We start from the raw sequence: 72,089 nt of genomic DNA, 5'->3' as shown, positions 1-72,089 counted from the left end.
GAACCTAATTCAGGATGTTTAAGCAGGATAACAGCAGGGACCGGGCGCGGAGCTATCGGCTCACGCCGCCTCTCCCATCGGCGTCTTAGCCACGCCCCCCCGGGAACACCCTGATACCTCACTTACTGCCTCTCTTCTCCTTTTTATCTATTTACTGCTCTCTCTCCCTTCACTGCTTTTTTCCCCTGGAGAACTCCGCATTTCTCAAATCAGCTGATCCATCAAGCACACCATCTAACCCCTTCATGGTCATGAATATTATACACCTTTGGATATATTTCTCTGCTGAAACTCTATTAAATCTCTCTTGCTTAACTAATACCTACCCACTGCTTCAAACTTGCTACCATATTATCTCTACTGAAAATCTTACTGCTGATGCTTCACGGTCTCAAATTATTGTTTGTTTTTAAGATACTAGAAGGCCAAATTGACTCACTACATATGTCTCTTCTAATAACGTACTCCATTGGTTAGCCTTGCTTCACTCCCCTTCAATCATTTGAAACAGCACCCTCCCAAGTCTTTACAGCTAATAGTTCTGCTCACGAAACACCAATCATATGTCCTGGTCTTCTGTATCTGCTTGCAGCACTCAACACTTTAGTTCACCAACACTTAGACTGGACAGTGAACCAACTAGCCTAACATAGGCATCAACCTAAGAAAGTATACCAGATGTTTTAAACAGAAGTAAAATAATATTGTGTGCAAACTTCAAAAATGCCCTCTGTCCTAAGGCACCACCCTTATCCCTCAGGGTCAATGATAGATGTAAACTTATATTAAAGTTGCACCACATTCCAATTTAAGTACAATCAACTAAATGTGTATCCAGTCCATTTTAACAAGGTGATTGAAATGTCTTCATTATTGCTTTATTTTCTTTCTTTTTAAATAGGCCACAGCCAATGCGTTTCGTTCTGCAAACAAGAACTTCTTATTTGGAAATTCCAAAATGTCATTAGATAGATGATGATTTAAGTGTCACTCCTTGGTTTATCTTGTAGCAATATGCTCCTTGCATGTTGACCTTATCGTCTTCAGCCACAGGTCAAGGTTGATTGTCGGGTATGATGACGTGATATATTAGTCACTCAAAATTCTCCAGGGCATATATGAGTCAAACCCAGCACATGTCGTACCTTGCGAGGGGGTCTGTACGCCCAACTCGACTTCTCAGCCGTTTGCAATTCCCGCCCGTGATTCGGCAGGTCAACAAGTGGAAGAGATGCAAGATGACAAATGTCTTCCCCCGTCAGGGTGAAGGCAAGAATTAATCGGTTCTGATGACTGAAAAAAGGAAAACAGAACAATTGATATTTGGAACCAATGCACGTTTCCCAACTGCAACTTTTACATAGCAGCTAAAACATAAAAGAGGAGGCGTGGCGCTATAAGTGGAGAATTCAAACAATGCGCTGCGACAATCATGGATTTCCCCTCCTTAAGCTGAAAAGTGAACTCAAACATTAGGGCTCATCATAAAAGTGCGCGTTTTTCATGGTGGCACAGGAGGCTAAGTAGAGCAGGGTATTCTGCTAGCAGGCAGATAATCCCGTATAATGTGGGTCTTAGAAACCAAATTAGGCAGGGATTTCATAGAATTCCATATAGGGCGTCACAGTTCAATATAGAGCGTCACGGTTGGAAATGGGTTCACTTCTTAGGGCTCGTCAGTAAAGTGCACGTCCCGCATATTGGCACAGCAGGCTAAATTAAGCTGACCATTCTGCTAGCAAGCAGGTAAAACAAGAAAGTCATGAAGTTCTATATGACGCGTAAACAATAGGAATGAGGCAGTAATACAGCCAGGCCAAAAATAATCTTTAAAAAAAAAATAATAATAATAATGATAAACACAGTGAGGTGGCAACGAATGTATTTGGAAAATCTACAGGGGCATGAAGCGGAAAAATGGGAGGCAGGATTACAGGAACATGGCCCTTACATAAAAAACAATAGTAACAGCACATATCTATGCCTGTATGGGTGGAGCCCAACTCCACAGGCACTAAGTCATTCAGGTAATGCATTCTCGGAGGGGAGATTTTCATTGAGTTCATTCCAAAACTTTATAATGATCTGCACATCCATTTATAATAATTTGTCTAAATTATTCGATTCAACAAAGTTTCTTTGGGGTACTCCTATGGTGTTCCACTACCCACCCACCAGGGTATGTCTTCACTAGGACTCGAGGGCCTAGAACAATATTGAACCAAAATACACCAGATCATTATATCTATCATCCAACAGAGGAGTAAAAAAAATATAAAATGGAGATTCTTCCACAAAGTATATTTCAATTGGTCATTGATCAAGTGTTCTTTCAGTTGAAAATTAGACAAAGTCAAACCTCTATACTCCCTATGGGCTCGGTCGGAAGAGGGTACACATCCGTGACCATCTACACGAACGGTACGGTCCTCATTCAGGCTAATAATGAGAACCTTGAAGCTTTCGACTCCCTATTTCCCGCACTTAGATCAGCCCTCCCAATCCTACCGCACCCCGCCCCAATCCGCACCTCGCCCTCATCCACAACCAACAGAGAAGCCTATTATCCCCCCTTCCGCGATACCGATATGGCCCGCTACGCCCCTCTTCTCCCCGCCGCATCCCAACGCGCGCTTACAGCCAACTGGCCACAACAGAAAACCCTAACCACACCCTTAATTTCCCCTTCCAACCATCCCACTTCCCACACCTACCGTATCCCTCAGCTCCCTACAGATAACGCTACACCGCCCCATATGGGATCCCTCCCCAGCAAATTCATAGATGCGACACGCTGACAGGGACGCCCCTCCCCACGAGCTTCATCCCAGCTCTCGGACACTCAAAGCCTGTCCCTGTCCCTTCCCCTCCCCTTCCTCCGACCTCTCCCCCGATCCCGAAAAAGGATAACCTGACTTGCTCCACCATCAAGAGACCTCAATTCCTCAACCTGAACCAAATGTTCAGGTTGAGGTTGCCCCCAACTCCTCCCTCGATTCCGTGTCAGAGCGTCTCGCGGCTCTTGAAAGCCAGATAGACGTAATCTCCCTGGGCCTAACGGAAATCCTTTCTAACCTAGGTATAGCCCGCAGACCCCTGAAACCCCCTTCCGGGACCCCCCACACCTTCAATACAAATTGCCGCCCAGGGCCCACAGAAACCACTAGTACCCAGCTGCACGGTCCCCCCTACAGGTTCCTGGGATCATGTGCACATAAGGCCTCAAAAATCGGAGCCCCCTTCCCTAGGACCAAGATCCATACACTATCAGATACAAAACACCCGACCTCAAGGCCCTCCAGAACAGAAGCACCTATGTCAGACAGTGAAGCAGCCTTACTAGCTGCCGCATACGACACTCCCGCCTTAGACTCTCCTAAATCCAAAATTCAAGTGATCACAGGACTACGGAAAGACTTTCCCTGCACCAAACCATTGAGACATCCTGCCCTCACCGCAATACCTAGGGCGACTAAAGATAGAACTGCCAGCAATCAGGTGCTTTCCACCAATTGCTTACTAATCAACTGCAGATCGGCCTCACTACACGCAACAGAATTAGCTGAGGCTATCCTCACTCATGATATTGACATTGCGTTCCTCACGGAGATCTGGGTAAATAAGATATCTCCTCCCTGTCTAGACATGCTGGTACCAACTGGCTTCTCCCTCATTACCAAAGACAGGATAGATCAGCGAGGAGGAGGGGTTGGTATCATACACAAGGATAGTTTAGGCATCTCGGAAACCACCTCTTTTGCCTACGATTCATTTGAATGTCTATCCACCATCATCAAGACCAAAGACAATGATTCTTTACTATGTCACCTGCAATATCACCCCCCAGGCAGAAACAACGCTTTTAGAGAACAACTATCCGACCTGATAGCACAAGGCGCACTTGGCGACTCCAATAACTTAATTCTTGGTGATCTGAATCTACGATGGAACGAGACACACACATCCTCTAATCCAATCACTATCCAGTCTCCTTGATGACAACAACCTTAAACAACACTGCACTGAGGAAACTCATTACAAAGGAGCCACATTGGATGCCATCATTGCGCAAAAGAACTCTATCACGTACTTCCTGTCGACTGGTCAGACCACCACATGATCCTATTTCATATTAATCACCCCATTATCTCCCACCAACCTCCACATGACCCCGCAAAATGGATGAGAAACATCTCCCAAGTACCCCTGGATATCCAGGAAGCTCAGTTAAGCTCACTTCTCCCGAACAATAAAGCCCACCAATGATCTCACTGATCGGTACAATTCCGAGCTAGTGTCCATACTCGACAAACTAGCTCCACTAAAGCTCAGAAGAAGCAGAACCACTCCATCCAGAACATGGTTCAACATTGACCTCAACGCAGAAAGGAGAAACTTAAGAGCCAAGGAAAGAAAATGGAGAAATAACCCGACTGCCACCCTTCGTGACCAACTGAAATCAGCCCGTAGGAAGTACAAATACCACATCAAAAATAAGAAATCCAACTACTTCGGCGAGGCACTGGACAAGGCCAAAAACAGACCGAAGGAGCTCTACTGCATCATCAGACAACAAACCTCCAAGCCCTTGTACTCATCTGTACAGGCGTCAGAAGAACTTTGCGACAACTTTGCACACTTCTACAACTATAAGATCGCAAGAATCGAACTATCATTAGACATCAACGAATCACACCCCAGAAGAGCAGCTCGGCTGTACCCCATGTCCTCTCTCCTGGCTCTTCTCTCACCCCCTGGCTTAGCTTTCACCCCGTTCTAGAAACAGAGATAATCTCGCTGATCTCGACCTCCAAACCATCAGCTCATATCTCAGACCCCATTCCGCCCCTACTAATCAAGAAACTGAAGCACGCTTTTGCACCTATATGGGGCAAAATCATAAATAGCTCCTTAAAAAATGGAGTGGTCCCTGATTGCCTTAAAATGGGGCAAGTCACCCCCTGCTGAAAAAACCCGGTCTAGACTCGACAGATCTGAACAATTTAAGACCTATATCTAACCTCCCCTTGCTCTCAAAAACACTTTAGCGCTGCGTACTTCATCAACTGACACAGCACCTGGACAACATCAACCTCCTAGACCCCCACCAGTCTGGCTTTAGAAAAGGCTGCAGCACAGAAACCGCGATGCTAAACATCATTGATGACATCCATGGATCACTAGACTCAGACAAATGTTGCCTCCTCATTCTCCTTGACCTCTCTGCAGCATTTGACACAGTGGACCACAAACTCCTCATCAAGGCTCTCCAAAAAGAGCTGGCCTCGGCAAGGTAGTTCTCAAGTGGTCCTCCTCCTTTATACACAACCGCACGCAAAAAATAAAAATCAAGAACTTCATTTCTGAAACCCAGCAAGTTAACAAGGGCATCCCCCAAGGATCGGTGCTCTCTCCACAGCTTTTTAACATCTATATGGAACCGCTCTCCAAGATACTCAGAAAAGCCAACATCCGCTTCCACCTCTACGCGGATGATACACAGATCTATCTGGAAACCTCCTCTCTCACTGACATCCAAAGACTAAATGATGTCCTGAAAGATGTTCAAGAATGGCTAACAAACAACCACCTGAAACTAAATCCAGACAGGACTGAGACACTCCTCATCTTGAACAAGGAGGACAGCCCTCAAATCATCGAATGGCTAAAGGCAATCGATGCACTCAAAGGGAATCTTACTCTAACAGACTCTGTTAAATCTCTTGGCGTTACCTTGGACTCTTAACTAAACATGATGATTCACATTAAGAACTCGGCCAAAAGTGCATTCTTTAACCTCAGACTTCTGAACAAAATCAAACCCTACATTCTTAACAAGGATCTCAAACTGGCCACTCAATCCCTGGTACTGTCAAGACTGGACTATGGGAACGCAATCCTAACAGGTATTCCTAAATCGCACTTGGCGCCGATCAAAACAAGATTACATGCGGCAGCCAGAATGATCACCGGCATCAAAAAATCTGATCACATCTCCCCGGCCCTCAAAGAACTCAAATGGCTCCCAGTAGAAATGTGAAGTAACTTCAGAACTGCCTGCCTAACCCACAAAGCCCTCCATACCGGCATACCCAAATACTTGGCAAAAAAACTCAAAAAAGCAGGCCAAGCCAGGAATCTGAGAAGCTCTAACTCCCTCCTGCTCATCCTACCTAAAACCAGAAAGAAAATAACAGATGACTGCTCTTTCACGGGAAACGCCCCTAAAATTTGGACCTCCATCCCCCCGCACATCAGAACCATACCGCCCTTTGTGGAATTCAAAAACCAACTCAAATCCTTGTTCCTCATTCGTTCCCTTGGTTGTGGATAACACGGAACAGATTGCAACACCAGAACTTTGTGCCCGCATTGAACCTTGAAACCAAAGAAGCTCTGCAGTACATTTATGCAGCTCTTACTCTGACACTCGTTGATTGATAAAACCTTTCATATGTCATGCTTCTGTTGATTATATGCTATTCTCTTACTGTAAAGCGCTCTGTTACCTCTGGGTCTTGACAGTGCTATAGAAAACTTCTAAAATAAAAAACTTCTCAAAACACGGAGAGCAACAACAGCCGACGCACTTTTCGGCCCCCTGGGCGTTTTTTTAAGGATCTAATTTGATAAAATCGTGTCCAAATGTTCATAACACTGCTTTTGAAAAGTTAGCCTCCTTAATAGTTATTTCCGAACAGTTTTCGGATGAAGTGCCACCCCAACAGGCAGTGATGTCAACTACTTTCGAAATAATGGGTCCTTCCCATACGCTGCCTCATATAGACAAAGACCGCTTCCTTCTCTTTTATTTTATTATTTACTCGGACCTTGCTAAGTCCATTCTGCGTCTTGCCACATATATCGCTACTTGTAACAAGTAGCGGTATATCCGGCAAGACGCAGAATGGCCTTAGCAAGGTCTGAATAAAGATGGTCCAGCGAAGGTCAGACTCAGTGTGTTGGGCCTCAATCCAGTGGTTCACCAGGGGTGCAGCTTGTTTCCCTAACCTTTTATTGGATTTGTGTTCACCCATACAGAGTCTGCATTCCCTGCCCGTTTCTCCAATATAATCTATGTCACTGGGACTAGAAGATGACGACTTAGATGCAGCATGCTGCTAGCGAGAGAGGTGGCTATACTGGCCGGTTTCAAACTCATTCAGCTAAAATGTCCTCACAGGGCATACATTACAAGGACCCGGCTGTACTGTATCGGGCGAATTGACAATGACCCTTGCCATAGAGGGCTCCGGCAGAACAGTACCCTACTCTACATGCTCTGGAACTGCCCCAGGCTTCAGGGTTTCTGGAGGGTGGTGGGTGACCGGATTTCAGAGGTCCTAAAATTCACCCTGGAACTCACACCACAGCTAGTGACTTTGGGAATTTGGGAGGGAAGATACAATAGATTGCTACAGGCTTTTGGTCTGCAATGTATGATGCACTGATGGTAGTCTGCCGAGATGTGATCTGATACTGTACGCAGGACAGGATTCAGTCTTTGAATACCCAGGAAGTGAAACTAAATTGGTACATGATGCCTGAAATCTGGAGTGTCGGTCCCGGCGATGCCTGAGCAAGTTTGAAAAGGTGTAAGGCCCCTGGCGAACATCAGAAACCACAGATCTCTGAGCCCAGAGGAGACGACAGTGCGACTCACAGTGGGAGGCCTGGGAGAGCAAGCTGAGGTCTAACCAAGATATATTTGGGTCTGAAGAGCCGCAGATTGTCAGTTTGTGGGATTTACTTTATATCATTGTTAATCCATTATTGTCATTTCTGTCAGGTATGCAGTGGATGCTTGTATGTTGGGACCTGTTCGTGCGGAGAATTCCAAAAAGAAAGGTTTATATTTATTCATTTTTTTTTAATGATGAGCGTCTTTTGCTTAGAAAGACCTCACGGTGCTTCAGCACACCAGGCAAGCATATCAATAGAGTCTTAACAAAGTGACTGAAATAGAGCAACCAGAACAACACAAATTGAAGGAGTGCAAAGGGGAGCTGCTTTTGGGACATTGCTTGTCGACCAGTGAATGAGTGACTTTACTGACATTAGTTCCTCTTCAACACTACAAAGGCCAACAATAGTATTGGGAGAATGTGATTAATGCCCCGCTGATGACTGCTTTTTTTTGCTAATTGCACATGTTTAGAATGAGAATACAATGCAAAGCGCAGAGTTTCAGAAAGTACAAAGGAAGGAATTACAGTCTATATAAGAGCTGAGAGGGCACTGTAAGTTACAACCGTTACAACCAGTCACTGACAAAGCAAACCGAGCTTACATGGGCTATACCTATTGTCCAGTTCGGGGCTCGGATTATTCCTCTGCCAACCCACGCCTCCATCAGAATAATAATAAAAAGATAAACAAAGGCATTGATCGAGACCATCCTGCGTCCCGCTCCCGAGGCAACAAACAAGCTGAGGTACTAGACAACTGACTCATGAACCTCAACATTTCAGCAACACAGATCACATGGTCATCACCGGTGAGTAATCTCAATCAATATATCCTCTCACTGACCAATGTGGGCTACCCCACCTGAACTGGTCACCTCAGGGAACCATTGGACTGTTTCAGCTTTTACCCCGGTTGGGGTGGGAACTGTTTACACTCCGCGACAGATACTTCATTGTTCTTTGAGGTATTGGGTAGGACATGGACTTTGAGATTCGAAAGTGCCCGCAATGTATTATCTTCTCTAGGGGTATGTATCACACACCTCGTAATCTTACTTGCTGCACACCATAACAATACATCTAAACAATTCAAATCCAATGGGGGAAATTAAGGTGGTCACTTGGAATGTTAAAGGTCTTCTTGACAAGATCAAACACGGAGCTGTCCTTAGACATGCCCAAAGCTTAGGGGTCGACGTCCTGCTATTACAGGAAATACACTTGATGGGGACCAAAGCCCCATGCCTGGCCCGCTTTGACTTCATACACGTCTTTCACTATGGCTTCATGAAGGGCTCCAGAGATTTGGCTATCTTGATTCACCGCAGACTATCATTTACACATACTCGTGCATGGGCTTGATCAGTGGAGAGTCTATAGTACTGGGTAGGGTATAAGCCCCCTCTCTCAGTCACATATTTAGTGAACGCATTATTGATACCTGAGGATCATTACCGGATACCCTTGCATTGATAGGGGGAGACTGGAATTATGTCATTCACCCTGATCAGGATCGATGCCATCCCACAGCTACACAACATACACAGAGAGTCTTGTTTGGAGCCAATGGCGGAGGCTCTGGCATGGTCCAAAACGTGGAGGATTTTTCATTCAGCAGTTAGGAGTTACAATTAGGGGGTTATATGTATTTCTCTACCATCCATGGGTCGTTTTATAGCCTGGATCACATGTTTATCACTAGGGAACACACTCATCGGTTGGTCATGTTGGATTTCCCACCCGGAGGCCTATCAGATCACTCCCCCGTACAGCTGCAGTTAGGGATAGGTCCCAGACGGGTACTCTTTCACTGGCAATTGTCGCCCTGGCACCTACACAACACTTTCCTGTAGGACGAAGAGCTAATGTGGCACTGATGCTAGCTGGTTGGGGTTCTCTAGGTACTGCGGTGAGTTTCTGGTACACCACAATTCACTAATGCCCTGGGTCTCTGTGCACAGTTCTGTGTAGGAACAGAATCCTTGCAACAATCATTCACTCTACACATGAAGTCCTACCCGAATCTCAGATAGAGGACTTCTTTCGAGATATACCTCCCAGGGCACTAATCGCCGTTGCGCGAGACTCCCAAGAAACTCTTATATCACTAGATGAAATAACCTCAGCTGCCTCAGAAATAGCATTGGGTAAATCACCAGGACCCAGTCAATCACTGCTGACCTTTGATCAGCAACTAACCATGCCGCATCGCGTGCCTTTCCACAATGGGATTCTCTCATAGGTGCAATCACAGCCACATTGACTGAGCGCACTCCAATGATCTTCAACCCGGTCACATTAATTGCTATCAATAATCCATTTGATACATCGGCTTCTAACCCACTACAAGATGGCGCCCGCGATCCCCAGACCACCACTGTCGATCTTTGATCAGCAATTTACTATTTCATACGAACCACCTGTCACCAATTAGCGCCGGATGGAGGATTTATAAACCAAAAAAAACACCTCCAAGTCCTCACTTCCGAGCCACAGATGCAGGGGGGTCGGGGTGTGAGTGGCACCTGTGACAAGAGCTGGCTAGAAGCATTGACGACCTTTGGTACTGATTAAATGCAGGATTTCAGGTCACAGGTGGCACTGCTGAATGCATCTGGCTAGCAGCAGTGGTGGCCACTGGGAAGAAGGAATAGAGACTGCATAACTGCATATACTTGCGGCCTTAATACCGATAATTGTTTACAAATGATTGCCATAACATGCACTGATATACTGCATAACCAAATTACAATGATCTTATATCAATTTGATGTGTTTGTTCGCATTAATATGGCTGCAAGGTTACATGATTCTGTTAGGGCCCAGAAAAAAATTATTTAGTGCTGTACATCTGCACACTTTCCTGCATCTTGTAGTAAACTGAATATTGGCAATCAGAAGTGAAATTTTCGTAAATAATGAATTCTACAGCTTGTCTGTGTATCGTTTATCTGCTTCTCAAGGACTTCTCGAATTCTTCTTGAGAAACGACCCTGCCTCATACTCATTAGTTTAGTTTCAGTAACTGTTTCTATCACATGTTCATGTTTCATTGACTGGTTTTAAGAGAAAAGTGTATGAAAATACATATTGGAGCATTAGTATTCTATACTTCAACTAGCTTTTTGGTGGATGCTCGCGTCCATTGAAATGACAATTGTCACTTGTTAGTTTGCTTGGCCTTTTGCTATTTTTGCATTAAATGCATGATAGATTAGTTGGCCTTCCGATGTGTTGGGTTTTATTTGAACAAATGTATATAGCAGACAGTGGCAGGCCTTTAATAAAAATGACAATTTGATTTTATTCTTGGAATCACTCAATTTTCTCACAGACTTGGGAAGATTCTGGGTTCTTGCAGTTTGAGAGAGAGCACAGAAAAATGTTGTTTCAAGATACCTGCCTCAGAGCGCACTTCTTAAAGACAACTGTCGGGATATCATGTTCCTGCTACAAGGTCCTTACCTGTGTGAGTTATCAGGATCGATGCAGGGGGCTGACCCAAACTAGCCGCACGCTGGAGATCAATGACGAATACTGAAGAATGAACAGAGCTTCCAAGCTGGCGAATATTACATAATTGACCTTGAAAATAAAGGAAACAACATGTTTTTCGTATTCTGGTGACTCATGACCATAAAAACAAAGGTTACAAATTCAATATTGTGTCAAATACTGAAAAAATTGAACTGGATATACTGAGTAGGCTGTCGCCCCTGGGCATGCAAGACACCTTCCATGACTATTGCTTATGGGACTTGTAGTTTTGCTTTTCTTATTAAAAGGGTAGTCTCCAAAGTCCCAGTGTTCTGTTTCATTCCAGGAAACTTGGTGCAAATTGCCACCAGCATTAAACGGATTTAATATGCTCTCCCTACCTGCTATTAAAAGCGCCAAATTCGGCCACAGCAAGGGAGGCCTAGCTACATACAGCTCTATAAAGAGCATTTATGCTATGGAGCCAATTATGCACAGCTTAGCACCTCCAAACCCCATGCAAGTGCTCAGAATCACTTTACAGGGGGAGGATGAAAATGGCCAGATAATCCTCATAAATCTCTACTTACAACCGTGTGAAAGAACTAAAGGCACCCAGCAACTGAAGGAGCTTGAGAAAATTATAACGAAAGAGCATACCAACAGCCTGATCATTACGGGGACTTCAATTCAAATATGTTCTGGAGTTCATCTGAAGATATTGATACGGAGGAGAACCAATTCGTATGGGATGCAGTAATACAAGATAATAACTCAGGCGGAAGACAAAGGAAAACAGCTCAGAGGCTTCTAGCGATTCGGGAGCAGGTGGGCTTCCGAGCATTAAACAGAAATGTAGTAAAGCTTATAGGTCCATTGTTGACAATTGCTAAATTAACATGAGCTTCGCTGCCATCAACCTGCTTTTGCGCACGACACTGCAAGCATCTATTTCGCAATCCTTGTTTGTGCCCCTTTTACACATGAGAACTGTCTGTTTTGCACGTTCTTTGCTGTGCTCTGAGGTTTAGTCTGCACATGATGTTCAAGGTTAAACAACAATGCCCCTTGTTATTCTGTTCTGATCTGTCCCTCTCACCTAGACATAACAGGCTTCACACAGCTGCACCTCTGGAAATCGTGTACTTTAATATTGCAAACACAAGATGTTTTCACACACACGGAGCGACACCTTTCCAGAGAGAAGACCCTTGTTTGTCCTGCGATGTGAACATTGAATCTAGGCCTTGAGGTATGGGGTCTGCTGAAAAAGCCCAGAGGTCTTATATTTTATAATAAACTATCTCTTGTCACGGGGAGGGTGGTTAATATGTTCAGTCGTTTTCCATTATTTTTAATAACATGACATTCACGTTTGTATTCTATGGAATTGTAACAATGCTGACTATATTGTGTTTATGCATTCTGCTGCTAGTATTGGCTTGTGCACTGCACCATAGAGCGCTTTAGTTGAAATAAACATTTTAAACTATACTGCGTTTCTGATTACTCACATTGTGGACAAGTATGAGTGGCTAAGCGAAAGTGTGTCTTGCTCTCGCGATTCCCAAGATAGAGTTACGTGTTCTGAGTTGTCTAATCATTGGTAGCTTCGCTGTAGACGGAGAACGAAGAGACACTATAGCTAGTCGGTAAGGGATTTTAGGTACGGATATTGTAGGTTGGTACACCACCTATTCACTGAGGTCCTGTTTTCCTGTGCATAGTTCTGTGTTTGTGCAGAATACCTGCAACATGGCGCCACCAACCTTTGGTTCTTATCTGAAAGATGCTTGAGTAGTGATTGTACTTGTCCACGATACCCTCACGTCCACCTCCGGAGGCGGCTGTGATGGCAATACCTCCTATATTTAAGTTTTTATTGGTTCTTTCAAGCTTGAAGTTACGTCAAAAAGGTTACTCTCTATTATTAGCCCTTTCTGTGCTGCCTACGTTTAGTTGTACATCTTACTTTTGTGATGGGGCATGAGATTGCCGCACACAGTCGCATCCCACTAAGGGACTACTTAAGGAATTTTACAGTCCCTGATACAGGGGTCAATTTATTTTTTGTATTTGGAACGGATCCTACGTATCCGTTTGAAGTCTTTTATTCTTGGGTCACCTTTCCGGCAGTTAAAACGGATGATAATCTGTTTGATTATACCGCCTCTGCAGTTCCGGTCACGTAATGTCCATATCATACCCTAGAGGTTCAGCTATCAGCTTGGCAACACAGTATTTGGTTTAACGGCACTCTTCCTCACACATGTACACCTGTCCATTTAGGATATTTATAAATTGAAGGAGCCTCAGGGCCGGTCTTAGCTGGGTATGCTCTACACCCAAGTGGGTTAACAAACGCTAATCTCGATCAATTGTGGGTGTTGCATACTTCCTTAATTCGTGTACATAGAGATGTTATACAGTTCGTGCCCCGTGCTTTTCAGGCACCTCCACCAGGGGTTGTTGTGCAATCTGCGGGGACTGGTGGTGTGACTCTCAGCTCCGTTATGGTTAATTCGGTAATAGGCAAGCGTCCGACAAATAAGGATGAACTACCTTAAGGATGATGGAAGCAGACATTTAAAGGCTGGAGGAGGAATACATTACAACACAAAATAATGCCACACTGGCCAAAATCAGACAACTAATAGACAAATATCATGAGTTTGCAGACAACAACATAAAATATGTCTTGCGTAAATACACGGCCGATGTTAAGGAGAGGGCGGGAGACCTGGCTGTGCGTTATCATACAAAATCAAATCTGCAGATATAAAAACGCACACTCTGCACGGGGCACCAGTCACACTGCACGGTGCAGTGCACCAGTCACACTCTGCACGGTGTAGTGCACCAGTCACACTCTGCACAGTGCAGTGCACCAGTCACACTCTGCATGGTGCAGTGCACCTGTCACCGTCTGCATGGTGCAGTGCACCAGTCACACGCTGCACGGTGCAGTGCACTTGTCACCCTCTGCACGGTGCAGTGCACCTGTCACACTCTGCATGGTGCAGTGCACCAGTCACACTCTGCACGGTGCACCAGGCACACTGCACGGTACAGCGCACCTGTCACCCTCTGCATGGTGCAGTGCATCTGTCACCATCCATGCCTGTCAAGTATCACGCATCTGGTGTGACGCTCACGCATTTTAGTGCGGTGTTTCGCATCACCGCACTGAAATGCATTGTCACGAATTTAATGCCACTTGCCAGCGCGTGCCACCTGTGGTGCCTTTGAACCTGTGCGCTGGCTCTGCTGCTCTGAAATATGGTGCCAGCAGCTGCTTGCTGGACTCTGTAGTTCCTAAATTGTTAAAAATGGTCTGCTCTCAGCTGCGGAGTTGCTGAGAGTGTTACAATGTATCAATTAATCTGCCTGCCCTGTCGCGCCTGGCTCCAGACTACATGATTAATTGCGGCAGTGCCGCGCGGCTTGGACACACTGCTCTCGCAATTACCGACGGGTGGGGGCCTGCTCTCAGTAGTGAGTGGTTGCTGCTACTGGCTCAGGTGGCACACCAGGGGGGATTATAATCTGGATGTGACCGTTAGTGAGCCCGAACTTTTGGCGGGGGAACGAGGCATCCGAAGTTGCTTCGTCCATGAGGCAGGCTGACGTCCCGGCCGTGGAGGGTGGGTCCACAGACTGAGGAAGAGATGTTTCTGGATAAACGAGGCACGGGGAGTCAGTCAGTGGAACCACCATTGGGCAATACTGGCATCCGCCTTCGAATGAACTGGTGGCAGCGGCAGGGTGCTCCAGACACCTCTGGGATCTTGTTGCGTATGCGCAGAGGAGAACGATGCCAATACCTTGCAGCAGTATGAGCTGAGGGTGATAGCCGAGTAACTTCGTCTCATTGACACCGGCCACCTGAGTCCTACCAAGCCACTGCTCAAGTCAATCACAGACCTGTCCAGAGTCAGGCATGGCGGGGCCTTGGAGGTGGACAGGGCTGAGAGCAGAGGTGAACCAACCACGACCGACCAGAAGTGCCCGCAACTCCAGAACCCACTCTACCCTATGACGGAGAACTCGTATAGCGCTTATGAGATGATGCTGCTATCATTGATAGTCTTTGCCGTGGGCATCATCGGCAACTTGTCCATAATGTGCATCGTGTGGCATAACTAGTCTGGGTGCACTGCTGACCGGACGGTCATGGAGCAGGAAGAGACAGCAGTCTGAACTGGTCTAGTTCAAGTAAGTGTTACTTAAGTTCAATCGCATAAACTAACTTTGCCTGTCTGTGATTTAAAGCGTCAGGAAATCCCTCAGCCCACCTGACCTATGTGCAAAAATCCCTTACTTAACATTTACTTCCTGGCAAGTTTTTTTTTGGTAAAGTCTCACGTTAGCCACAATTTCGTACCTTGACAAGTGAAGGGCAATTAATTATTACATAGTTTGCAGAGGAAATAAGAGTTTGTGTTTTAGAATAGCGCTGTTGAAATGAAGCATCATTCTTTTCTGCACCAATAAAAACACTCTCTGTGCAGCTGAGATTGAGATTTGTGTAACTGTACAGAGCGCACATTTGCAAAAGTGATTCAGACTAACTGGCCCGTCTATATTTCTTGAGACACAGGCCTCTAAAACTTCCTTTTTTTCTGTTGCACAGTGTTGATCCACGAGTGAGGTCTTGTCAAGCTAAGCAAGTGTCTCACAGCCCCATCAAACTTCCTTCTCATGTGTCTTGATTGACGTGGAAGGCTTTGCCGCAATTAGTTTAAAAATTTAGTTATATTACAAAGAGGTTGTATGTTAGTGACCTTTAATTACAGTCGTTTCCCATTATTTTCAAAATATGTTTAGAGCTTCTCATTGTTCAAAATATAGAAATTTCTGATATTTATTTCTTCAAATGCACTTCATTTGATGATTTTTTTAAATGCAGAAAGTGTCACACATTTGGCAGCTGAGTGGGATTCATTTTTATAAGTACATTGAAATGTTACACATGAGCAATCTCAATTTATAGGTTTCCCTCGTCTTTATTGGCTGATTGTGCTCGGGAGAGAGTGTCACTCATAGCCGTTAAATGTCACTCATTGCTGTTAAATGTTACATAGTCGTTAAGTGTAACTCATAGCCGTTAAACGTTATCCATAGTCGTTAAGAGTCACTTATGGCCGTTAAATGTCACTCGTAACTGTTAAATGTCACTCATTGCCGTTAAATGTTACATAGTCGTTAAGTGTCACTTATGGCCGTTAAATGTCACTCATAATTTCACTGAAATGATACAAATGTCACACATAGCGATTTGAACCCTTGGCGCTGTGGCCCTCTGCAGGGTGCAGGGGCCCCAGCCCCTCCTCGGGGTCCCTTGGGGGGTTGTGGCACTCCAGGCCTCGCCTCTCCTCGTGCACCGGTTGGTGGGGGCAGAGGAGGCACCGCCCGGGTCTCCTCGAGACTGATGCGCGCGCTCAGACCGCTGCACAAGCTAGAAGCGCACGCGAACTAAACATCGCGTCTCATCAATGCGCATGCACAGGACCGCGTGTCATAACTGCGCATGTGCTGAGCGAAGACACCACTGACGCGCGTGCTCACGCCGCTGCACGAGGCACCATCGCGCGCGAATTAAACATTGGGTCTCATAGCTGCGCATGCGCAGGACCGCGCGTGATAGCTGCGCATGTGCGAAGCGGAGAAGCCGACCAGTGAAATGGAGAAAGTGATAGGACCTTTCACGGAGTGCGGACTGTGAACAGCCCTGGACAGAGGGCGCGGCCTGGACAGAGTCTAACGCAGCGAGGATACATCCTCCGGGATGAATCACGTGCGCAGGTTGGTGAATGTACGTGCGCCTGCGCAGAGGATAGACACCCCCCCCCCCTATAGAGGAGCCGAACCGAGGAGCTTTGCTTTAATCCATCTCTGCGCGAGGCGCCTCGTGCTCCGCTATAGCAGGCAGTGTCTGTACTCGGCGCATGCGGGAAGGGCGGCGGCGCGCGTGGACTGCGGCGGGGTTGCCATGGTGCCCAGGCAGCAATGATAGCAGCAGAGGGGTGGGGCTGGGACAGGCGCAGGGAGGGGGCGGGCTGTACCATGTTGGGGGCGCTGGGGGGGCTCGTGGGGTTCGAGGCAGGGGAGCAGGAGGAGTAAGGGGGTGGGTGGTGATGCTGGACGTAGGCAATGGTGGCAGTGTCTGTCCTCGGCGCATGCGCAGGTGTTCTGTTTAAGGCGCTCCCTTCGTTCAGTCCTGGGGCCTCTTGTTTTTCTCTCGCGCTCTTTCCCCGAAGGCGTCAGAGGCCTCACAGCGGGAGCAGAACAAAAGAAAAGCAGGTGCGGCGCCGAGAGAGCGCGGGGGGGGGGGGGGGGGGGGGGGGCGCGTGGAGGGTGCAATGCAAGGAATGTCAAGAGCGGGGGCACAGCAGCAGCATCCACGGAGGGAGCAATCCTTCTTCGAGCCTTTTTATTTATGCATTTTTATATAGCGCGGACTTTACCCGAAGGTGTCAGAGCGCTTCACAAAAGAAACAGAAATGGAACATAATGAGAAACATTACAAAAGCATACGTTACGTTACATAAGGTAATAGAGACATTAGTGATCAAACAAAATACATGAGGTAATAAAAATTGTGAGCAAACAACAATATATGAGGTAGTAAAGGTACTAGTGACAATTGTGAGCAAACAGAATACATGAGGTAGTAAAAATTGTGAGCAACCAAAATACATGAGGTAGTAACGGTAAAAGTGACAATTGTGAACAAACAGAATAATACAAATTGTGAGCAGCCAAAAATACATGAGGTAGTAAAAGGTGCACAGGAGGAAAAAGTGACAAGTGTGCAGTTACAAGAGAAAACAAAGTATCATTTGAGGTATAATACTGCAAAAGGTGCTAGGCATTCGGGCACAAGAACAAGCGTTATGACGTTATAAGCGTTATGGAGCCTTCTGACCGGCTCCAGTATAAATCCCCACACCTTCGGTGAGCAGGATACCGATATATACTGGATTACTTTGTTAGTCCGCTGGAATGATTGGGTAAAAAGATTCCCTCAAAAATGTGTGTATCTATCAATGGAAGGTAAGGGATGGGATGGCAGAATCAGACTAAGTTGGTTTCGCTATGAGGCCGGTTCCTGATAATCCAGCGGTGTTGAGTGACATGCCTGTATCGAATGTAGATTATGATGCCAATGACATTAAGAATACTTTACTACATTCTCCTGATGTTTCCCGAGTGGGTGCAGTGTCTGCTAAAAGCGATGGCGTGACTGGTGGAACTATAAAGCAAAATAAGAGAAAGTTATCTTCTGACACCGCAGTCTTCGTGACTGAGACAAGTAATACTGAAGACTCTGAGACTCACAGCCGTAATTTCTCCTTTCAGAGCGTTATTGCTGCAGATGGAATGAAGCCCAGAAGTAAGCACATTACTAAGGTACCAACAAAGTTTAATATTTTTCAATTGTATTAACTGTTTCTCTTTTGCAGCATTTGGAAATGCATTTTCTAGTTTAGTTGCTTTTTGTTTAGTTTTTTCTTGTAGGCTGTTACCTTTGGTTTAAAGGGAATGATGTTGTAGTGTGTGACCTTAATGCTGCAGTTTGCATTTCATTACCATCATTTGCTTACCCTGGAGAATCTCCAGGGTGCAGGAGGTTTGCTGTTCCAGAGTTCTTTCTTCAGCTTCTGGGCAGTTGTCACTCTGTGGCGATCTGTGGTCCTGTTTCTCTGCTCTTCTTGTAGTAGCTCTTATCAGAGCTTCAACCTCCTGCCAAAGATAATAAGATGCCAGGCATCACACAGCGCTCAACACAGCCTATGATGGGCTACGTCTATCTGCTCGGCACAGTTAGAGTGAGGATAAAGTTCTCCGGACCCATCCGGCTGTGAATGTAACCTAAGGGCTTAAGATGAAATGTAGAGCAAACCTCCTTCCTGAGTGGCTCAAGACTGCTGTGTGCAGACCCGATAGCTGGCAGCACCCTTGAGTATGTATGTATAAATCAGATTATGTTGGAAGTAACCTGCAATATACTGGCAGGCAGCACCCTGCCATAGAGTAGGATTTCCTGGTTGTGAAGGGCGGCTGATTCTGATTGGGTGCTTGATAGTTTTACAGAACCCCATGTTCTTCATTGTTCATGTTTGTCAGTAGTTAATGAAACACGCCCAGGCGTTTTATCTCTTCAGTTGACAGAAGCTGCAATAAAAGTTTCTTTGTCGTTGCAAAAAAATATGAATGGCCAACGAGCCTCTGTAGGTCAAAGAATGGAAGGGCTGGGGAACTGTCATTCATCTCACTGCTAAGCAGACCAGTGTCATGCTTCACCCTCACTCAGGCCTCTGATTTTAACCAATATCGCTTAGAACACTGGGACTTTAGAGACCATCCTTTTAATGAGAAAAACAAAACTACAAGTCTCATAAGCAATAGTGGTGGAAGGTGTCACTCATGACCTGGGACAACATCGAATTCAGCACATCCAGTTCCATTTTTTAAGTATTTGACACAATATTAAATTTATAACATTTGTTTTTTATGTTCATGAGTCACCAGAATACTATAAACGTGTCTTTTATTTTCAAGGTCAATTAAGTAATGGTCACCAGCTTGGAAGCTCTGTTCATTCTTCAGTATTTGTCATTGATCTCCATGTGTGGCTGGTTTGGGTCTGCCTCCTGCATCGTTCCCTATAACTCGCGCAGGTAAGGAGCTTGTAACAGCAACATGATGAGGCAGGTATCCGATCATTTTTGTGAAGGTGATGGTGGATGTGGTGGTGGATGCGGTGGATGTGGTGGTGGTGGATGTGGATTATCTGGATACTTCTGTAGTTCAGCTATGTTTGTCCTCAGTCTTTCGCTGGCTAACTAAGGCGCAGCTGAAATGTAATGAGGACAAATCCGAGGTCCTCCTTTATGGTTCTTTCCCTTCCGACTTTAAAAACTCGCTGTGGCCCCCGAACATTCCCTGCCCTAAGGTGATGGGTGGCCCGCTAAAAATCTTGGCATATGGTTTGGAGAGGACCTAAGATTCGAGGACCACATAGAGAAACGTTTGGGGACATGCTTTGCTACTCTGAGAATGCTACGTAGATTTTTTCCATTGCTTCCTAGAGAAGCAAGGGAGACTGTTGCCTGAGCTCTCATTCTAGCAAGGCTGGACTACGCGAACGCTCTGTTTAGCGGCATCCCCGCTTACCTGGTTAAACGTTTGCAGGTGATCCAGAACGCCGCTGTCCGTCTTTTATTTAATGTCCCGAGATGGCAGAGCGTTCAATCTCAGCTGTGCAGCCTCCACTGGCTGCCAGTGTCACATCGCATCTTGTTTAAATCTTTAGTACTCGCGTTTAGAGCAACCCATGATCAAGGACCTGCCTACCTGAAGAAGAGATTCGCTCTCTACGCCCCCACACGGGCCCTCAGATCATCTTCTCTATTCAAGATGACTCTTCCTCGCTTTAAGCGAACTAGACTAGGGGGCCAGTCCATAGCTGTTGTGGCTGCCCGAGCTTAGAATGCTCTCCCCCTCCATCTGCGTTCCACTCAAAGCATTGCCCAGTTTAAGAAAAACCTCAAAACCCATTTATTTAGGAGTGTGACATGAGTTGATTTCCGTTTGTCTTTTCTCTGCTTTTTCCCATCGCGCCAGGACACTCTCAAGTAACAGAGCGCGCTATAAAATGGTTTATACATACATACATACATACATACATACATGTGGTGGTGGAAGTGGTGGTGGATGTGGTGGTAGATGTGGTGGATGCGGTGGTGGTGGATGTGGTGGTGGATGTGGTGGTGGTGGATGTGGTGGATGTTGTGGTGGATGTGGCGGTGGGTGTGGTGGATGTGGTGGTGGTGCATGTGGTGGTGGTGGATGTGGTGGATGTGGCGGTGGATGTCATGGTGGATGTGGAGGTGATGGTGGATGTGGTGGTGGATGCGGTGGATGTGGTGGATGTGGTGGTGGATGCGGTGGTGGTGCATGTGGTGGATGCGGTGGTGGTGCATGTAGTGGTGGTGGATGTGGTGGTGATGGATGTGGCGGTGGATGTGGAGGTGATGGATGCGGTGGTGATGGTGGATGTGGTGGTGGTGGATGCGGTGGATATGGTGATGGTGGATGCGCATGCGGTGGTGGTGGTGGATGGGGTGGTGGTGGATGTGGTGGTGGATGTAGTGGTGGTGGTGGATGTGGTGGTGGTGGTGGATGTGGTGGTGGAAGTGGTGGTGGTGGATGTGGATGTGGATATAGCGCATACTTATGGCATGACTAAAAAAAAACAAGCTGGTTCTGAGACGCCGCGGGCTCTTAATGACTGAGATGAAATCAGCAGCATTCATGGATTTCTTAAAGTTTACAGGAGGGTAGGGGGGCCGTGGGCTTTGCAGCACTCATGGGCGGTTTTATAAATTTTGGTTATCCATTCGTTGTGGGCAAGAGATGGGGAGATTACCAGTGACGGAGGGCGCAGACCTTTGCAGCTGTGAGCGTATTCAATTAATGAAAAAAGAAAAGAAGACACGGCCGGCCGGCCATGAAACTGAAAGCACGGCCAGCCGGCCGTGAAAAAGATTTCTTAAAGTTTGTCAGAGGGGAGGGGGGCCGTGGGCTTTGCAGCACTCATGAGGCGGTTTTATACATTTTGGTTATCCATTCGTTGTGGGCAAGAGATGGGGAGATTACCAGTGTCGGAGGGCGCAGACCTTTGCAGCTGTGAGCGCATTCAATTAATGAAAAAAGAAAAGAAGACACGGCCGGCCGGCCGTGAAACTGAAAGCATGGCCAGCCGGCCGTGAAAAAGCCTTTGATGCAGCAGGGGGTAATTATGGGAGGAGAATGGCTGGGCTGAGGCAGAGGGCAAAGCCTTTGATGCAGCAGGGGACGGAGCGGGAAGAGCTGCTGCCGGCTCCAAGCTGACGATTTGATGCTGTGCACGCGCATTTTAACTAATTGCGCTTGCGCATTGAGTTAAAAGTGCACATGCACTCCATCAAATCGCCAGTCTAGGTAAGCTCTGTTTAAGCCCCTATAGTCTTGCTCTGCTCAATGCGCATGCGCATTGACAGGCGAGACCTAAAAACATTGTCATTTTCAACTTTATAAGTTGGGGAATTAAGTCCTGTAGGCTTGTCAATAGAAATAATCACACTTTGGCTACACAGTGAGAACAACTCTTGAAGCAAAGCGCTACACTGTAAGAACCCACAATAGTCTGCTATAGAGCATGTCCAACTTTTACACATTAGGCACCGAGCCTGGGCTCGACAAGGCACACTCAGGAGCTACGTTTATAATGTATTAAAAAATATATTTTCCTACATGTTAGATCGCTATCCTACTGCAGGATATTAAGTTTCATACAGCCAAACCACAATGGTGACCCTGGAGCCACGCTTTTACAGTTAAACATGTAGGTGTGTAAATGTACTTTGTAGCCCGCGCACAGTGGAAGGCCCCTTGTAAAGTTTGACTGCTTTCATTTATATTGCTATCTTAACCCCATTTAGATCACTGCAGTTTGAGGATCAGGGCCCTGACACTCGAAGTTAGGAGGTCGAGTTTTCTCAGTTTGAGACCTCCGCTTCGAATAGATGGCGTCATTGCAGATCATGCCTGTCTTAATTCAAAAATAAAAACACGGCTACTTCAGTTGAAGTGCAGTGTATGTTTCAATTAGGTCCTCAGCGGCAGCCCCAAATAGTCCTAGTTAAAGTAATCCCATCAGCCGAATAACGTGCACATTACTATTTATCAAATTATCGGGCCATCACTGTATCTTGATTATAATTCCTGCCTCCATTTTCTGAGTGCAGATAGGACAATTCACGTCAAATGTAGCTTAAAGTAATGCAGGCACTGTTAGCAGCAGTCGTAGCTCAAGTCCATAACCAACTGAAGCTCGCACGTCATCGATATTCACTTGCATATAAGGTAAAACTCAACACGTCAGCTCAACGCCCACTGCTACAAAAAGTGAAATTCCATCATTAAATAAAGTTGCATTGATCCATGACATAGATATTATAAAAGAAGCTCCGGCAGCATAAGTAAGGATGTAATTGTTCAAAGCTGACGTCACTGTGTCCCGTGAATAAAATAACCCAAAGAAACCCCCCAACGTTTGAACTGCAACTGAGATCAGAAGAACGAAGTGCAAAAAACCCCACGTGCGTGACCTAGTCCCCAGGGTTAGCCATTGCAGTCAGGCAAACCCGAGCCTCATTCTCATGATAGCATGGATATAGAAAGTACAGTATTTAAAACAGAACATTACAAATGCATATGATAGCATGGAAATCGAAAGTATAGTATTTAAAACATAACATTACGAATGCATATGATAGCATGGAAATCAAAAGTATAGTATTTAAAACATAACATTACGAATGCTGATGATAGCATGGAAATCGAAAGTATCGTTTTTAAAACAGAACAGTATGAATGCTGATGATAGCATGGAAATCGAAAGTATAGTATTTAAAACAGAACATTATGAATGCTGATGATAGCATGGAAATCGAAAGTATAGTATTTAAAACAGAACAGTATGAATGCTGATGATAGCATGGAAATCGAAAGTATAGTATTTAAAACAGAACATTACGAATGCTGATGATAGCATGGAAATCGAAAGTATAGTATTTAAAACAGAACATTACGAATGCTGATGATAGCATGGAAATCGAAAGTATAGTATTTAAAACAGAACAGTATGAATGCTGATAGCATAGTATTTTTAAAGCATAACGTTACGAATAGCTCATCAGTGTTAACACATACCGGACCCTGAGGTGCTTCCTCTGCTGATATGCGCTTGGGAATGTCCGGTCTCTGGAAAACAGTGCTTGTGAAGTTGACTCCGCACCAGTTGGGTTGGTTAAGGGGAGCACGCGCCCCACCCAGAGCAGTAGCTTATCCGCGTGGGACTTTGGAAACAATCCTGCTCGGACAATCATGGGGCAAGAGTGTGATTCTGGTGTTCGGCAGGACACCATAAAGTACCTAGAGAATGCACACTGCGTGATAGTGACATTCCGTCCCGCAACACTCTGGCCGAGCATTTTCCATGCCTATCCAATGTGGGGTCTAAGCAGGTGTTAAAGTCTCCGCCCCAGATTATGGTGCCTGGTTGCATCTCTCTCAGAGTCAACCAGAGTTTAGCATAAAAAGAAGGGTCGTCTATGTTCGGGCCGTACACGTTTACTTACGTCAGTACAGAGTCCCCGCAATTGCCCTGTAATACCACAAAGCGCCCTTGGTCATCTCGTATTGATTTAAGGTGAGTGAAGGGTACTGTGCGCTTTACCCATATCAAGACCCCTCTAGCGTATGAGGAATAAGAGGATGCCAGACGGAACGGAGACCACCTTCTTCCAATATGCTGTTCCCGAATGTCAGTGAGATGCGTCTCCTGCAGGCAAGCTACATCAATATTATGTCTGTCTAGATACGCCAAACACCTTGCGTATCTTCTGTGGATTGTGTAGGCCCCGTACATTCCATGTAATGAGATTTAATGGTCTACAATCCTTAGATGGACCTCCCATCTTGTATGTCAAAGTCTAATGTCAGCCCCCTATGTGTTTGCTGTCGGAGGATGCCAGCCACAGGTGTGTCAGTGTTCAATTTGCCGGTCAGAGTTTTCCGTTTTCCCCATATCCCCCCAACCCACTCCACCACCCCAAACCTAGTGAAGACATCCCTTACAACGGACATCATCCTGTCCCATAGCCAACTTTATAGAAAAGAACAAAGAAATAACATAATGCAATAAAACTGTGTGGTTCAGGCGTGGGGGTCAGAGCTGCCTACCCATTTCCAGTAACCTCAGTTACATGAGTCTGAGCCCGCCGCGTCATGTTATCAGCTCACCCACGCACGTTACTTTCAATCTTATATGTGAAGCCGTTGGGAACAACATTACATTTCTAAGATCGATCCCACCACATTTACTGGCAGCCATCATGTCTGGCAAGACATCTAGCAAATGCCCACTTATCTGGGAGCGCTGTCTGTTGTAGTCCTGTATGTTAAGCACCAGTGTCCAGCGTCTGCCGATTCTTGAATCATGTCCATGATCCCAGCCCCCCGCAGGTTCCATTCAGCCTTAGTCCAAGCTATTCCATGTCTGACATTGCGGGTTGTTCTCCTTGTTCGCTTCTTGATGATCTTCTCCTCACGCTCTGCTTCCCCTTTTGTTTCAGGAATCTCTGCACCTCCGCTGTGTCATTGAAGATCCGAGTTCTGCCCTCGGCAGTGATTTTGAGCCTTGCCAGATATAGCATTGCGTAGGGTACGTTGAGTACTCGAAGTTTCTGCTTTACATCCATGAACTTTTTCCGCGCTTCTTGCACTGCAGCGGTAAAGTCGGGATAGAGTGAGAAGTTCATCCCTTCATGGGTTAGCGTGCCTTGTTCCCTGGCTTTCCGCAACGCCGCGTCGCGGTCTCTGTAATTTAGTAACTCAGCTAAGGTGGGCCGCTGCCTGGACCCGAGACTTCTATGCGCTCTTTCCACGATGAACACCTCCGAAAAGGTGTCCTGTCCTAACATAGTGATTAGCAGTTTCTCAACATAGTGTTCCATTGGGCCCGTGTTCGTGGTCTCAGAAACTTCCATCAGGCGGATGTTGCTCCTCCTGGACCTGGCTTCCAAATCTTCCGTCTTTGACGCCATGGCCACCAGCTGTTTCTCTATTCTCGTTTGTTTCACCTCCTTTTGCACCTGTGAATCTTCAGCCTCTGAGATTCGTCGTTCCGCCATATCCAAGCGCTCTGTGTGCTTATCTAAGCGTTCCGACATTCTATCAACCCTGTCGGTTAAAGAGTCGATTTTCCCGTCTATGTTTGTTAGTGAGGTCTGTATGGTGTGAAACATAGTTTGTGTGGCGTCATTTGTGATAGCTCCTGCCTCTGAGGACATGAGCGGGAGCGGGGCCTGCGCTTCCGTGGTGTTATCCTGTTGTTTTCTGGCCTTGTCAAAAGTTATCTTAGGCTGGTTACGGTCCGGTTTCCCCATTACTCTACCGGTATTGATTATAGTGGGTCAGTTCAGGTGGTCTCTGTGTAGGTGGGTGCTTAGAGAGTAGGTGTGCCGACCGGGGGCGTTTCTAGGTGAAGGTCAGTGCAGTGGCGCTGGTGCGCGGTCAGCGTAAGGTTGTCGAGCGCCTTGGTCTTTCTGTTTCAGCGCCGGACCGCAGATGCTCGCCTGGGCTAGGTTCGCCCCACAGCTCTGCCTCAGTGCATCCGCCAAATACCCCCGGTAAGGTATGTTGCCGGCTCGGTGTCTGTCCCAGGCCCAGGGACCTGTCGAGAGTAGTAGCCCGTGTCGTCTTTTTCACGGCAGGCCGTTGGTCCCTCGGCGCGTCACCGATCCAGCCGCTGCTTACAAGCTTTCCACCGCAGTATGGTCAAAGTGTCCCCCTTTTCCAGGTGCTCAGGGCCTCCTCGTCTCGCACCACGCCAGCCAGATCATCATGATGACCAGCCGGATCGCGGCCCGCCACCCAGAGTCTGGGGGGCCAGGTCTAGGCCCGATCCAGCCCGCATCGAGGTCCTCGCAGCAGAATTATTTAGCGGGGGTGGGGTGGGGCGCCGTGCCAGGGGGCTCCAGCCTCAAAGTCTTCGGGCCTTGCTTCACGGTCGTCTTCCGGGCCTTTCCCAGTGTCCGTGCGGCCCTCACCCCCCCCCCCCCCAGGACGGGTCACGATGCGGAAAGTCTCAGCCCCTGCGCTCTCGATGTCTGCCGCGGCCCAGGACAGCACAGCGCGGTTCGGCGAGTATTGCGGGTGGGACTCACCATGTAACGTGGCTGACGTCCGTGATCTGCGTCGCGGGTCCCGTTTTACGCGAGGCCGGGGCTTCGGCCTCGCATTGCCGTCACTAGGCCCCCGGACTTCCAATCAGGTTCGTGGGCTCCGGGGTTTCGATTTTCCTCCCGGTTTCTGTCTCCGCTGTCCCGGTGCCCCCAACAGCCCTCGGCATGTGTCGGTGCGGGTTCAGCCGGAAAAAAAAGGATGGTTTCTTAAGGATTGCTTGGGCTCAGGCGAGGAGCTCGCTCAAGCAGCTGCCATCTTGCTTCGCAGCTAGCTCCGCCCCACCCACCCCCAACATTTCCTATGGAAATTAACATGGAGAAAACACGTTTTGGGATCCCCTTTTTTTCTCAGCCCCCGCTTGACGAATCACCCCCAAACTTCCAGGATAGGAGCTGACCTGTATAGACTTTTTTTCTGGGAGAATTTCAATAAGATTTGTCAAACAACACCATACTTATTAGCAAATCCAAAAATATTTTTCTGTGGAAACTAGGTCTACAACTACCACGGTCAGCAAGGGGGTCCCGCAGGGCTCCTGCTTGAGCCCGACCCTCTTTAATATTTATGTCACCCCTCTGGCCAGACTTATGAGATCCTTGGGATTTACTCCCATTTTGTATGCAGACGACACCCAGCTCCTACTTATATTTGATAAGAACACACCTAACATCGAACGGATGTTCTCTGAAGGCATGAAAGCCATCGCTGCCTGGATGCATGCTAACTATTTACAACTTCATTCGGGCAAATCTGAAATTATGTTGTTTGGAGGAGCTGCCACTTACTGGTCGCGTACCTGGTGGCCGGAAGAGCTGGGTACTGCCCCTACCCCTAAAGAAGTGGTTAAGAACCTAGGTGTCAGGATGGATCACAAACTTACCTTTGATACTCACGCTAACACTACTTCAGGATCTTGCTTTTACATTCTTGGCCTCCTGTGAAGGATTTTTCCCCTTCTACCCTCTTCTACTAAGAGAACTTTGATGCAGGCCTCGTTGCTTAGTAGATTTGACTACTGCAATGCCCTCCTATTCTCAGCTAATCAATCTGCCATAAAAAGACTTCAGGTGGTGCAGAATACTTCTGCCCGACTTACTGTCAACGCCCCAGCTAGAACACCCTCTGCACCTCTCCTGAACCAACTCCATTGGCTCTCTATAGGAAAAAGGGTAACATTCAAAATAGGCTGTATTATTCACAAAGTCCTCAATGGTCAAGGCCCTTCGTATTTTGCAATTAAACCCTCTGCTTACACCCCGGCATGAACTCTTAGGTCATGCTCTGAGCATCTGAGTCAAAAAGGCACATAGTGGTGGGAAAGCATTCTCTCATCTTGCTCCGGCATGCTGGAATAATTTACCCTCACACCTGCGCTCTGGACTTACTCTGGCTCAGTTCAGAAAGATGTTAAAAAACCATCTCTTTTAATCTTTCCTTCGTTTCTGGTATTCCCCACTGTCTTAAGCACCGAGATACGCTCATGGGTGATTCAGCGCTATACAAGTCAATAAACTTCAAACTTCATATAGGATATACATGAAAAGACAGGGTCTGTGGAGCAAATACCTATAATGACAATAGAAATTTAACTAAAACACAATATTCAAAAATAACAAGAAACACATCAGGGTTGTCAGCTGTGCCCACAGATCCTGGCGATCAAACCGGAACCCGCAAGATGGTAACAGCAAGGGTGAAGAACTAAATATACAGCCACAATAGACAAAGAGTTAGCAAAGAGGAGTGCTTAACAGGATATAATTGAAAACAAAGGACACACTTGGCAGAAAGTAAAAAACGAAAACCACTCGGATACAGGTAGCTAAGACTAAAGGAACAGGAAGACAAGAAGGTAGGAACTGGAATAAGAGGTAAATAAAAAAAAGGCAGGAGCTCGGAATAGATAAATACAAAAGGAGAGAGACTATAAGGGTGCACTAAATTGTACTGGTTCAGGAATCAAGAAAAGAAGGTAGCACTGAAGGCAGTGTTAGTTCAAGGAACAAGGAATTAACTATCTCAGAAATCAAGGAATCAAGCTACAGGAAAATAAGGGGAAAGAAATTGCACACTTGGCAGAAAGCAGGTAACAAACATACAGGGGAAACCAGTAGCAAGACAGTAGGCACAGGAAGACAGCAAACTTGGAACGGGAACAAAGGTAATGGGAGGGTAAGCAAGGACTGGCAAAAGGGAAATACAGTAGGGAGGCTGCAAGGGTGCACTAATCAGTACTTGTTTAGGAATCAAGCAAACCAGAAGTAGCTAAGGCTCAGGAGTGAAGATAGCCGTGAAAGCAGTGCTAGTTCAGTAACAAGGAATCGCTATAGCTCAGAAAGCAAGGAATAGGTATAGCTCAGGAACTCTGGAAACAATGATAACAAAAGCTCAAGAAACAAGGGTCGGCCTCGCAGGAACACAGCTACAGTGACCAACACTGGACTGAAGGGAGCTTGGGCTTCAAAGAGCTCATAGTATTCACATGCAGCAGGTGTGAGCAGCCTAACAGTTGCAAGCTACAGATGTGCTGTATTCCTCCACCCATGCTTGGCCTGCAGGGGTGGAGAGGGAGTAGTGAGCAGGGCATTACAGGTAATGGAGTTTCAAGCATGATCAGAGAGACTGGCTTCTCAAAACCCGGCATGGATTATGAATGGATGGGAATTTCCAAATAGCATCAAAATGGCTGTAGGTCAAGATATGCATAGATGGGAAGGTCCAGAAGCTTATTAGAACACTGGAGAGTCTCACAATTCAGCACAATGGTGGTGGGCAAAACAGAGCAGGGAGCGAGTCATGACATTTAGCATTTGGATCATGAGGCCTGGAGTCAGTTGGCCAGCGACTACGCCAGGAGGATAAGGGACCAGGACAACAAGGGTATGCAGGACTGAGAAGACAGAGGGAGCCGTAACCCGCGAAGACAAGAACCAGAAGTCTCGGCTACAAGAACAAAGACGAGGAGGACAAAGAATGCTAGGACATGACCCGGAAGCACTTTGACCTCAAGAACGAGCTGCAGCGACAGCAGGACCAGTGGGAACTTGAGGACTAGGATCAGGAGAAAAAGCAAGAACATATGGATCAATATCTTGATATCCAGATGTTAAAGGTTGGGACCAGGCCTTGAGGACCTGATCTAGGAAAACCAAGGATCTGGATTAGTGAGACTAGAATGAGTTCCAGCTGGACGACTAGTGTTGTGATATCCCTCTAGGGATGAGTGTTGCACTCTATAAATACAGTAAATAAAAAAGAACCATGACGGCCAAGTGTACAAGTACCAGCGCCATGGAGGACAAGGAGAGCCTGTGGGACCAGACCGAGAAGGACCAGTTCCTGAAAGACCAGGAATAAGTGACTTATACTGCCTGGTGCCCACCAGAATTATACTCTTTCCAAGTCAGTGCCTGCCTCACCTCCCCCCAACTCCACCCCCAAAAGATAGAAATTAGTGCTGCTGCTTTCACATTTATCCAGGATCCAGCAGCATGTCTCTTGTACCGGAGCCTTTCTTGAACTCAGATGGCACATCTCTCCTCCTTCCTAAGCACGATAACACAAGAGGAAAGAAGCCTCTGCGGAAGGGCCGCAAGAAGAGGGTGGGCCCCTCATCTGAGCCCATGCACGGGGCGACCCAGCTCATCACTGCTGAATTAATGCCACAAATCACACACACAAGCTGTGGGGATTTAATGAAGCTCAAGACCCTGCGTGTGCCGCTATGGGAGGGTGTGTCTTTCCTCAGAATCTGATGCACCTGCGTAGCGAGACAAGTAGAATCTACTACGCATGTGCAATGGGGGGTGAATCTCCTGCGCATGCTAAGTGAGGATGAGTGAAATCTGCCCATACGCAGTTAACGATCGAGTTCCCCCTTAACCTGAGAACAGGGTTCAGTGCTGAGGATTGAAAAATTTCCTAGTTAGCACGAAGGAAAGTTTCAGTTCTATTAAGGATGCGGAGGCGAGGATTATGCATATCTTATTAATAGCAAGTTCAAAGGTAAAAGTAAAAACAACACAGCAACAATACTACAACTCCCATGAACCAATAGTCCAATCCAGTAGCAGTCCGATAAGCTATATAACACATAAACCATCGCAGTCCTTCCTCTTCTTTGCTGAAGGAAGTTAAGCACGCTGTTCCTCATTCCATCTTTGATTCTGAACATGAAGTATGCAGCGTTCAAATTGGAAGCCAAAAGATTCCTAATGAGCAAATTCTTACCGTAAGGGGAGGAGGCACACCTAATTCGTCTGACTTTGTTCTTATCACCATGGTACCTCCAGCTACAATGGATCATCTCCTACGTTATTTTATTTATTTTTTCACATGCGTACACCTGTTTACTGTGTTATCCTCCATTTTTGGGTGCTGTTTCCAAATTGATGTTTATACTACCCCCTTGTTCTTTCTTTCTGCCTATTGTAAAGCGCTCTGATATCCTTCGGGATCTTGTTCGAGCTATATTAAACTTTATACATAAATAAAATAAATAAATAAAAATGTGGTCAAATACCTGCTTCCAGGCGATATATTTTGGCAGAAAAATCCATTTGAGATATCAAGTTTGGTTTTGTATTTTTTCCGCACAATGTTGTTTATTAGTGCGACACTATGTGAATTTTGTACTACAAATGTGCGACTTTCTGTGTTCAAGTTTCTGTAGTTTAACACTAGACTATATGAATAATCGTATTTTATCACAGGAAACAAGGGATTATTCATTGATGAGGTGCAATTTTTTATTACACCTCGGTACTCAAGTTCTTGGAGGATTTCCCTAACTTGTTTTTTAGCTTCATGCTTAATGGGGTATTATCTTTGAGGTTATGGAATGGTCATCAGTGGTACTTCATGGTAAGGGAAACCACCCTCCTGGTTGCAGTGTAACGCAGGAGCTAGTGCTAGTGCCCACTCCTTGGCATACAAGTGTATAACCGATTCTTGAACAAGGTCGAAATCAGGTCGACAATCCTTTTTAGCCAAAAGAATATTCTTAACCTTTAGTGAAGTCCTCCCAAAAGAGAAAATTAATGTTTCTAGGTACCTCCCCCTCCAATAGAAGTTGTATTTCGTATAAAAGATGGGGGACGCTTAACCTAGTATCGGGTGTCTCGACCGTGAAGTACTCACTCGGCGCTACTCCCACCAGACAATCCATCAGGTTCTGGTGAACTATTGTGACTTCTGTTGCTCTTTTTAGCATGGTCACTGCCCATTCCCTGCTCAGAAGCAGTGTCCTGAATATGCGGGGCATCCCTGACCGTAAGTCCAGCTACTTTCTTCTTTTTTAATTGAGGTTTGGAAGGTTTAACTTCCTGTTTAATGATGTAGTCAGATGAGCATTGGGATCCTTCGGTTTCACGTTCTCCTCCGATCTGGGCTTTGACCGTCCACCTCTCTCCAAATGCTTTTCGGATAACTCCTGAAAGGAACGAGATGAACATATATCAGTATCCTGATACCTCTTAGGTGGTCTAATGTTATCGCAGTTAAGCAGATTGTAGTTTTTTTCAGTAGCTTCCCGTGTAGGAGACCCACCCTGTAGTTTATTTTATATTTGTTTTTCTTATTCTCCTTCTACTTCGTTGTTGAAAAGTCAGGTGCTTGTTTAGAGTTATCATTTGCAGAATAACTCTTCAATTGTGGTTTACCAGGTCTGGCACTCAAATTATCTCTATCCAGCGTAGCTTATTTTTCTTCGATAATTATAGGAAATTTGCGCTCCTGCTATGCAGGAGCCAAATCCTTAAACGCTGGCATATAGCCAACGCTGCTGCTTCCCTCTTTATGTTAATTAACATTATGGAGGACACCGTTGCAAAATTGCCCATCAGTTTTATTCCCAAGTCCAGGGCAGGTACTACCCCGTACATTCTGGATCGGTTTAAGCACTTCTATCAAACCAGCCAATGAAGGAGTACCATGTGTTCTGATATATACTGCAGCAAAAACTATACCTCAAATTGTACAGTCTTCTAGTGAGGGAGCCATCCCCATTGTCAAGCTATTTGTTAATATTCTATGTTTTTCTAGTGAGTCCGCATGGGAATAACTGTCTCAAGCTGTCTTGTTTTTTGTACTCGCTGCCATAGACAACATCCACACCCTCCTCAACCAAGGGCACACTCCAGCTCTGATCCTACTCGATCTCTGTGCGGCATTCAACACCGTCTCCCACTGCACCCTCACCGGCAGACTTTACAACGCCGGCATACAGGGAACCGCCCTTGACTGGATCCGCTCCTTCCTCACCGGCTGAACCCAAAGAATCAGGCTGCCACCCTTCCTCTCCGAACCCACAGAAATCAATTGCGGAGTACCACAAGGATCGTCGCTCAGCCCCACGCTCTTCAACATCTACATGGCCCTCCTCGTCACCATCATCAAACAGTACGGACTCAGTATAGTATCCAACGTCCACGACATCCAGGTCATCCTCCCTCTCACCAAGGACACTACACAATCAGACAATAGTACATCTACTTCACCAGTTTGGTTTTACAATAATTGCACAAAAATCTCATCTGTGTCCGGCACAAGTGCAATCTTATCTGGGAGCTTCCATCAACACTCTCAATGCTCTAGCCACTCCTAATATAGCCAGGATTCACAATATCCAGGCCACACTATTACAATTTCAACTCATCCAATCATTACCAGCCAAAGTCTTCATGCATCTGCCGGGAATGATGGCATCCTGCGTTGCAATCGTACCTCATGCAAGGCTTCACATGCGTCCTCAATGTCTAGCGAGTTAGTGGAATCAATCACAGGTGACCAGATGTACAACGTTATTTTGCATGCGCAAACGGGTTTGTGAACCCGTTTACACATGCAAAATCACTGTAGGCCATGTACAATTCCAAAATAGCGAGTCGCAGTTTATTTGCGACTCGCTATTTAGGAATTGAGAGTCACAGTTAGGAAGGGGCATTCCCTTCCTAATTGCGTCCGCAATGCTATGTGTGAATGTTTTGCGACCACAATTGAGGTCGCAAAACATTCGCAAACTACCACCCTCTTGAAGAGGGTGGTAATGCAGTCGCAATTTCGAATGGGTCCCCTTCCACTTTGTGACTGTGTCTAAAAATATTTTTTAAGAACAGGCAGTGGTCCCAGGGACTACTGCCTGCCCTTAAAGAAAGAAACGAAAACGTTTCACTTTCTAAAAATTAAATGCATCCCGTTTTCCTTTAAGAAAAACGGGCTGCATTTAAAAAAAAAAAGCTGCTTAATTAAACAGCAGTCCCAGACGTGGTGGTCTGTTGAGCCCAGCAGGCCACCATCCGTGGTAGGGCTGGCATTCCCAATGGGCTCACAAATTGCGAGAGGCTCATTAATATTAATGAGCCTCGCAATTTACAAGCCCATTGGGAATCGCAAATCAGTGTAATAACAACTACTGTACATTTCATTTAGCGCCTCACAATAAGTCGCAAATTGCGAGGCGCAAAATGAAAGGGTCGTACATCTGGCCCAGGGTCTATTAACCGATCTTGTGTTGGTAGACCGCCGCAACCATCGCTCGCTGCAGTGGTGGAACCCTCAAAACTTAGCAAAAGGACAGCCTTTCATAGACCTGATTCCACAGACACATCGTTAACCGGTTGGGGTGCCCATCTTCAACATTACAGAGTCCAGGGTCTGCGGTCGGACAAACACAAACGTCTCCACATCAACTACCTGGACCTTCTAGCAGTGTTCCTGGCACTCAGCTTTTCTCACCCAACTTGTAGGCAAGACTGCCTTAATTTGCATTGACAACACGACAGCAATGTACTACCTACAGAAACAGGGAGGGACTCAATCTCTCCAGCTGTCTCCTAGCAGAACACCTCCCAGGAGAAGACCATCAGATTGCAGACCTGCTCAGCAGACACATGCAGCAAGTCCACGAGTGGAAACTTCATCCCCAAGTTCTTCTTCCCTACGTTCAAAAATGAGGTTTTCCTCAGATAGATCTGTTTGCCACAGTGCACAACGCAAAATGCCCAAACTCTGCATCCAGATTCCCACACCCAGCATCCAAAGGCAATGCCTATGGACGATTTGGTCAGGGATATTTACTTACGCTTTTCTGCCTCTCCTGCTAATTCCTTTACTAGTTCGGAAGCTCAGACAAATGTCCCTCACTGATCTTATTTGCCTCCACATGTTCTCGTCAACCTTGGTACTCTCAACCCATCAGTGGTTCCACATCAAAAGCTACATCTCACACCTTGTCTCCTCACTCAGAGCCATTGAGAAATCAGACATCCAATTCCCAGAGATCTCAACCTAGCGATTTGGCTCCTGAAGTCATAGAGTTTGGTTATTTACAAATACCACCAGACTGTATGAATATTCTCAAGGAAGCTAGAAAGCCTACTACTAGAGCATGTTATGCAGCAAATGGAAACATTTGGTTGCCTTTTGTAACAACAACATCAATCATCTTGATGCTTTTGTGCAGAACATAATTTGTTATTGGTTGCATTTACAGCAATGTGGATTAACTTACACATCCATTTATTTACACCTGGGAGTCGTAGCTGCATACTTGCAAAATAGACAACACCTATCTCTCTTCAGAGTACCAGTGATTAAAGCCTTCATGGAAGTATTAAAAAGGGTTATACCACCAAGTATTCACCCTGCTCCAGAGTGGAACTTAAACATAGTCCTTACAAGGCTAAAGGGCCCGCCTTTTGAACCAATGCACAAATGTCAGTTACAATTCCTATCATGGAAAGTTGCTTTCCCCATAACGATAACCTCACTAAGGAGAGTTGAGGAACTTCAGGCATTAACTATACAAGAGCCTTTCTTTCAACTTCACAAAGATAGAGTGGTACTACATACTAATCCTAAATTTCTCCTTGAAGGAGTTTCTGCTTAGTGGTAATTCTTGTGCGAAATCAAATTAAAATAATATAACATTAGCATTTTCATTATGTATTGAACCATCCAAATTCTTGTATAGAATTTATGTGCTGCAATGATAATAGAAGCAGATAAAAGTAATTAGCAAAATAAGCACATTGAACAAAATCAATAGTTCCACCATCTTTCTAAAATAATGTACATATGCAAGCATATAAAAACTGTATGTAGCATTTTCCTACTATGCTTTCCCGTGTGTGTGTCTGTTGGTCTCTGTGTTTCTGTCTCCCATTCCCTGTAGGGAAAGTATGTAGCTCCCCGTTGTAAAAGAGTCGGTCAAGAGGGAGCACACTGCATTGAATAATTTCTTGGTATGCACTTTGTTATCAGTATTACAGGAAATCACAATGATTGATTGTCTCTGTTATATTCTTCTTTCCCACAGGGTCTTCCTCTTCAGTCCCTTAGGTGAGCCTCGGCCGCGGTCGTCTCTCGGACAGAAGGTAAAGACTCAGGTAAGTGTTTTTGCTTTATGATTTAATCAAAGGAGGATGTGAGGGATAAATAATTGCTGCATATATGTGAAGGGAGGGGGTTGGAGCAACCAAAAGAAGAAGAGTAGCCGATGATTTCTGCTCTTGTCTTTCTTTTCTGTCTCACATATTTCCTTTTTCCTGGGTCCCTTTCACCCCTCAGCCTCCCCTCCCGTCCCTCTTTGACTCAGCCCCTTTCCAAAAGCCTGTAGACGCCCACGCACCTGGAAGAGCCACGTCCCTCCGGGGCCGTGGCGTGGTGACTCTGCGTCCTTCATTGAGGTCTGGTCTCCATCTGTTTCGGCTTTCCCTCCTCCACCAGGTTCGGGTGTTCCACTCGCCGACAAGCTGTTACCTCCCCTGGGCTCCGGTTTTCTCTCTCGGAAGGCTGTTAGGTCTTCTCCGTCCCTCCGGTCTTCCCCCGCTGGTTTTTCTGCCTCGCGTTCCCGTGCTGTGTGTAGCTGGACCATCTATTGACCAACCTGACGCGCTCTCTGCCCCCACCTTCTTGAAGCGTGTATCCTCTGATGTCCGTCCTCAGCTCCGGCTTAAGGGGCCACCTGCCAATTCCCCTCTCTCCACTTCTTGATGACAGCAAAGAGGACAACTGGTAAAAGGGGACTGTGAATATAGGAGGGGAGAAATATATGAAGGGATGGCATGGCACTCCTTATCCTCTATCCCATCGTCTACCACAGGGACTACCTGACACACCTCACCCCCAGATGTTTCCCTTTTGTGGAAATGAGGGATGCGCAAAAGAAAGTCCCTATTGCTGTTATCAGACCCTTTTCTATGACAGACCTCAAATGAGTAGTCAATGCCATCTCGTCGAATGGTGAAGAGGTGTGGTGCAGCGGCCAGGGCAGCTGACTTCGGAGCACAGGGTTCACGGATCGATCCCGGGCTCTGGCGGCAGCTCAGCTCAGCACCATGAGACTCTTGGCAATAGTTGACTTAATTGCCACGACGGCCCCCATTGCCTTGAGAGTCGTAAGGTTGAGTAGTTTGCGCTTTACACATACAGTTTTATTTTTATTTTTATTTACAGTAGGGTTGCAAAGCCAAAAAGCACTTGCAATACAATAGGTCTCGCATTAGGAAAGTTTGACCTATTTGTATTTTAAATGACAAATGTTTTATTTATGTGTTTGTTTTGAAAATAGCAAAACTAATAGCTTTGTCATTTACAATGCTAATAGTTATAACTTTCGCAAATGTGACACCTATAGCATTTGTAATGCAATATATGTTGTATTTACATGACTTAGATGTATTGATATTACAAATAACAATGCCTTTTAATTTTAGTTAATAATTTATAATGGCAGTAGCTTAAACTTTTGTAAATACCTTTTGTGAAGATTATGTTAAGTGTATTTTATTGTGACGAAAATTCAAGAACAGAAGTGAAATATTAACATATTTTTGTGACATATGTGATAAAGCTTGAAACATTGATAGAACATATTTGAACCAGTTGCTGTTGAATGGTTGCACAGATTGAACCTGTGGTGGTGCTGAGAGATGTTATGGTGGCGACGAGTGATGCTGTGGCGTCCAGTGATGCAGTGGTAGCGCATAATGATGTTGTGGTGCCCCTGAGTGATGCTGTGGTGGTGCTGGGTGATACTGTGGTGATGCGATAGATAGATAGAGTGAGTGCGATAGATAGAGTGAGGGCGTTAGATAGAGGCAGGGCGATAGAGGGAGGGCAATAGAGGGACGGTAATAGATAGATAGATAGAGTGGGCGATAGATAGATAGAGTGAGGGCGCTAGATAGACAGAGTGAGGGCGATAGATAGATAGACAGATAGAGTGAGGGCGATCGATAGATAGATAGAGTGATGGCAATAGATAGTGAGTGTGATAGATAGACAGATAGAGTGATAGATAGAGAAATAGATAGATAGATAGATAAATAGATAGAGCGAGGGCGATAGAGGGCGTCAGTTAGAGTAAGGGCGATAGATTGATAGAGTGAGGGCGATAGAGTGAGGGCAATGGATAGACTGAGGGCGACAGATAGAGTGAGGGCGATAGATAGAGTGAGGGCTATAGATAGATAGAGTGAGGGAGATAGAGTAATTATGTGGCGTGTAATTATGTGGCACTCAGTGGTATTTGGAGTGTATGTTGCGTTGAGCGCAGTGTAAATATGTAGCATATAATTATGTGGTACTGAGTGGTATCATGAGGAGGGTATGTTGTATTTAGTAAAGTGTAATTGTGTGGCGTGTAATCATGTGGCACTGAGTGGTATTGTTTAGGGTGTATGTTGCATTGTAATTATTTAGCATATAATTATGTGGCACTGAGTGGTATTGTGTGGAGTGTTGCATTCAGTAGAGTGTAATTATGTGGCATGTAATTATGTGGCACTGAGTGGTATCTGGAGTATATGTTGCATTGAGTGCAGTGTAAATATGTGGCGTGTAATTATGTGGCACTGAGTGGTATTTGGAGTGTATATTGCGTTGAGCGTAGTATACAAATTTAGCATATACATATGTGGCACTGAGTGGTATTTGGAGGGTATGTTGCATTGAGTGCAGTGTAATTATGTGACATGTAAGTATATGGCACTAAGTGGTATTTGGAGTATATGTTGTGTTGAGCGCAATGTAATTATGTAGCATATAATTATGTGGCACTGAGTGGTATTTGGAGTGTATGTTGCATTGAGTGCAGGGTAATTATGTGGCATGTAATTATGTGGCACTGAGTGGTATTTGGAGTGTATGTTGCGTTGAGCGCAGTGTAATTATGTAGCATATAATTATGTGGCACTGAGTGGTATTATGAGGAGTGTATGTTGTATTTAGTAGAGTGTAATTGTGTGGTGTGTAATTATGTGGCACTAGGTGGTATTGTTTGGAGTGTATGTTGCATTGTAATTATGTAGCATATAATTATGTGGTACTGAGTGGTATCATGAGGAGGGTATGTTGTATTTAGTAAAGTGTAATTGTGTGGCGTGTAATCATGTGGCACTGAGTGGTATTGTTTAGGGTGTATGTTGCATTGTAATTATTTAGCATATAATTATGTGGCACTGAGTGGTATTGTGTGGTGTGTGTGTTGCATTTATTAAAGTGTAATTATGTGGCACTGAGTGGTACTTGGAGTATATGTTGCATTGAGTGCAGTGTAATTATGTGGCGTGTAATTATGTGGCACTGAGTGGTATTTGGAGTGTATGTTGCATTGAGTGCAGTGTAATTATGTGGCACTGAGTGGTATTTGGAGTGTATGTTGCATTGAGTAGAATGTAATTCTGTTGCGTGTAAGTATGTGGTACTGAGTGATATTATGATGAGTGTATGTTGTATTCTGTAGAGTGTAATTGTGTGGCGTGTAATTATGTGGCACTGAGTTGTATTGTTTGTAGTGTATGTTGCATTGAGTGCAGTCTGATTATGTAGCTTATAATTATGTGGCACAGAGTGGTATTGTGTGGAGTGTGTGTTGCATTCAGTAGAGTGTAATTATGTGGTGTGTAATTATGTGGCACTGAGTGGTATTTGGAGTGTATGTTGCACTGAGTGCAGTGTAATTATGTTGCATATAACTATGTGGCACTGAGTGGTATTTGGAGTGTATGTTGCATTGAGTGCAGTGTAATTATGTGGTGTGTAATTATGTGGCACTGAGTGGTATTTGGAGTGTATGTTGCATTGAGTGCAGTGTAATTATGTGGTACTGAGTGGTATTTGGAGTGTATGCTGCATTGAGTGCAGTGTAATTATGTGACAGTGAGTGGTATTTGGAGTGTATGTTGCATTGAGTGCAGTGCAATTATGTGGCGTGTAAATATGTGGCACTGAGTGGTATTTGGAGTGTATGTTGCATTGAGTGCAGTGTAATTATGTGGTGTGTAATTATGTGGCACTGAGTGGTATATGGAGTGTATGTTGCGTTGAGCGCAGTGTAATTATGTAGCATACAATTATGTGACACTGAGTGGTATTGTCTGGAGTATATGTTGTATTCAGTAGAGTGTAATTAGAGTGTAATTATGTGGCACTGAGTGGTATTGTGTGGAGTGTGTGTTGCATTCAGTAGAGTGTAATTATGTGGCACTGAGTGGTATTTGGAGTGTATGTTGCATTGAGTGCAGCCACTATGTGGCGCTGAGTGATATTTGGAGTGTATGTTGCATTGAGTGCAGTGTAATTATGTGGCGTTGTAGGAGAGTAGGGTCTGCTTTCTTATGGTCACCCCAGATTTTTGCTTTTGCTTCACTGGTTTTCGACATAATGTGGCTGTGGGCCTGCTAATCAGAACCACAGCCTGCTCTTCTCTCTCTAAATTCACATCCATGTACTTTAGGTACATACCCAATTGGACATTGGTTCACCTTATCAGCCCCTGTACAGTGTACTATAGGTACCCAGGGCATAGGTGTATCCAAGGCCTACCAGGGGCTGCAGCATATCTTTTGCCACCCCTGGCTGGCTACCCAAACTGACACAACTGGCTGATCACTCAACTGGGGCAAGGTCGTGTAATCACCCCTTGCTTAGATATAGTATACCTATATCTAAACCTATATCTACACATATATATATACACCTATAAGTCACTCCTATGGCAGGCCTTAACAATCCTGGAGGCAGAGTGCTTGGTTTTATGTGAGATGGCGCTCTAGCATGAGCTGAGCCTGTCTGCAGCTGTCGGGACCAGCTCCCTTAGCTGTTCCGGGATATTGCCATACCATATACTCTTAAGTGCATTATAATCCTCGCGGTTACTTGCTAACTTTGGTTTGGCTTTATCAAAACATGTCGTGTAAGGTGTCATACGCTTTGGAATACTACCCCCTCTCCAGTCCTGGCGACGGGGGTAGCATTCCACCCTTCTAGAGTGAGAAGACATGTTACTTTGCTTAAACGCGGTTAAATCTAACCAAAGCCCCAGCATCACAAAATGGATGCTGCTGCCACTGACACGAGTCTCGCACCCTGCTGCTGACCGAAACTCCGGCAGGGGAGGCCTGGACAATAGATATCCTGTCACAGGGAGGTGTTACACCACCCCAGACAGGAGATAGTGGATTGTAGCAGGGAGGGTTGAATGAAACGAGACACTGCCTGGGGAGCACCAGGCTTCCCATGCATAGTCCAGTTCAAACCGGTGCTGGGACACTCCAGTCCCAGCTCTGGCACGAAAATGGACAAAGGGAAAGGGGTGGAACCACCCCCTTCCTGGGTTCCATCCATAGGAGGGACCTAGCAGGTAATCCAGCCCCTTGATTGAGAATAAAGGTAGGAGCTGTGCCCAGGAGCATTAGATTATCCTGAACGAAACTTTGATACAGAACTCTTGACCCTTCGACATCCCACTCGACGGGGAAGACTGAAGAATCTCCCTTGTGGTCAAGGAGTGACCACCCTGTGCAAACAGGCACCATCCAGCGCCGAACGGTTTGCTTTGTTGCAGTTCCCGCCGGAACTCGAGCGACAGAGATCGACAAGACCTAGCTTCCCTGACTTCTAACAGCCCGATCCACAGTCCCTGCGAATCTGAGACCCGTGGAGGCGACGTGAAGCGTGGAGCCGGCCATCTTGGAAAGACTGCGAAGTGCTGACCGTGCAGCTCCTGAGGCACCCTCAAAGCTGTACATTGGGGTTTGAGAAGCCCCTGCCCGAGCAGCTTGTGCACCGAAGATCTCCCCTCCACACTCCTCGAGTGCTGCGTGGGGCCCTTTTGCATTTTTCTGCTCGACGCTTTGGTCCGGTCGCTTGCCCGTTGGCTAGTGGCCCCAGAACCGACGAACCTTGAAATTTACACTGCAAGTCTGGTTGCTCCAGACTTGCCCTCGCTCCCCTAAAAAGGAGCCACCGCTTTGGCCTTCCTGGTCCGAGTAAGAAGCGATCTTCGAATCCTGCGTGGGTTGCATTTGACAAGGTCTGTTTGCTCCAATCCGGAAGCCGACACCGCCGACAGCGAGAGCCTTCGTGGGACAGCTCGTGCTCCACTCCTGGTCATCGTCGATGCCCCAGAGTCCACGTGGCAGCGGAGTCAAGCTTCACAACAACCACCTGTTTGCGCCCGACATCGCCTGGTTCCTTCCTGGTTCCATCCTGGTCACTGGCTAGTGACACAGACTCTGTCCCCTCTGCTTTCAGGTACTCTACATCTTCGATTCACCCTTGGATCCAACCGGACTCTTCTCTCCTGGCCGCCTGCAGCATCTTCATCTCCAGGCTCCATAGATCTACACGACGAAATTCGACACACTTTGGCACCTATGCACCCGCTTCCTGTGGGTGAGGTAACAAACTTACACCGGTGCTCCTGTAGTGGTTTACACCTCTAGTGTCCTAGTTTAAAGTGTGGTAATTCTATTCCAGTCGGAAGACTTCCAAAACAGTAACTCTTTAACTTTTACGCGCCATTGACTTTGCATTGGTGCATGCGTGTGCTTTAGGCACTGCACCCGTGTCCCGCGGGCCTCTCCCGACTTCATCACTGCTAGTCCCGATTAGTCTCAGCGATTCACAACGCCCTAGGCATTACCATTGTTCGAGAGGTGGTACTTATACCACTATTTTAGTATATGGTTTGAGTGGCCACCGGGCCTATCCAAGATTGTGCAACTTTTGAATGTTTAACTGTGCTTTTGTTTAAACGCTTGTGCCTCTGCACTCATAAAGAGTACAGAGGATTATTCTAGTAATAAATACATATATTTTTATAATTTATAACTTGTGTGGTGTCCTTTCATTTGATATTACAAGATTGCATATGGTATAACAGCTGGCTTCACATGCCCTCTTGAGTTTAGCCTAAAACTGCTTAGTCCATGCTACCCCTAGGATAGCTTGTCTATAAGGTTGACTTAACAACCACCACCATAAGGGATTGTTTGGACTGATACAAGGTGCCCACAGAATTGTGGACATCATACATCAGGCCAACTTCTCACAGGCGTGTAATTGTGTGGCACTGACTGGTATTTGAAGTGTATGTTGCATCGAGGGTGCAGAGTGTGTGAGGGTGCAGAGTGTGTGAGGGTGCAGAGTGTGTGAGGGTGCAGAGTGTGAGGGTGCAGTGTGTGAGGGTGCAGTGTGTGTGGCCTAAAGTAGTGTGAGGGCGCAATGTGCGTGGCCTAAAGTAGTGTGAGGGTGCAGTGTGTGTGGCCTGAAGTAGTATGAGGGTGCAGTGTGCGTGGCCTAAAGTAGTGTGAGGGCGCAGTGTGCATGGCCTAAAGTAGTGTGAGGGTGCAGAGTGTGTGAGGGTGGAGTGTGTGTGAGGGTGCAGAGTGTGTGAGGGTGCAGAGTGTGTGAGGGCGCAGAGTGTGTGAGGGCGCAGTGTGTGTGGCCTAAAGTAGTGTGAGGGCTCAGTGTGTCTGGCTAAAAGTAGTGTGAGTGCGCCGTGTGTGAGTGCTTAGTGTTTGAGTGCGCAGTGTGTGATTGCGCAGTGTGTGAATGCGCAATGTGTGTGGCCTAAAGTAGTGTGAGAGCACAGTGTGTGAGTGCGCAGTGTGCGAGTGCGCAGTATGAGAGTGTGCAGTGTGTGAGTGCGCAGTGTGTCTAAGTGTCAGTATAATGTACATGGTGCTCATGTAAATCACTCCGGTGCCTTCAGTTACACAAGTGAGGGTGCAGGACATGGCTGAAGCAGGGGGCTGAGTAAAACAGAGCATGGAAAAGGAGGTGGTGGGTTTAAAAAAAAACCCATGGTGGCAAGCAGGTCAGGGGCTAATGGGTTATAAATAATAATAATAATAGGGAAATTTATAAAGCGCATGGTTACGCTAGGAAGCGTGTTATATCGCCCACATAATATCTTGCCAACACGAGACCTAAAAACCACCTGAGGACGCTGGGGTTATTCCCTTTGTTACGACTCATCCACAAGAGGGGGACGTGATCAGTATACAGGACAAAAGGAGATCCCTCCAGATAATAGTGTAATATTTCTTCTCCCTTGGAAATAATTTATGGCTGATTAAGAGGATAGGGCGCTCAAGGCCTTCTTCTGTTTGTTGGGAAAGAACGCCCCCAGACCTACTTCCGAGGCATCTGTTTGTAGGATAAAGGGTTCCCTGAAGTTGGGTAAAATAAGGATAGGGCTGGACGTTAAGGCTCGCTTGAGCTCGCGGAATGCCTTTGTGGCTGCTTGTGGGGGATTTACCAGGTATTTGTTCCTTTTCTCTTTCTTCAGTAGGTCAGTTAGTGGTGCTGCTATTTCAGAATAATTGGATATAAACCGGCGGTGGAAGCCTAGTAAGCCATAAAAGGGATCTAATGCCTTTTTTAGTGGTAGGGAAGGGGGTGTCTTAGTTCTCACTTTCTCTTGTTGGGGAGCGATAGCCCATCCCCCAATAGATATCCCAAATATTTGACTTTGGTGAAGCCTATCCTGGACTTTTTGGAGTTCACGTGGAGCCCTTCAGTCCTAAGTGTTTGGAATACCTTCCAACAATGGACGAGCTGTTGTTCCCAGTTAGGGCTAAATATTATGATATCGTCTATGTAGGCTAAGGAGTACTCTTGCTGTTGGCAAAGAACTTTGTTCAAAAGTCTTTGGAACGTTGCTGGTGCTCCATGTAACCGAAAAGGCAGTACAGTAAACTTGTATAAGCCATTAGGGGTGCTAAAGGTGTTTTTTTCTTGGTCTTCCTGTTTAAGTGGTACCTGCCAATAGCATTTGTAAGATCGACTGCGGTTATATATTGGGCTTCGCCTAATTTCTCGATTAGCTCATCAACTCTTGGTAATGGGTATGAGTAAAATTTCGAGATGGCATTGACTGCTTGGAAGTCTATACAAAAACGGATGGAACCATCCGGTTTCTGAACTATGACCATGGGGCAGGACCAGTTACTGCTGGAAGGTTTTATGACTCCTAGTTGTAACATGCTCTCTATTTCGGCAGCAACTGCGTGCCGCCTACCGGCTTGTTTTCTGTAGGGGCGTTGTTTTATTACTTTGTTTGGTGGGGTAACAATTACATACTCGACTATTGTTGTTTTTCCCGGGAGGTCAGAAAAAATGGAGGAGAAGGACTCTAGAGGGCCTGAAGAGACACTTTTTGTTCTTCTGTTAGATGTTCGTTTATGGGCAATTGAGTCACTGTTGAATGAATGGGTTTTGAGTCGGACAACACGTAAGGGGTGTCTTTGTGGAGGGGTCCCAATCATTTCTTTAGCAGATTTATGTGGTATATCTGGGTTTTAGTTAAGGAAAGGCAAAACTGGTAAGTAGTGAGGCCTATCCTTTCAACAACTTCAAATGGTCCCTTCCATTCTGCCCGTTAATGGGGTATAGAGGAAGGTAGGAGTAGGAGCACACAGTCACGGACCTGTAACTGTTGCCACTGCTTTCCTTTAAGTAAGGCATCTGCTGGCTTCTTTGAGCGTTTTCTAGATTGTCGTGAGCAAAATCTCACAGTTTCTGTATGCGTTTTCTTAGGCTTTGGGTGTATTCTTGAAGGTTTTGTGGGTCTTCTTGTTTCTCTTGTTCCCACGCCTCTCTTGTAATTTCTAGCAAGGTTTGTGGCTGTCTCCCGTAAAGATATTCAAAGGGAGAACAACCCAAGCTTCTCTAAACCTGGCTTCTAATACCAAAGAGGGCGAGGGGCAACATGTCCCATTCTTTCCTTTCGGTGGTTAGCATTTTCTTCATGGTTTGCTCTAAGGTGGCATTATATCGCTCGCATAGACCATCTGTCTGAGGGTGATAGGCCGATGTTCCTATTTAGGTAATATTCAAGGTTTTACAGACTTGTTTCATTAAACGTGAAACAAAGGGGGTTCCCTGGTCAGTCAAAATCTCTTGGGGAAATCCTACCCTCGAAAACCTTTCTAGTATTTTTTCACTGATAATTTTCGTGCTTGGTGTTCATAGGGGAAATGCTTCTAGGTATCGAGTTGCGTAATCGACAATAACCAGTATATAGATATATCCTTTTTTTTATATTGGTAGAGGACCCACTAAATCCATACTAATCCTCTAAAAAGGGTTATTGACGATTGGTAGAGGTTGTAAGAGGTTCTTGGTAGAAGGGGTTTATAGGGGTTCTTCTTCTGACATATTTCACACTCCCTGCAGTATTTATCTACATTGGCGAATATCCCTGGCCAATACAAATATCTCAACACAGACGGGGTTGTTTTTGAAGGCCCACTGTGACCTGCTAGAAGGTATGAATGGGCAAAGAATTATATTTGATCGCGAAATCTCTGGGGAACCACTAACTGTGGGGTAACGTCTTGTTTTCCTATCCGGTATAGTAAATTGTTTTTGATGATGAATAAGGGGAATGAGGACGGTATCACTGGGTTCTGAAGGGTGGGGTCTTGGAATTGAGCATACTGAAACGACCTGTCCAAAAGCCAGGGGGCTGGTGTGAGCAGCGTACCAGGGGGTATAGAAGTCTCCCTCAGTGTGCATTTGAGCAACAAGATGAATACTGGATTGTCTGTGCCCAAAATGAGTTGTTCAGGTAGGTTGTCCAATACTCCCACCCTAACCAGTAGAGTACTGACATTGGATAACTTGATGGGGATTTCGGCTATTGAATATGTTCTGATGTCTCCATGAACGCAGTAGATGGGTGTCTTTTTCTCCGGGCAGATCTGAAAGTCTTTCACCAGTGTGCTCTGTATAACGGACTGTCTACAACCCGAATCCAATAAGGATGTCGTGTTTTTTCCATTGAGTGTAAGACTTGAGTGGAAGCCAGAACCCATTTCTTCTGTATATAGGATGGTTTTGGGTATACAACTGACATCCATCGGTTATCCGTCGACTTCTTTTGGGGACAGGTCCTGACTATATGGCCTCACTCCCCACACTCGTGGTTTCTCCGCCTCGCGTTCCCGTGCTGCGTGTAGCTGGACCAACTGCCCAACCCTACGTCCTCTCCGCCCCCACCTTCTTGAAGCATGTATCCTCTGACATCCGTCCTCACCTCTGGCTTAAATGGGTCGCCTTCCGATTCCCCTCTCCCCTCTCTCCACTTCTTGCTGACAGCAAAGTGGCCAACTGGTAAAAGGGGACTGTGATTTTAGGAGGGGAGAAATATATGAAGGTATGGCATGGCACTCCTTATCCTCTATCCCATTGTCTGCTACAGGTGCTACCTGACACCCGTCTTGCTCACAGGTTGGACATCCCTCCTCGCAGAGTGATTGGCAAGCAGCTGGGTTAAGGTTTTGGCATGGAGTGACCTTGCAATGATAGCAAGTGCTCCTCTGCCCCAACCCAGAAATGCTTGTTTATTTATAGCAAAAAGCATTCTTGTTCCCAGGCCAAGACCTTAGTCAGGCCGCCCTTGTTCATGATCTATTGATGCTGCTTCGCCTCAGGGACGAATAACAAACCGTCACATCTGCACAATGTATGTTCAGATCTTATGAGTTGGTCAAGGTGTAGCGATATCCCGTTTGGCCACCATGATGGCAGTACCCAGGAGGAGCTTGTCTGCCCAGGGTCCGTCTAGGCCGTCCATAATCCCCAGGAGTAGATTCAGGGGCTTGTGTGGCACCTCCCAGCCCAGGATGCCCGTAAGCTCAGATTCCAATGCTTCCCAGTATGGGGTAAGAGGCGGACTCGTCCACACCAAATGGTAAAAGTCAGCCTGTTCCAACCCACAACGTGTACATGCTGGGGTGGCTGTTAGGCCTGCCCAATGTAGACGACCGGGAGTGAGATATGCTCCACGAATGTAGTACAGCTGGACCAGGTGAAGCTTGGCTGAGGTAGTAATGGTTTTAGGAGCCATCAAGGCATCCCGCCAGTCCTCGTCTACCAGCGAACCCAACTAAGCCTCCCACTGGTGTCTGAGCAAGTCAAGTGTTGGACTGTTATTGGTTAGGGAGCAATATATCCTTGATACCCCCTTTTCCCTAGATTTACCATCATAATCTGTGCTTCCATTGGGCTGAATTCGAGAAGTGATGTGCCTACTTATCCTTATTTTGACCTGTGGTTTGTTAAATTTTCTTATTCACCTTATCTGAAAAATCCACATCTACTAGCCATTTAATTTAAAAGTGAGTCAAGCCCTATAATGCATCCGTTCTACTTCCGTCACAACCATCCCTTCCTGGTGTAATACTGAACCGTCTAGGGGCAGGCAGAAATAGACGGTCCCACGTAAGCAGAGGGGGGTCATGATAGACTAGAGCGTTAAAACGAGTTGGGCTTCATAGAAAGAGTGCCAAGATGTTTCATTTCGAGGTCAAGGTTGGAAATCTAATTCAGGACCCATAAAGCGCCTCTCACTTGTTGCCACAGCCTTACACCGCAACCGTAGTTGTCCATGTTGTAAGAATGTAGTGTAGTTCCTATTTTCCCAATAGGCTCTGCGCATTGGAATAACATAAACAGCAGTGTAGACGTAGGACTTAGGTCATCTAGGTCTCTACTGACTATGTTAGACTTCATTAGTTTTGCCAGCTAGCTCAGAGGTCACTAGAAACTTTCTCGAATGAACAGGGAGGAGTGAACTTCCCTGATTAGACAAGAAGGGATTCAGTTTCTGACAACCGCATAAACATGACAACTTTGCTCCCTCAGAATAAAGAGTGTATATATAGAGTCGTGTGAAAACAATAGACAGCTATGTCACTCAGTCAATCGTGCATGCTTAGTTCCACCAGAATGCAGAGAAATAGAGAGACGGGTGTTTTCAATAAAAAGGTGTTATTTTATTGAGCAGTCTTCTTTCTCATGCAAGAGAAATTAATTGCCACAATTGCAATACTTATTATAAAGTAAAGTGCGTACAGTAAAAGTAGTATTATGAAATAATACTGTCAAAGCCTTGATATGGTTTCTTAGCCATATGATACTTTAAAATGGATAAAATATATACACATACATAAAAACATTGACTAACAGACTCAACTGGTGCTTCTAAGATACGCCTACCCCAGTGTACCTGACCTAAGCCTAATACGTGGGAAGGAGTAAGTAAGTAAGTAGCAGTTTTAAGTTAAAGTTAGGTTTTTTGCCAAGGATCGGAATCAAGAATTCTCTCTAAGGTTTTAATCAGCTCCGTACCTTGGTTATAGAATGAAGGAGGTCTTGTATCTCGCTTCTCAGAACTCAATCTCCCAGTAACCCGCGAGGGTAACTTGGGAACACCGGAGCTGGATTTCTCGGCGTGTGAAAAGGCAGCTTCTCCAGCGCGTCAAAAAGGGAGGGGCAGCTTCCTTCAGCTCTGGAAACAGCTGGGCTCTCGGACAAGTAGAACGTCGCTCTGCTCCCCTCCACCGTGTGTTTGCTTAAGGCAAAATTGGTATATTTATACCTGAAAGGTGCCGGGTTTGACGTAAGGTTGGACATAAGACGTCACTAAGAACTAACAGTTCTTTCTGGACTCCAGGAGTTCTTGTGCAAATCAAAACAAAAGCAAGGGGTTTTCCCGGGCTGCTGAATGCTTGGTTTGTTTAAAGAACGCGTTGTGCTTTCTAGGAGTCTATGGGAGTAGCCTTGCCGTGCTTTGGACTGCATGGGCTATTACTAAATATGGATATGATTCTTATGCCCTTATAAGGATATTATTTATTATAACCACATAAGGGCATGAATCGGGAATATCAAATTAGGGTCCTAGATAGAAATACAACAAGAAATGTTGGATACTATTTCATCTCAGGTAGACTGAAAACTCTTATGAGTAGCAACCTTCAAAAAAGAGCAACAGCTTTGAAGGAGCTCCTGGCACATGTTGTCTTGAATTGTAAAACTCACTAGGTGGTACGTTAATTTTGTCAACAAACAACCTGGCAGTCAGAGTATACATAGGCATATCATACCAATATGTTCTACGTAAGTAGGTTAATCAAGAAGCAGTCAATAATTACACATGCACTAATCTGCTTTCCCATTCTCCAGGTGATCAATAAGTGTCATATTTCCCTAATTGGGAATGTACCTTATAATTATTATGTGGAGACACCTCCCTGCTCGTCCCCAGTGTCGTAGTGTTCTGCTTCATCTGTTTCAGAGCCAAAGTCTGTGTCTGTTGTCACTCGGGAAGCAGGAGCTAGGAGTTGAGCACGGCAAGTGTTTAGTGTATCCTCAAATTTGTCATCCTTTCTGCTAAGGCGCATATGTGTCTCCTCAGCTAGGGCCCAGTTGAGCGCATCTCTATGCCAAAGCGCAATCGTTGTGGCATGCTGGGACAGCCATGTGATTGCAATTCTACGTCATGCCAGTACCAAAGGTGACTGAACAAATTTATAGGTTATCTTGCACCCTTCTGGCACCTAAAGAGGCTTAATGCACAGCATTTGGGTGTCAGCTCAATACTTAGTTGTGTGGCATGCACCATTTCTTCGACAGCTAGTTGCCAGGAGTGTATTGCATCGCAGGGCCATGGTTAATGGTGTTGCAGCGCAAGCATATATCTGGGAAAGACACGACCATTCAATAAAGGTCTTGTGGCGTTAAGTAGGTTCTTCGCAGAAAATTATAATGTATCAGTCGAAAATGGTCATTACTAGAAATCATACGTATTAGTTCACAGGCCCGCTGCCAGTCTTGATCTTCCATTGGAATGTCAAAGTCTAAATTCCAGGCCTCTCGGGCCCGTGAGTAGTGTCTACTGTATGTGATCGCATTGTTCTGTAAAGATGCATAATTTGGTGTCTACACGCACCATAGGTTAGCAGTATCTCAAGGGTTTGAGTATGCGGTGGAGCTGTCGCATTTCATGGCCAGGTGTGCTTAGTTGTGTCTGCCAAGCACCACATGTTGTTAAAATTGCGCTGGCTTATACCAAACTCATTGCGGGCATGTTTAAAGGCGATAAGTCTCATCTGGGTACAATTCACCCTATTGCTCGCATCCCCCCTCCCTCCATGCCTGGAAGGACATACTGAGTGCTATCTGCCTGATTGGTTTTAATATCCAGATTGGGAGCTCCCTATGGAATGGTGCGCACTTAAGTACTCTCACTACAAACCATTGCCATACTCTGGCCGTCTGTCGCACAATATAGGGAGTATCTCTTGGTGTTCCCGATTCCATCCATTAACAGCTCTGGAAGACAACCAGCGTCCACCATTCCCGCCAAGAGCCGCATTTCCCAACTAGGGTCTGTGTTGAGCCATCGAGTTGCGTGTTGCAATTGAACGGCATAATATTAGGGGTCCAAATATGGTACCTCCAATCCCCCGCTGCATAAGTCCTGGTCAGTGTGGCCAAAGCCACTCTGCTATTTGTAATTGCCTTGTTGAAAGATTTAACAAGACCATGAAGGGCATGATCAGTGGATTTCCTGAAAAACTCAAAAGAAGATGGGATGTCTTACTTCCATGCCTGCTTTTTGCCTATTGGGAAGGACCATAGAAGGGAGTGGGGTCCTCCTTATTTTAGCTTCTGTTTGGGTTTCCTGCCGGGACCACTGTGCCTTGTGAAGGAGGGATTGGAGAAACCTCTTGTTGAACCTTAGCAGATATAGTGGACTATGTGCTTGGCGTTTGCTCCAGGATGTATGAGTACGTGGAAAAAGCAAGCAAAAACATTGAGGACAGCCTAGCTGCAGAAGCTCTGGTAATGCCAAAAGCCTGCTTATGGACCAGGATTCCCACCCCTCTAGAGCCAGATGTGAACTCAGTGTGAGCTACCATTTTAAAGCCCCATCTATCTAGTGCCTTGCATGTTGTTCCTGTCAAATGTGTTTCCTGGAGTAGAACAATCGAGGGCCCCTTGCGCTTCAGGTACGGTAGGACCAGCCCTCGTTTAATCTTATGACCCAACCCATTCACGTTCCTCAGAATTATGGACAAGGGGGGCCCGGCTGAAGTGGTAACTGAGTGTTGGTCTCCCGCCCCTCATGTGGTGTCACGTCGTGCTTGATATGTATATCCTATGGTCAGTGACTACTGTTGATACCTGCTGTACATGACCTGCCCTGTGTGCGCATAGATTGTATAGTTGACACGTAAACTTGTTCCTTGAAATAACGTAACATATTAAACGTAAACATTGTAACAGTTGCTTCAAGAATCCTTGGCCCCTAATCCCAAACCCTGCCCTCCCCCCATCGGATCTGTGACTGTCCCTGTGAGAAGTTGGCCTGATATGCAGTGCTCACTATTCTAGTGATCACTATGTATCAGTCCAGACAACCCTTATTGATGATTGGTTGTAAGTCAACCTTATAGACCAGCTATCCTAGTAGCATGGATACGAGCAGTCTAAGGCTAAGACTCTAGAGGGCGTGTTAAGCCAGCTGTTTTACCATCACATTACCCCTTGAACACCAAGTGAAAGGACACCACACAAGTTGTTATCAAAAATAAAGTATATTTATTTATAACAAGACTACCCTGGCTCTTTATGAGACAGGGAGCTAAGCACACAACAAAACTCTTAAGAAAATACTGAAAGTCGCACAATTTACACAAATGCCCGCGGGGCACGAAAAACCATATACACAAGAAGTGGAATGCGAAATTACTAGCAGGTAAGTACTATTCTCATAGACTTTAGAAATGCTAGGCCTACGATGCTAAACCCTTAGATTAGAAGCAGGAGGTCTGTGGACGTCGTGTGCAGAGTGGGAACTCTCACACGTAAGGCGGGAAAAAGTCTATGGAGGCTAGCAAAGACAAAGTTACTGTTCTCGGGCGAACCCGACTAGGTAGGTCGAAAACAAGAGTGGATCCGAACACTTAGAGTGTTGGACTATGCTGGAGCACCGGAGTACTCGGTTTACCTAGCCCAGGGGCTGCGCTGCATAGGGTTCAAGTTGCGTCAGAAACCCTCGTTGACGAACCAGGAGCCTGAAGAAAGAAGTTGCTGGCAGGCGGCCAGTGAAGAAGTTCGTGGTGATCCAAGCCTGGATCAGGGAAGAAGAAGGACCTGAAAGCAGAGGGGACCAAGTTCTGAATCACTAGCCAGTGATTTAGGTGGGCACCAGGATGGCACCGGACGAAGTCACCTCGACCAGGTGAGTGGGCGCTGATGGGCTCTGCAGTCTCTCGGACCAGGAGGCGTTGTCGGCGACCAGGATGGAGGTGCGAGCTGTCCCACGAAGGTGTCTGCTGTCGACGTCGCTGGACCCAGGATTGAGGCAACAAGTCTTGGCAAACGCAAGTCCACGCGGTGGACCTAAAATGGAGTCTGGAGTGGACCAGGAGGGTCCAGGGTGCTCCTCTGTTGGAGGGGAGCGAGGGCTAGTCTGGAGCAACCAGACCAGCGGTGTTTGTCGTCGTGGAGCGTCGTAAAAGGGTCACTAGCCAACGGGCAAGTGACCTGGACAACGCGGTGAGCAGCAAAGAGCAGAAGGGCCCCACGCAGATCTCGTGGATGCAGGGGGGCTGAACGTCGGTGCTGGAGCTGCTCAGGGTCGGGGCTTCTCTTACCCCAAAGCACTTAGTCGAGGGTCACTCGGTGGTCGTGCTGGACAAGCGTCGTGCAGTCTTGATGATGGCCGGTCCCTCGAGGTCTCGTCGCACCCACGGGTCTCAGCTGGGCTGAAGATGAGGTCAGAGGTGCCAGGGAAGCCGGTTCTCGTCAAGCTGGGCAGTCTTGATCCGGAGGAGAGACTTACAGCAGACCGCGATCCTTGGTTGGTGCCTGCTGCTGAAGGGTGACTACTCCTTAGTCACAAGGGAGAAATCTTAGGAAGAGTCTTGAGTTCCTCTCGTAGAAAGTCGGTTCAGGATTCAAAGATTGATCTAATTTGGAAGGGGGCCTGCTCCTGCCTTTATCCTGCAAAAGGGGGCTGGCACGCGACTAAGTCCTGCCCTGTGGGTGGGACTAGGAGGGGGGTGGTTACACCCCTCTCCTTTGGCGGGCTTTTCCCCAGCTCAGGGTCTGGTGTGCCCCTGGAACTGGTTCAAGCCGGCCTATGCATAGTGAGCACCGGGGTGCCACTTGCAGTCACCTTCCTCTGAAGCCCTGCCTACCTAGGATGCACAAAATCCTGTCTGGGACGGTGCTGGCACCGCCCCTGACAGGAAACCCTTTGTCCTTGCCTCCTGCGCTGGGAGGACTCCCAGCAACAGGAGGGCAGACTTGTGTCTCGGTGGCAGCATCCATCTTGTGGAGCTGAGGCTATGTCTGACTTTAACCGGGGTTACAGGTTACCAACATGTCTTCTCCCTCTAGAGGGGTGGAATGCTACCCCCGTCGCCAGAACTGGCGAGGGGGTAGTATTCCAAAGCGTATGACACCTTACACAACATGTTTAGATAATGTCAGTCCAAAGTTACCATAACCGCGAGGATTATAAGGCACTTAAGAGTATATGGTCTGACGCTATCATGGAAACGGCTAAGGGATAGATCCCGAAAGCCGCAGACAGGCTCAGCTCATGCCAGAGCACCATCTCACACGATTCCAAGCACTCTGCCTTCAGGATTGTTAAGGCCTGCCATAGGAGTGACTGATAGGAGATCTGTGTGTCCATTTTAGGGTTCGATATAGGTATACTATATCTAAAGCAAGGGGTGATTACACCACCTTGCCCCAGCTGTCAAGCAGCCAGTTGTGTCAGTTTTGGATGGCCAGCCAGGGGTGGCATAATACATGCTTCAGCCCCTGGTAGGCCCTGGGTACACCTATGCCCTGGATACCTAAGGTATACTGTACAGGGTCTGATAAGGTGACTCAGTATCCAATTGGATATGTACCTAGGGTACATGGAATCCATTTTACAGAGAGAGCAGTGGGCCTGGGGTCCTGAATAGCAGGGCCCCAGGTCAACTAAGTCAGAAAACCAGCAAAACACCAGGCAAAAAGTTGGGGGTAACCATAGTCAGGGATCTACCTTCCTACAGTCCCCATCTCCAATTGCTCATTATGGCCCCCGATAAACAATTGTAGTCCCTGAAGAAAGTGGTCATTGTTCACCAGAGACCAAAACAAACCGAAACTTATCGCTATCAAAATCCCAACCCCCCACCCTGCCTCCCTGCCCGGCGGATACAGAACCATCCACCACCCCCAACTGAGCAGAGTGCTTACTTCCCAGAACAAAATGTAGTGTTCGTGAGGGTGAGACTACCGTGACTGTTATAGCCTCCTTCCCACCCATCAATGTCCATGCAGCGCTACCAACATCACGGTAGGTCCTACCTGTAGGAGTCTTCATAACTTGCCTGTGTATCACGTCCTTAATCGACCCATTGTAAGGAAGGTCAATGTAACAGTACCCATCACCCTGCGCTCACCGCCCAATCTCGGGCCGTGTCCATATCATAGTCTCCTACTGCTGTGTTGTGAAGCGCGGCAGCCTGTGAGGTCCTTAATCCTTAAAAAGCCAAGTCATAGCGTCGCTTCAGTGATGCAGTTTGTTGTGGGCTTCTGTCTTTTCCATTATCGGTTATTTTGTCTTTCTTCCGGGGACCTGGGTTTCCCTGTCTGCCGCCAGCCCTCCAACCAGTCTTGCGCATCTTTGGGCGATTAAAAAAACACGTTTTTCCCTCCGCTTCAACACGCAGCTTCGCTGGGAAGAGCATTGAGTATTTGAGTTCTCTAGAACGGAGTTCCCTTTTCACTTCCGTGAAATTTCGTCGTTGTTGTGCCACCGCTGCCGTGTAGTCTGGATAGAAGGTGACCTCTGCGTTGTCAATTTTGACTGGTGGAGCCATTCGAGCTGTCGGCAGGATGGCATCGCGGTCGTGAAAGTTAAAGATCCTCGCTAAGATTGGATGCGGTGGTGCCCCTGGTTTTGGTTTCCCCCCTGACACCCGGTTGGCACGTTCTACTGAGAAATAATTTGACAGGCCCTTCAGTTGCAGCTTAGTTTGGATCAAATCTTCTACGAATAGGTCCTGTTGTTTCCGGTACACCCACCAGGCGTACGTTGTTGCGCCGTGAGCGGCCTTCCTGTTCGTCAAGTTTCGCCTTTAATAGCAGATTGTCATCTTCCAGTTTCTGTACTTTGTGTTTCAAGGCCGCCGTGTCGTCAGTTAGCCCCGATGTAGCTTTTTCCACCTCAATCAAAAGGTCTGACAACTTGGAAAAGTCCGCCCTTGTCAGGGAGATATCGGTGGAGATAGTGCCCATTGAAGTTTGCATTGTGTGCAATGCCGCCATAACGTCTTTCAGGGTGACCTGTTCGGCGTCACCAGGCGGGTTGGTCGTCTGGGATGATGTGCGTGGTGCTTCGTTCGCTTGACCATTCTGGGGTTCTTTTACATAGGCATATTTTTCCAAGTGCGGAGGCTGTTGCACCTGCCCGTCATGGTACTTGATCGCAGTGGACACGCACCCAAAAATTTGTGAGGACAGGAGAAGAGCCCCGTTTGCCAAGTGTTCCTCGATGTGTTGTACAGTGTGTTCCTTGGTGACTCCGGGAACGCGTGTGGGCCTGTGTTGCGCTGGGCTGGTCCGCTGTGTAGAACCAGCGGCCTGTGGTACCTCCAGCTCCTGTCTTTCAGCTGTGGAACTGCTCCCTATAGCCCCGTTAAGCTCATGAGACAGCGCCGGGTGTCTTCGCACAGTGCTATCTAGGCCCCTTAAAATGCCTGCTGGTGTCACTGATTTGCAGCTAGTGCTGCGTGTGGGGCAGGTGAGCGGGCTGGTGTGCTCAGTGGCGGTAACAGAGAGGCCGGTGGTTCCAGGAAGCCGCCATTTTGTACCGCCGTACTGCGGCGTCCCCAGTCCACAGTCCCTGCCCGGTAACGTCGGGTTTTCAGTCAGAGCCCCCTCACTGCCTCCTCCAGCAGTCGCCAGTACCTTGTAGTCCAAGGATGTCCTGTGCGCGCAGCCGCTTCCGTTTTGGTTTTTACCGCCTTTATTCTGTGTCCAGGAGCAGTTCTTGTCGGGTCATCTGTATGCCGGGCCGCCGTGAAACTTTAGTCCACGGCTTCCGTAGTGCTGTTAGGCCCCGGTTGCACTGTCTCGTAGCCGCTTGAGTTTTAGGAGTCTGGAGTAGCCGATTGCTTCACCGGGAACCGTAAGATATCCCGGTTTTATACAGCCGTAGCAGCGCCTGCTGAAGTCAGGAGTATTGTGCGTGCGAATTGTCGGGGAAGGTGCCCTGCAGTCACGGAGCTCTGCTAGAACGCAGCCATCTTTCTCGGCCGGTAGCCACGCTGGGAAGTGTTTTTTTATTCGTTTTTTTTCTTTGTTCCTTGTTAGATTCATAATTACTTATCCCATGTTAGGATGAGTTTGTCCACGCTTTTTGGCTATTCCGCATACAACACCTCGGTGGAGCAACCTGGAGAAATTACCGTTACAGAAGGCCGTTGAGTTTTCTTTAGACCTATCTGCTGGCTTAGCAAAGTTGCATGATCGTCTTTTTTTTTTTTTTTTTTTATCTCTCTAAGCTCTGGGGCACTTAGAAGCTGTATCTTTCATTTGGCTTATCTAATAAGAGGAGGAGCTGATTTATATTGATCAATACACTTTGTCCACCTGTTATAATTCTGTTGAGGCTTTCTGATCCACTGCGTGGGACCAAGTGATGATGTAATTTTTGCCTGTGGACTGTGGGGAAAAAAAATTAATAAACACATTTTTGACATAAATCAGGTGGCAGGCCAAGGCTCCTCTGTGCTCCTCTGTGCTCTGCAGCAGCCGCCGCACGAGCAGCACCAGCAGCGCTTTAGCACTGCGGTGCTGGCAGAGGCCGTTCCTGCCTCCATCGCAGATCCGTAGAACTTAAAGCGCCCATATAACAGGACGCGGGTGAAGCGGGAACCGGTCACAAAACAAACCCTGGCAGTCGTCCCAGGCTCCGCTCCGCTTGCTCATCAACTCCTCCTCGGCTCGGCCCCTCGGCTCTAATCGATACGCTCTGCACTCAACACCGAATCACAGGCAGACAACAACTGTGAACACCAACAGAGGGAAGAATTGTGTGTTTCCCCCAGTTAGTGAAAAAAAACAGCATAAGTCTTGGCTGCTTCTGCTGCACCCAGAGTCTTATGCGTCTTTTCAGTCTAAGTTTTCTGTCTGGAAAAAGATTGTGTCCTGGTTTTCTGCACTCAGTAAATCCAGGTGCAGAAAAAGGTGGAATAAAATGAACACATGAAAGTACGCCTTAATTTCATTGCCCTTGATTCACACTCTGGACCATAGTTGAGGGATAGGTCTAGGCCCGGGGTCTCCAACCGGTCGATCGCGAGCTACCGGTAGCTCGCGGAGACCCCGGGAGTAGCTTGTGTAGCCCTTCATGGGCTATTTACTTTTCCGGCTGCATTTGCCCACCCTCACCCAAACCAGCCGCTTGGATTGGAGCTTAGCTGAGGGTGGGGGCGGGTGAAGAGGATGAAGCTCCTCTCCTGGTGCTGCAGACTCTTCTTGTGAGAGTATGACCCCTGTGACGTCATCAAGGGCAGAACGGCACGAAAAACAATGTAAACAGAGGGCAGAAGGGCACGAAAAACAAGTGGAAAACGAGTGAAACAGAGGGCAGAAGGGCACGAAAAACGAGGGAAACAGAGGGCAGAAGGGCACGAAAAACAAGGGGAAAACGAGTGAAACAGAGAGCAGAAGGGCACGAAAAATGAGGGAAACAGAGGGCAGAAGGGAACGAAAAACAAGGGTAAACAGGGCAGAAGGGCACGAAAAATGAAGGAAACAGAGGGCAGAAGGGCACAAAAAACGAGGGAAACAGAGGGCAGAAGGGAACGAAAAACGAGGGGGAACAGAGGGCAGAAGGGCATGAAAACAAGGGAAACAGAGGGCAGAAGGGCACGAAAAACAAGTGGAAAACGAATGAAACAGAGGGCAGAAGGGAACGAAAAACGAGGGAAACAGAGGGCAGAAGGGCACGAAAAACAAGTGGAAACGAGTGAAACAGGGCAGAAGGGCACGAAAAACGAGGGAAACAGAGGGCAGAAGGGCACGAAAAACAAGTGGAAAACGAATGAAACAGAGGGCAGAAGGGCATGAAAAATGAGGGAAACAGAGGGCAGAAAGGCACAGAAAACGAGGGAAACAGAGGGCAGAAGGGCACGAAAAACAAGTGGAAAACGGATGAAACAGAGGGCAGAAAGGCACGAAAAACAAGGGAAACAGGGCAGAAGGGCACGAAAAACAAGTGGAAAACGAGGGCAGAAGGGCACGACAAACGAGGGAAACAGAGGGCAGATGGGGACAAAAAACAAGGGGAGAACTGGTGAAACAGAGGGCAGAAGGCCACAAAAAAAGTGGGAAACAGAGGGCAGAAGGGCATGAAAAACAAGTGGAAACGAATGAAACAGAGGGCAGAAGGGCACGAAAAATGAGGGAAACAGTGTAGAAAGGCACAAAAAACGAGGGAAACAGAGGGCAGAAGGGCACGAAAAACAAGTGGAAAACAAATGAAATAGAGGGCAGAAGGGCACGAAAAACGACGAAAACAGAGGGCAGAAGGGCACGAAAAACAAGTGGAAAACGAGGGCAGAAGGGCACGACAAAAGAGGGAAACAGAGGGCAGAAGGACTCAAAAAACAAGGGGAAAACGGGTGAAACAGAGGGCAGAAGGACACAAAAAATAAGGGAAACAGAGGGCAGAAGGGCACGAAACACGAAGGAAACAGAGGGCAGAAGGGCACGAAAAACAAGTGGAAAACGAATGAAATAGAGGGCAGAAGGGCACGAAAAACGACGAAAACAGAGGGCAGAAGGGCACGAAAAACAAGTGGAAAACGAGGGCAGAAGGGCACGAAAAACGAGGGAAACAGAGTGCAGAAGGGCACAAACAAAAAACGAGGGAAACAGAGGGCAGAAGGGCACAAAACAAGGGGAAAACGAGTGAAACAAAGAGCAGAAGGCCACAAAAACAAGGGAAACAGAGGGCAGAAAGGCACGAAAAACAAGGGGAAAACGAGTGAAACAGGGCAGATGGCCACAAAAAACGAGGGAAACAGAGGGCAGAAGGGCACAAAAAACAAGGGGAATACGGGTGAAACAGAGGGCAGAAGGCCACAAAAAACAAGGGAAACAGAGGGCAGAAGGGCACGAAAAACGAGGGAAAGAGAGTGCAGAAGGGCACAAACAAAAAACGAGGGAAACAGAGGGCAGAAGGGCACAAAACAAGGGGAAAACGAGTGAAACAAAGATCAGAAGGCCACAAAAACAAGGGAAACAGAGGGCAGAAAGGCACGAAAAACAAGGGGAAAACGAGTGAAACAGGGCAGATGGCCACAAAAAACGAGGGAAACAGAGGGCAGAAGGGCACAAAAAACAAGGGGAAAACGAGTGAAACAGAGCAGAAGGCCACAAAAAACAAGGAAAACAGAGGGCAGAAAGGCACGAAAAACGAGGGAAACAGGGCAGAAGGGCACAAAAAACGAGGGAAACAGAGGGCACAAAAAACAAGGGGAAAACGAGTGAAACAGAGGGCAGAAGGCCACAAAAAACGAAGGAAACAGAGGCAGAAGGGCACGAAAAATGAGGGAAACAGAGGGCAGAAGGGCACAAAACAAGGGGAAAACGAGTGAAACAAAGAGCAGAAGGCCACAGAAAACAAGGGAAACAGGGCAGAAGGGCACAAAAAACAAGGGGAAAACGAGTGAAACAGAGGGCAGAAGGGCACAAAAACAAGGGGAAAACAGGTGTAACAGAGGGCAGAAAGGCACAAAAAACGAGGGAAACAGAGGGCAGAAGGGTACAAAAAACAAGTGAAACAGAGGGCAGAAGGGCACAAAAACAAGGGGAAAACGGGTGGAACAGAGGGCAGAAAGGCACAAAAAACGAGGGAAACAGAGGGCAGAAGGGCAGAAGGGCACAAAAAACAAGGGGAAAACGAGTGAAACAGAGGGCAGAAGGGCACAAAAAACATGGGGAAAACGAGTGAAACAGAGAGCAGAAGGCCAAAAAAAACAAGTGAAACAGAGAGCAGAAGGCCACAAAAAACGAGTGAAACAGAGGGCAGAAGGGCACAAAAAACAAGGGAAAAACGAGTAAAACAGAGGGCAGAAGGCCACAAAAAACGAGGGAAGCAGAGGGCAGAAGGGCACGAAAAACGAGGGAAACAGGGCAGAAGGGCACAAAACAAGGGGAAAACGAGTGAAACAGAGAGCAGAAGGCCACAGAAAACAAGGGAAACAGGGCAGAAGGGCACAAAAACAAGGCACAAACGAGTGAAACAGAGGGCAGAAGGCCACAAAAACAAGGGGACAACGGGTGGAACATAGGGCAGAAAGGCACAAAAAACGAGGGAAACAGAGGGCAGAAGGGCACAAAAAACAAGGGGAAAACGAGTGAAACAGAGGGCAGAAGGGCACAAAAAATAAGGGAACAACGGGCAGAAGGGCACAAAAAACAAGGTGGAAACGAGTGAAACAGAGCAGAAGCCACAAAAAACAAGGGGAAAACGAGTGAAACAGAGGGTAGAAAGGCACAAAAAACGAGTGAAACGGAGGGCAGAAATGCACAGTATTGGCTCTGATGAAATTAGGCTTAAAGTCAATGAAACTGGGCGTGGGGGGGTCTCTCGGAAAAATGCGCGAGTTGCTCCGGGTTCAGTAGCTCACGACAATTTTCACTGGCCAGAAGTAGCTCTGACTACACAAAAGGTTGGGGACCCCTGATCCAGGCATAGTCCTCGCAGCACACAATAGATTTGCTTGAGGCAGAGTCCAAAACTCAAAAGTCAGGAAACCAGATACAAGTAGGTGGTAACTCAGGGCAGGGGAAAACGCCTGTTGTCCGTGGAGGAGTCATTCCCTTCCCAGAAATCTGCATTACAAATTCATTAATAGTATATAGTTTTTTAATATCTGTTTGGTGCCAGTCCATATGACTTTCAAATCTGCCTTTGGGATTCGATGTTGCAACTCCATAGGGTACATGTATTCTTTGTGAGCTTAATAAAATGTTGAAAATTCTACAAAACCTCACTCCTACATCCAAGTACTCTCATGCTACCATTCTGCACTCTGCTCTGTCTGAAAAACAGCTCAGCATATTCAAAATTCTGCATTGATTTGGCTTGTAAATTATATTTTTGGAAATGTACATGTATTAACTATTTAATTTTAATACTATAGGTGATTGAAATTACGGACGAAGAAAGCAAGATTTAGCACTAAGCAAGTGAATGTCAGTGCCATAAGAAGGATTATTTGGAAAAACTGAAGGACATCCAGCATTCTACGTTTAAACAATTTCCAAAAATCTAAGTGTGGTGAGGAAAGTACTATACCTGTAAGTGAAGTCTCTAATTTTGCATTTCATTAACCCAGAGCAAAGCCATATCTGTGCACACAGCATCAGAAATAATGTAGAAAGACCACTTCAGCATCCTCATCTGAAATATTATCAGAAAGACAAATTGACTCAGCATGACAGAATAACGTTCATCTAAAGCATCATGTAATTCTAGAGAGGAAGCACACACTACATAAAAGAGTTACAACTAAAGGTTTCTTCTGGATACCATCAAAGAAAAGACGCTGAAAGAAGACTCCGAAGCTAACACAATAACAACCAAAAGATTGGAAAATCACCTTTTGTTCAACAACCATTTTTAACCAGTTACGCAAGTTTGAGACTATCTGCCTCGGGATATAACACCTTGACCCACTCTGCTCTTTCTTGCGAAAACCTTAAAAATTCACCACTTTATTGTGTTAATGACCATCTCAGATTGTTTCCTTTTTATTGTGTACTGTTCTGTAATTCTATGTAAATCGCCTCAACATTATCTGTTGTGTAGGAGTGATATGTAAAACTGTTAAATATAAAAATGGATTAAAGGAGCACTGTTGCGCTATATCTAATGTAAATAAATCCTCATCCTCAGAACTACAAACCTTAAACTTACCCCAAACATAGAAAGGGTAGAAGGAACTGATGTTCTGCGACTAATGATCCACAATAGTATTCTGCACGTTCTAACGCCCTCAGTTACTGCCATTACACCAGTGCAAAAAGGTACTTATCAGTTTAATCATTAAATATCAGATTAACACGTTATTACTGCATTGCTAAGAACCTATAGAAATAGATTTGAGAAAAACTTCAGTCACAAATTAAGTTGCTGCCGGAGAGGCTATTACCTAAAGACTATTATCTGTTAGAAAAATTTCAACAGGTGTTACAGGACTGCTTCCCGACATTTTTTGCTCAATTCAAGTGTTGAGAAGATTACACACAATTTCTTTTAGAGATAAGTGCTGAACATTATCTAAACAAGCCCGACTCTAAAATCGAGGCAAAATAACTGAAGTTAGGGAAAAAAGTTACCTGTGCCCAAAAAGATACAGCCATAAATCTTATCTCACAGAATTTGACAGAATGCACACAGGGGAAAACCACTCTCAGTGCAAAGTATGCCAAAAAAGTTTCAGGCGTAAATCTTATCTCACTGAGCATATGAGAATCCACACTGGGGAAAAACCTTTTGAGTGCTCTGAATGCCAGAAAAGCTTTAGAGTCAAAGCGAGTCTATATCAACATGCATTAACCCACTCTGTGGAAAAACGTTATCAGTGCTCTGAATGCCCAAAACATTTCAAACTTAAATCACTTCTAACTGCACATGTGAGATTCCACACTGGGGAAAAACCTTATCAGTGCTCTGAATGCCAGAAATGTTTCAGTGACAAAAAAAGACTCACTAAACATACAAGGACCCACACTTGGGTAAAACGTTATCAGTGCACTGAATGCGACAAATGTTGCAGTGAAAAAAGCAATCTCACTGAGCATATAAAAATCCACACTGGGGAAAAACCTTATCAGTGCTCTGAATGCCACACATTTTTCAGTCAAAAAAGCAATCTCACTGAGCATATAAAAATCCACACTGGGGAAAAACCTTATCAGTGCTCTGAATGCCAGATATGTTTCAGTCGAAAAAGGTCTCTCACTCAGCATATAAGAATCCACACTGGGGAAAAACCTTATCAGTGCTCTGAATGCCAGAAATGTTTCGTTCAAAAAAGACATCTCACACTGCATATAATGAACCACACTGGGGAAAAACCTTATCAGTGCTCCGAATGCCAGATATGTTTCAGTGTAAAAAGCAGTCTCACTAACCATATAAGAATCCACACAGGGGAAAAACCTTATCAGTGCTCCGAATGCCAAAAATGTTTCAGACGAAAATCTCATCTCACTGGTCATGTGAAAATCCACACTCGAGAAAAAAAATTATCAGTGCTCTAAATGTCAGAAAAGATTCAGAGGTAGAGATGGTTACAAGCGCCATAAGAAAACACACCATCAAAATAATCAGTTCTCCGAAAGCCAGAAAAGCATACATTTTAAACTCAATCTCACTCTACATGAGCAGACGCACACAGGGGAAAAACATTACCAATTTCTGTGAATGCCAGAAATTCCTATTTGATAGGCACAGCCTCACTAATCATAAGCGACTCCATACTGATGAAAAACCTTATGAGTGCTCTGAATGCCAGAAAAGCTGCAGAAAAAAACGCTATTTCACCATGAGAAACTCCACACTAGAGAAAATCCTTATGCCATAAAAGGTTGAATCTGAAAGACAGTGTTATGCTTTATGAGCTTTCTCACTCTGGGGAAAAACCTTGCGAGTGCTCGAAATGCAAGCAATGTTTTGGGTACAAATTACTTCTCACTTGACATGAGCGAACTCACACGGGGGAAAAAAGCCTTATGTGTGTTCTGAATGTCAGATAAGGTTTAGTCTTGAATACAATGTCATTTCACATGAGAGAATTCACACTGGACTAAAGCCATATACAGGAGGGGAAAGCCAGAAATGTTACACTCAGAAAGGAGATATCACTAAACATGAGAAATGCATCCACACCAGGTGAAAAGTAAGGCGTATCTTGAGTTGCAGAAAAGCTTCCAACAACCTGACTTTACATGAGAGAGCACATATTGTAGTTGCAATAGAATTCATCAAGAAACTCTTGCAGGATAACTTAGGCGGCCCGCATGCAACCTCCAAAGAAATTTCAGGCCTGGAAATATTTTTCATTGCAACAGAATCCACAATTTGAGTATTGTTGGGATGTTACTGTAACTTTAAGGATGTCTTCACGAGAGCACTTGATGTGATGTTCTATGTAGAACTCCTGGGACAGCAGTTGCTGCCGGGAGAGCTGTCGTCTGGACGGAATTAAAGGAAGCCTGTAATACTGTGTGGAAATCCACTTCCTTTCACTGGCGACGCGGGTCCAGCTTCATCTTTCCCAAGAGGTTGCCTAGCAGAGCAACCGCACGTCGTTATTAAAGAAAAGCGGCAAGACGTGCAATTCCGAAAGAAAAGCGGCAAGATGTGCATTTCAGGCCGTGAGTTGTAATTTCCTTTTCTAAAGACTTCCGCGTTTATTTCAAGACGCCTTGACCTTTTTAAACGCTAGCGCGATTATTAATCATCCATAAAAGTTTAAAATTGACTTTCCTCGCAACATTGTAACCAGCGCGACATTCAAGCTCAGAGAAACGAACTCGAACGCTGAAGCGCGAGCCGTGCAACCACGAGGCATTGTCTAGCACTGTTCTGAGCGCATCAGCACCCGCGCTTCTGAATTACTTCACCCAGACTCCAAACATCTTTATGACGTCTGCTTCCTCTGTAATATACAGCGCACTATGACAATGCTCAATGCTGTAATTCCAAGTGCATTGTGATGCACAATTCTTCATCAGCCCTGGTGAAATTCTTCGTTCTCTGATGCAATAAAGAAAATACAATCAAAGAAAAAGAAGGAAATACAACACTAAATGATACTCTCATAGTGTTTTAATAAAATTGCATATATAAAAAAAAAAAAAACAATTTGACCAATTCACAACACATTTTGAAGAATACATTTAGTGAGGTTTTGTGGCAGCAGCTCCCCACGCAATGGAAAAAGTAGCCTCTCCACCTCCCTTTTTACAGTCTCCTGGGCCTCCTCCTATGCCCTGGAAACAATGGAAATCTACCTTTGATGCCTATATTGAAGCCATTGATAGTGACGTCTTCACATCCAAAAAGAAGAAAGCGCTACTAGTATACAATTTGGGGCCTGAAGGCAGGTCCATTCTTGAAACCTTACCTCTTGAAGAAGTGAGAATATCAATTTCAAGTGATGATGGTGATGCGCAAGTTTTGGATGAATATGCTTCTCTAGTCAAAACGCTGGACAAAAGATTTAGTCCCAAACGCAACACTGTTTTAGAACGTCATAAGTTTTTGCAACGTGCGCAAATGTCTGGAGAATCCATCGACGATTTTGTTGCTGCCTTAAGGATCCTAGCAGTCAATTGCAACTACAGGGAATTTAGGGATGAAATAATCAGAGATCAGCTCATTGAACGCACAAATGACAGGAAAGTGCGTGAAAAACTCTTGTCTTCTGGTGACCCCGATTTAGAGACTGCTTTGACTTTAGCCAAATCTGTCGAACATTCCCAATTCTGTTTAAAGGAAATGAGCACTCCTGCATCTAATGTTACAGTTCCAACACCAGCAGAATCTTCTGACATTAATGCCATTACCACCAAAACTGCAGTCAAAACTTCAGAACGCAGGACATCGAATCCTAATGCTTTTCGTTCTTCACCTACTTCCAACAAGACTAGGAATGACGTACAAGGATTATCTTGTTATCGCTGTGGTAGTAGAGCTCATTTAGGAAACTTTAAATTCTGCTTTGCAATCAATCAATCTTGTTTCAAATGTGGTAAGAAAGGTCATCTGGCACGTTTGTGCAAAGCCACTAGCGTACAGAAAGGATCTTCACACATAGTGAAGAACATTGATGAGCGTTTCTATGTTGATGAGGAAGATGAGCGATATGAATTATTAATGTTATCTTCTTCTCCTATGAATGCAGATGGTATTGTGGAAATAGCATCTATTGATGGAGCGCGGAGAAGAAAATCTCCAATCTGTTCCATTAGTGTGAATGGTGTGCATATCAAGTTTCTAGCGGATTCTGGTTCTCCTTTTTCCATAGTAAATGTTAAAGATCTAGACATGATAGGAAGTATTTTGTTGTCTCAATCTTTTATTAAAATGTTTGCTTATGGAGGCAAAAGGGTGGAAGTATTAGGATAATTTAGGGGTGAGCTTGAGTTCAAGGGTGATGTTACGTCTTCCATGATTTATGTTGTCAAAGACGGTAGCAATCTGCTAGGTTGGCACGAACAAGGTGAACTTAATATGATCCTCGATCCTAACCATAAAGAAATGGTTTTATCTAGACGCGAGGCTAAGCAATATTATGCCTCTTTACCTGATATTGAGCCTGTACATTCCCTGAGTGTTTCTTCTGACAACGAATGGGTACATGAGTTTCCGGATGTTTTTTGCGACAAATTGGGGAAACTCAAAGGTTTTCAGCACCAAATTATTTTGAAGGAGGGAGCTAAACCGGAAGCACATAAGGTTCGTAAAGTGCCACTTAGCATGCGTAATGAATTGAAGAACGAACTGAGATTGCGTCTCTTGGGTGTGATTGAACCGATAGAGGCGTCAGAATGGTTGTCGCCTATAGTTTTAGCACGAAAGGCTGATAAATCACTTAGGATGTGTGTGGATTTGCGAGATTTGAATGCTTGCATTTGGGTTGATAGACAACCCTTACCGAATATTAATGAAATGTTATCAACATTGGAAGGCGCCAAGTATTTTACCACTCTGGATATCTTTTCAGCGTATCACCAGGTTGTATTGAGCAAGGATTCAAGACATCTTACGTCTTTTGTAACTCCAGATGGTGCATTCCGTTATTTGAGAATGCCATTCGGACTGGCGTCGGCTTCCGCAGTTTTTCAACGCCTTATGGGTAATCTTTTTAAAGAGACTGCGGGAGTCGTCTTCTTTCAGGATGACATTCTCATTTATGGGAAGTCGGAGGATGAACATAACACGAGGGTAAGAACAGTTCTAGAGATTTTAAGAAAATTTGGCTTAACATTAAGAAAAGACAAATGCAAATTTTTCAAAGATAGTGTAGATTATTTGGGTCACCACATCTCGGCTAAGGGAGTGGAACCCAAAATGAAATTGTTAGACGCCATTCAAAATGCACCAGAACCATCAAACAAGGATCAATTACGTTCTTTTCTGGGGCTAGTTGAATACTACGCCAAATTTGTTCGAAATTTTTCTGATAGAACTGTGTCTTTAAGGAATTTACTAAAGAAAAATGTCAAGTATGATTGGTCACAAGAATGTGCAAATGATTTTACATTACTGAAAAATGCAATTGTACAAGCACGCCCCCTCAAACTTTTCAACATTAATGACCAATGTATTGTAATTACCGATGCCAGTAATGTGGGTCTTGGGGCAGTATTGTCACAGAAAAGATTGGATGGTAATGTAGAGGTTATTGCTTTCGCCTCCAGAACTCTTCGTGGAGCGGAGAGCACATATTCAACCATTGAAAAAGAGGCCTTGGCTTTATGGTGGGGTGTACAACATTTCAGGAATTTTCTTTGGGGAAATCACATAGTACTCAAGACTGACCACAAGCCTCTTGTTGACCTTTTCACTACTAAAGGTGGCGGGAGAGCTTCTCCTCGCATTGCCAAGTGGCAATACAGGCTTAGTGAATTTGATTATCATCTAGAATATGTCCCTGGCATAAGAAACAATGTGGCTGATTGTTTATCCAGATTGCCTCTTCCTCATAATGATTTAGAGCACTGTGGTGAAGATTTCGAAATGGTATGTGCAGTAAGTTCCCTATCTGAAGCTGGAATTATGCTGTCAGAGAATGATTGGAAGTTGGCTGTATCTGAAGATAGAAATTTATGCTGTGTAATGGATTACTTGGTTAATGGTTGGCCCGATGACAAATCCTTGCCTTCAGAGTTAGTACCGTTCAGGAGGATCTGTGATGAACTATCCTTAATTGATGGTGTTTTACGTAGGGGTGGTTTATTAGTGGTTCCGGACGCTCTTTGTAAAAAAGTTTTGGAGTTAGCTCATATTGGTCACTTGGGCATTCGTGCGATGAAGAGAAGAGTACGTGAAGATTTTTGGTGGCCTGGAGTGGACAAGGCGATCGAGCACTGTGTTCGTGATTGTAGTGCTTGTGTCCTTAGTGACAAGTCCCAAGTTACGTGTCCTTCTCCAGTGACTCCTATACAAGTTCAAGAATTGCCTTGGCATAAATTGGCATTTGATGTGGCTGGTCCATTTTACAATCTTGGGGCGACTCCGAAGTATGCATTGGTTTTGATTGATTACATGTCAAAGTGGCCGGAGGTCAAATTTGTTGAGTGCATGAATTCGGCTACTGTCATTAATTTTTTCAATGACATATTTTTGCGGGAAGGTTGGCCTGAAGAGTTAGTGTCTGATAATGGCACCCAATTGGTGTCGAGTGAAATGGAAAGTTTTTTCAAGTCTCATGGAATCAAACACATTCTCACCTCTTTGTATCATCCTTCAAGTAATGGATTGGTTGAACGGTTGAACCGTGTAATCAAGGATCAGTTACAACTAGCCAGCATCAATAGTTTGAATTGGAGAAAAGTAATTTCTGACATGTTGTGGGCATTAAGGGTTACTCCCAATTCCAGCACGGGTGTCTCACCTTTTACTTTACTCAGAGGTAGAGTGGCAGGTTCGGAATTAAACAGGGATTGGATGTCAAGGAAAGATGTAGATGTAGTCAAGTTAGACAGAGTAGCAGATGTCAGAGCATGTACTCAAGCCAATTATGCTCAAGGTAGCTTTAGATCATCCCCAGTTCAACCGGGAGACTGGGTGAGAATCAGAAAACCTGTACTCTTGCGTAAAGGTTTGGCTCGTTTTTCTCCTCCAATTCTAGTTAAGGAAGTTAAGGATCATGTAGTAATTCTGGAAAATGGAAAAATTTGTAACAAATCTCAGGTTTCCATTGTTCCTAGACATAAGGTGGAATTTGTAAAGAGCAAATTTGGTCTAAAATCTAATAAGGTAAACACCCCTGATTCAGATTCAATGTCTTCTGGTGCCAGTCCAAAAGTTTTGCCTGTTGCTAAACCAAATGCTGAATCTAATGGCACAATTACTAAACGTTGTTCCACCAGGTGCAAATTTGTTCCTGGAAAATTTCGAGACTTTGTCACATACTGAACGTTATTAGTCAAACCTTATAATTCAATCACACAATTGTTTCTGTTTAACCATCAATTATAACATGTAATTTAATTTTGTTTAGGGAGGGGGTGGGTTTAGTTGTGATCATTCATCAATTGAGGGAAGGGGGATGTGTTGGGATGTTACTGTAACTTTAAGGATGTCTTCACGAGAGCACTTGATGTGATGTTCTATGTAGAACTCCTGGGACAGCAGTTGCTGCCGGGAGAGCTGTCGTCTGGACGGAATTAAAGGAAGCCTGTAATACTGTGTGGAAATCCACTTCCTTTCAAGTATCTGAAAGTTACAAAACTCTCAAGGTCTTTACTTAACACAGAGAAGTGTTAGTGCTTGCAAAAATCAACTAATTGCCCAAAAAATCACAATAATAATGTCTTCAATTTTACTCCACACAAAAGGTTTCTACTCACCCTTGTTTCTTAACATATGACTGATATCTATTTTTTCATGATAAGATTAAGCCTATGCTTAGTTCCTCGGTGAGGAACTCTGCAAAGTGACAAAAAAACTCTGGCGGTCTACGCGGAGTTCGGCAAGCAGCGGAGTGCGTAATGGTCAATCAGTTTGTGGTGATTTCATCCCATGTCGGAGTATCATTTGGCCCTTCTCTTCCAGGAAGTTATGGACCTCTTTGTCAAACGCGTCCCTGTGCCAGAAGTAGGTTGGGGTTGCTACTCCCACTACTTCTTGGTACCCAAGAAGGACAAAGGCCTGCATCCTTGCTTAGTTCTCAGGGACATCAACCGCTTTCACCGAAAGGAGAAGTTCAAGTTGTTAATCTTGGCTCAGGTCTTATCTGCTTTCGACCCTGGAGATTTGATGGTAGTGTTGGACTTGCAGGACACTTACTTTCACATCCCCGTCTTGCCTGCCCACCTGCATTACCTACGGTTCACGGTAGGCCACACGCATTTTCAGTTTACCACGCTTCCCTTTGACCTTAAACAGCCCCCCCCCCCCCTCCCCCGGGTGTTCACGAAAGTGATGGCAGTGGTCGCTGCTCATCTGCGCAGATCAGGGGTTCCAGTCTTCCCCTATCTTGACGACTGGGTGTTGAAGGCTCCCACCTCCAGATTATGACCGACTTCCTGCATTTGTTGGGGTTCTCAGTTAACGTGCTGAAGTCGCACCTGATTCCATTCGATAAGCTCCTTTTCATCGGAGCGGTTCTGGACACAACACAGTTTTGGGTCTATCCTCCCCAGCAGCAAGTCCAGTATATTGGGGCTATGATACCGATGTTTCAGCCTCCATCCCGGTGTTCGGTGAGAATGACCCTGAGGCTGCTGGGCCTCATGGCCTCCTGCATCCTGCTGGTGCATCATGCCAGATGGCATATACGTGCTCTGCAGTGGGACCTGAAGTTTCAGTGGGCGCAGCACCAGGGGAATCTTTCCGATGACGTTCAGATTTCAGAGGGGACTGCAAGTCAGTTGCAGTGGTGGTTCACGAACCAGGATTGGGTCAACAGCAGATCCCTCTACCTTCCCCAACCTGAGTTCATAGTAGTGACGGATGTGTCACTCCTGGGTTGGGGCAGCCATATGGGAATGGTGGAGATCAAAGACCTCTGGTCTCTGGTGGAGTCCAGGCACCACATCAACCCTCTGGAGCTCCGGGCGATTCGTCTTGCACTGAAGGCATTCCTTCTTTCTGTCAAAGGAAGAGTGGTGCAGGTGTTCACGGACAACACCACCGCCATGTGGTACTGCAACAAACAGGGCAGGGTGGGGTCGTGGACCGTATGTCAAGAGGCTCTTCGCCTTTGGACATGGCTG

The 72,089-nt window shown here is 45.9% G+C and overlaps 1 protein-coding gene across 2 annotated transcripts; it reads left to right on the top strand.

The window, feature by feature from the left end:
* Positions 1-16,843: 16,843 nt before the first annotated feature.
* On the top strand, positions 16,844-65,019 carry LOC144768135 (uncharacterized). Of its 2 annotated transcripts, none has more exons than XM_078651567.1 (5): positions 16,844-16,970; positions 18,528-18,578; positions 19,731-19,849; positions 36,280-36,349; positions 62,276-65,019. In XM_078651567.1, the coding sequence occupies exon 5, from the start codon at positions 63,525-63,527 to the stop codon at positions 64,398-64,400; it is 876 nt and encodes a 291-aa protein (XP_078507693.1). In that variant the 5' UTR covers positions 16,844-16,970; positions 18,528-18,578; positions 19,731-19,849; positions 36,280-36,349; positions 62,276-63,524; the 3' UTR covers positions 64,401-65,019. The 2 variants fall into 2 exon arrangements, with proteins under 2 accessions (XP_078507693.1, XP_078507701.1); XM_078651575.1 differs by lacking the exon at positions 16,844-16,970 and adding an exon at positions 17,553-17,717.
* Positions 65,020-72,089: the final 7,070 nt, after the last annotated feature.

Source organism: Lissotriton helveticus, chromosome 1_1 (assembly GCF_964261635.1).
Source record: "Lissotriton helveticus chromosome 1_1, aLisHel1.1, whole genome shotgun sequence".
NCBI classification, from domain to species: Eukaryota; Metazoa; Chordata; class Amphibia; order Caudata; family Salamandridae; genus Lissotriton; species Lissotriton helveticus.
Note: the sequence above shows the minus strand (reverse complement) of the source record. Positions and strands in the feature narration are given on the sequence as shown.

Bases quoted from the DNA above. Each gene is read 5' to 3' on its own strand.
- LOC144768135 (XM_078651567.1), top strand. From the start codon at position 63,525: ATGCACACAGGGGAAAACCACTCTCAGTGCAAAGTATGCCAAAAAAGT.